This window comes from Nothobranchius furzeri, chromosome 11 (genome assembly GCF_043380555.1).
Source record: "Nothobranchius furzeri strain GRZ-AD chromosome 11, NfurGRZ-RIMD1, whole genome shotgun sequence".
NCBI lineage: Eukaryota > Metazoa > Chordata > Actinopteri > Cyprinodontiformes > Nothobranchiidae > Nothobranchius > Nothobranchius furzeri.
This window is the reverse complement of record NC_091751.1, coordinates 48,422,369-48,494,457: the sequence shown is the minus strand read 5'-3', so window position 1 is coordinate 48,494,457 and position 72,089 is coordinate 48,422,369. Positions and strand designations below refer to the sequence as shown.

General features: G+C 43.1%; 1 protein-coding gene across 1 annotated transcript; it reads right to left on the bottom strand.

The window, feature by feature from the left end:
• Positions 1-17,248: 17,248 nt before the first annotated feature.
• On the bottom strand, positions 17,249-53,110 carry kiss1ra (KISS1 receptor a). Its single transcript, XM_015956627.3, has 5 exons — positions 52,836-53,110; positions 46,497-46,621; positions 19,565-19,700; positions 19,255-19,493; positions 17,249-19,123 (listed from the first exon to the last, which is right to left on the bottom strand). The coding sequence occupies exons 1-5, from the start codon at positions 53,086-53,088 to the stop codon at positions 18,743-18,745; spliced, it is 1,134 nt and encodes a 377-aa protein (XP_015812113.1). The 5' UTR covers positions 53,089-53,110; the 3' UTR covers positions 17,249-18,742.
• Between the last annotated feature and the right edge of the window lie 18,979 nt (positions 53,111-72,089).

Genomic DNA, 72,089 nt, shown 5'->3' with positions numbered 1-72,089 from the left:
TCAGCATCCTCAGTGCCACCGCCAACAGGCAGTGTCTTTGATCACATACTTGCTGCTATGCGGCAGTAACATAGTACTGGGGTGTTCCACTGGGGGCGCACTAGAGAACTCAGACTGGATAGAGTGCCGGGTTTGTGGGAACAACCAAAACAAACATGGCCTCAAAAAAAGAGCTGCGTAACTGGTTAATTTTGAGATCAAGACAGAAAAAAGACAGCAGCGGTGTCATAGATGGTGTGAAAGACCTCCAAACCAGAGGCGGAGTCACTGTCATGAGTGTGTCTCGCTTGTTTTGTCAACTCCACTCACTGGTTAATTGTATATTGCAGTGTTCGGATGCGTCGCGTTAAGTTCGGGGGACGCGTACAAACAACACTCCAAATCAACGCAGGTAACGCATGGCAGACTTTTTACACACGCAGCAAGTACAGTACAGGCCAAAAGACACCCACTCATTCAATGTGTTGTCTTTATTTTCATGAAAATTTACATTGGTAGAATCTCACTGAAGGCATCACAACTATGAATGAACGGATGTGGAGTTATGTAGTTAACTAAAAACAGTGAAATAACTGAAAATGTGTTTTATATTCTATTTTTCTTCAAAATAGCCACCCTTTGCTCTGATTACAGCTCTACACACTCTTGGTATTCTCTTGATGAGCTTCAAGAGGTAGTCACCTGAAATGGTTTTCCAACAGTCTTGAAGGAGTTTCCAGAGTTGTTCAGCACTTTTTGCCCCCCTTTGTAAATGGTCATGGTCATGAAAATAAAAAAACACATTGAACAAGAAGGTGTGTCCAAACTTTTGGCCTGTACTGTATGTAACAGCCCTAACTTTAACCAGATTAAGTGATTAATAATTATTTAAAAAATTCTATTTAATATTTCCTTTAATTTTATGCACCATTTATGCTTTATAGAAGTAATTGCACTAATTCTGACTGTATTTGTCATGAGCGTGCCGGGCAGCGAGGTGGTGATCAGAGGAGGATCCAAGCACAGGGAGGAAGAAGGCGAACAGGTCAGTCCATTTAACATCAGTTTATTAAAGAGACACGCTGGACACTGAAACAATGATTCGACATGGAACACAGAACAGAAGGGGTTTAAATACACGAGGAGCTGGAGCTATGGTGATTGGGAAACAAGAGGCAGGTGGGAGCAATTAACAGAGACACAGACTAAAACCCCAAGAGAAGACAGGACAGGGTGTGACAGTATACAATTTATTTTCTGTAAAATTGTTGATTTCTCACACGATATAAAGCTAAACTGGTTTTAAATGATGTACGATACGATGTTTCACAATAGCTTCTAGGTATGTGAGAAAATGTCGATATGGCAATATATCGTGATAGTTTTCCAGCGATATTACACCGATATTCAAAAGCTGTGAGTCAAATTTTTGGAAGAATTTACCTGTAAACATTTGTGTATTTTCTTTTCTTTTGGTGCAATTGAAATGCCGGCCGCTTTCCACCATTGGATTGTTAATCCCTCTATTATGATACCTCATATTAAACATGTTACGTATCAGTTTGGACTGTTTATTGAATATTCCTACAATAAATTCTGTCTAACAAAATGCTAATAAAGTCCGACTGAATGTTTCGCGATATATCGTGATATATTGTATCGTCGAGTTTGCATGTTCTCCCTGTGCATGCGTGGGTTCTCTCCGGGTACTCCGGCTTCCTCCCACAGTCCAAAAACATGACTGTTAGTTTGATTGGTCTGTCTAAATTGTCCTTAAGTGTGAATGTGTGTGTGTGTGTGTGTGTGCATGATTGCTTGTCCTGTGTGTCTCTGTGTTGCCCTGCGATGGACTGGCTCTCTGTCCAGGGTGTACCCCGCCTGATTGCCCGTTGACCGCTGGAGATAGGCACCAGCCCCCCCGTGGACAAAGCGGGTTCAGACAACGAATGGATTGATGGATATTGTATCGTCTTCCCTGTATTGTGAAACGTATTGTATCGCCAGAATTTCACTAATACACATCCGTATTAGCTTGACTGTCGTGTTACTAAAGATGCAATAAATTTTAACTTTTTAACTTCCAAACCAAGAAAAACAAAGGATGGAAAAAAAAGTTTCAATGAGGGTTGTGATATAATGGAAATTCATATTTAAAATAAACGAACAATAACAATGTTAATACATTATAATAAAACTTACTATATCATGATCTTTGACTTTTTATTCAACCATTCCAATACTTTTTAGAATTTTCCTTTTTTGTCAGCTTAGGACTAAATTGTGTTCTAGTGAGTTAATTTTAAATTCACACACACACACACACACACACACACACACACACACATATATATATATATATATATATATATATATATATATATATATATATATATATATATATATATATATATATATACATATACAACCTCAAACAGGAACCACTGGCATGATGTCCATCCTGCACTTTGGGTTTTGAACAATTAAGATAAATTAGGTTATTTTGGAGAGAGTACATTTCCCGTATCAAAATAACTTTGTCAGCTGTTTAATTTTTTTATTTCATACATTTATTTATTTGCTTTGTCGGTGCTGAAAACACATTTTAGTTTTTCCAGGCACCATTGTGTTTATCTGATGTGACTCTGTGTGTGTGTGTGTGTGTGTGTGTGGGGGGGGGGGGGGGGGGGGGGGGGAGAGAGTCTGTGAATTTCAGTTCAACATTTAATTACTTGGACCGAGGCTGCTGTTCACTTCCTGGAACAGAGGAGCATCAATGGGCTGTATTGTTTCCATCCCTCCAGATACCAGTCTGAATGCTTCTGAGGGTGTTTGTGGGAAGCAGGTCCAAAAACCAGAGATCCCAAAAAACAATTTCCAAAGGATCCATCGCTGAGGTCCTGCCAGAAGCTCCAGGACACACGTTCTCTAACTGGTCTGAGATGTTTAGAGGGACCCACTTAACAGGAGGTCATAATGTTACGGCAGCTCTGTATGATTAATCTGGGTTTTGTTTATAAAAGATGATTGCTCCATTTATTTTGGACTTTTTTCTCGTACTTTTTAAAAATGTTCTCTTCACCCACATAAGCTGATCCCCTGGGTGAGGTGGTGCTGGTGTGGTTTCCTGCTTATGTGGTGACGCGAGGCAGTTCTCCCTGCTGGTTAAAAAGACCTCTTTGTGTTTGACCGTCTGCGCCTTTCCCCACCGCTGACAATTATTTTCCCCTGTAACCCTCCGCTGACAACAACTGGTGAGAAAGAGAGAGAGAGAGAGAACGAAAGAATAAAAGGGACAGCAGAAAGAAGGATGGATAAAAGATTTTGAGTCTCATCTTGGACTTTTCCTTACAAGTCCATCATGATTCATGACTTCCTGTAAGGAAATTTTTCTTCCCCCACCAAATTCATACTAGTCTATCTTTAACCAATCCAGATCTTTTGATGTGACGAAGCTTTCAGCTGAGGCTGTTTTTCTTTTCCATCCCACATCAGGACGCCTGCCTCGTGGGTCTCACTGATCATCTGATGAGGTTCGGAGGGCCAAAGCAGTAGCCTCGGTGTCAACTGCTCGCTGCAGTTTGGACCAATTTTTCTGTCTTTGTAGATTGGAAACACATGCAGTGTTTCTTTTTCCACAGGGCTTTCACTAATGCCAAGAAAAACAGCTACAGATCATTAGCTTTCTCACACACACACATCCCATTTTCCCAGTTTGACTCTTTCATTTGTTGCTCTACAACCCAAATGTTTCCCCTGGTGACTCTGACTCTCTGCCTCCCTCTTCAGGAGTGTTTACTGCCCCTCAGGAGATGATGGTTTCATTGTGCGTTGCTTGTTTCCATGAATTCTGTGACACATTTCATGTAAAAATAGTTTGGTCTTCTCATTTTTTGTGTGGTTGAATGAGATTAACCAGGTTTTCTTTCAAAGGTCAGTGGTTTCTAAACGTGGGATCGGGACCCCACTGTGGGTCACCAAGAACTACTCAGGGGTCTTTGATTGATTTCTAAAAACAGAAAAACTCTTGCTGAAGCTATGTTTCTGATAAGTAAACTATAAACTCAACTAAATTGTTATAAACGTAAATGTGAACATTTTTATTTATGCCCTGACTTATTTAGCGCATTGCTAAATTAGAGATATCTGGGGTCACTAAACGTAACAATTATTTCTTTTGTGCGTGTGAGGCTGAAAATTTTGCAATCTGCTTATATAATTTATGTCTTCAATGCCCGAGTGAGAAAGTGTTTAACCTACTGTATATCTGATGATGAAGCTCATTCATTTAAGTGATTTCTGTCTAGTTTTGACTTTGGTAAAGCTGCTTAAAAGTGTCTTACCTTGCTCTTAAGAGTTTATACCAAAAACTATTAAAATAATATGAATAAATTAAAATAATTTAAATAAAGTAGAAAACTGACTTGAATGTAGCTGAGATTTTTATCCTCTTCTCCTCAGCAGATGCAAAGTTTAATAAAAAAAGTGAATCTGATAAGTATGAAATATTAAAAAGCATAAATAAATGATTGGGTTTGAAGGGTTAGAGCTAAATAATTCACTTGATTTTGTGTTTTTAATTATATTAAAGCCAGTTTTCTGACAGCATCTTACAGACAGAGCTCAGATTGGTGCCTGAATGTTCCAAAGTCCAAAACTAATTCAGTCCTACTGAAAATTCATACTACAGTATTAATCACTTCATTCCAACTTAAACCTTATCCCTAAGGCCAAATGAAACAATTATTTTAGAATATCTTTAAGTAAAATTTTCACTGTAGGTTTAAGATTTGGAGAAATATATCCTTATTACCTAGAATAAAAGTTTTTTTATTGCACCGTCCCTTAATGTATTTGCTTCATTTGTTCTTCTTCACACTTTTAGACAAATCATGTTTTGCCAGACGTTTTTCTCTCTCACTCTTAACAGAATCTGAGAAAAGCACCATGTTTTGTTAATAAATCACTAAATGGACATAAACATGAAAATAGTGCAAAATTATGTAATTTTGTGCATGAATGATTGATAAAAATATCCAACTCTCTCAAATATGGATTGCATATTCTTTATTTAAACACCATGATTCAAATACTGTGTTATTTTAAAAGCATTGGCAGTAATATTATTACTGAGGGAGTAAGAGCAGTCAGTCTTTTAAGCTTTTATGTGCATCCACGTCTTTCATCGGTAGTCTATCATTTTTCAATGTGCTTTTCTGCTTTTTGACTCCATTGATGCTGGCTTTTAGTCATCTGTCTGTATGAATTGTGCGTTGTGCTAGAATACCTCTCAACCTTATCTGCGTTTGTTTTCTTTTTATTAAAAGTGTCAGACGCTGACCTGTTTTCTGTCTTACATCTGAATCATGTAATCAGAAAACTTCTGGTGAACAAGAAGCAACAAAGGCTGCTGAAATGTCCACCAAAGTATCAAAACAAACAACTTCATCATTTTTTTCATTTGCACCAACAAGACATTTGTTTTGTTAGTTTTTGCGCATCTTTCTAATAAACCTAAATAATGACAAGATTTCAAAAATTCCTGTTAAAAATGCCTTTTGTTGATTGTATTTCCAAATGTTGTAGGTCATGGGTCTTGAAACAGAACAATGACCCAGAGCACACACCTAAAAACACCCTAGACTGGCTAAAAGGAAGACATTGGACTATTATAAAGTGTTCTCCTATGAGCCCTGACCTCAGTCTTGTTGAGCATCTTTGAAAGGAGCTGAAACACGCCGTCTGGGAAAGGCGCCCTTCAATCCTGAGACAACTGGTGTGGTTTGCTCATGAGGAGTGGGCCAAAACACCTGCTTAGATGTGCAGAAATCTCATTGACAGTTACAGCAATCGTTTGATTGCAGCAATTGCCTCAAAAGGTTGTGCAACAAAATATGAAATTAGAGGTTTCGTCATTTTTGTCCAGGCCTGTTCCATTTGTTTATTTTATTTTATTATCTCATTGAAGCTTGGTTGAAAAGCAATGTCTGACATTCATTGGTTAAATTTAACATAATTTTAATTTATTATTAATTTTGTCAGATTCAAGTTATTTCTGTGACCATTGTGTCACGCGTGCCGGTGAAGTGAGCCGAGGAAAGGCGAGGATCCAGACCGGGGAGGAAACAGGCAGGCAGGTAGGAACGATTAACAAGGATTTATTAAGCACGCTGGACAATGAAACAATGACACCACAAGGAACACAGAACAGAAGGGGTTTAAATACATGAGGAACGGGAGCTATGGTGATTGGGAAACAAGAGGCAGGTGGGAGCAATTAACGGAGACACAGACTACAACCTAGGAGATGACAGGACAGGGTGTGACAGTACCCCCCCTCAAAGGGTGGATCCCAGACGCCCACAGGAACCAGGAGCAGGGCGGGGGGAGGGGGACCCGGAGGGAAGGCCCAGAGGACGATGGAGAGGCGGCAGGGATCAGCAGAGTCCGGGGGCCGGCGCCTGCGGCCGATGAGGCGACAGGCCCGTGAAGGCCGGCGCCTGCGGCAGATGAGGAGGCAACGGGCCCGTGGAGGCTGGCGCCTGCGGCAGATGAGGAGGCGACGGGCCCTTGGAGGCCGGCGCCTGCGGCAGATGAGGAGGCGACGGGCCTCTGGTGGCCGGCGCCTGCGGCAGAAGAGGAGGCGACGGGCCCTCGGAGGCCGGCGCCTGCGGCAGACGAGGAGGCGACGGGCCCTCGGAGGCCGGCGCCTGCGGCAGAAGAGGAGGCAACGGGCCCTCGGAGGCCGGCGCCTGAGGCAAAAGAGGAGACGAGGACGGACTCTTGAGGGCCTGCGTCTATGATAGAGGAGCTCTGCAGGCTGGGCCGGCGACAAAGTCTTTGCAGGCTGGGCTGGAGCGGCCCTCAAAACCACCATCGGAACCGGAGACCGTGGAGACGCCGGGCTGGATGGAGCGTCGACCTCTTGAGTGCAGAGAGCATCCCCAGACAAGGCGACGTCAGACAAGGCGACATCGTCAGACGAGCCGACTTGGGAGGCGACATCATCGGACGAGCCGACTTCAGAGGAGGAGGCAACGTCATCAGACGAGCCGACTTCAGAGGAGGAGGCAACGTCGTCAGACGAGCCGACTTTGGAGGAGGAGGTGACGTCGTCAGACGAGCCGACTTCGGAGGAGGAGGCGACGTCGTCAGACGAGCCGACTTCAGAGGATGCGACGTCGTCAGACGAGCCGACTTCAGAGGAGGCGACTTGGGAGGCGACGTCGTCGGACGAGCCAACGTCAGAGGAGGCGACGTCATCAGACGAGCCGACTTCAGAGGAGGCGACGTCATCAGACGAGCCGACTTCAGAGGAGGCGACGTCATCAGACGAGCCGTCGACTTCAGAGGAGGCAACGTCATCAGACGAGCCGTCAAATTCAGAGGAGGCGACATCATCAGACGAGCCGACTTCAGAGGAGGCGACGTCATCAGACGAGCCGTCGACTTCAGAGGAGGCGACGTCATCAGACGAGCCCTCGACTTCAGACGAGCCGACTTCAGACACGTCGACTTCAGAGGAGGAGGCCACGTCATCAGACGGGCCGACTTCAGAGGAGGCCACGTCATCAGACGGGCCGACTTTGGAGGAGGAGGCCACGTCATCAGACGAGCCGACTTCAGAGGCGACGTCATCAGACGAGCCGACTTCAGAGGCGACGTCATCAGACGAGCCGACTTCAAAGGCGACGTCATCAGACGAGCCAACTTCAGAGGCGACGTCATCAGACGAGCAGACTTCAGAAGGGGCGGCGACGTCATCAGACAAGCAGACTTCAGAGGCGACGTCATCAGACGAGCAGACTTCAGAGGCGACGTCGTCAGACGAGCAGACTTCAGAGGCGACGTCGTCAGAGGAGACGACTTCGGGGACGTCATCAGAGGAGACGACTTCGGGGACGTCATCAGAGGAGACGACTTCGGGGACGTCATCAGAGGAGACGACTTCGGGGACGTCATCAGAGGAGACGACTTCGGGGACGTCATCAGAGGAGATGACTTCGGGGACGTCATCAGAGGAGACGACTTCGGAGATGTCATCAGAGGAGACGACTTCAGAACAGGAACGGGCGTCGACTTCAGAACAAGAACGGGCGTCGACTTCAGAACAGGAACGGGCGTCGACTTCAGAACAGGAACGGGCGTCGACTTCAGAACAGGAACGGGCATCGTCTTCAGAACGGGAACGGGCGTCGACTTCAGAACAGGAACGGGCGTCGACTTCAGAACAGGAAGGGGCGTTGACTTCAGAACAGGAAGGGGCGTCGACTTCAGAACAGGAAGGGGCGTCAACTTCAGAACAGGAAAGGGCGTCGACTTCAGAACAGGAAAGGGCGTCGACCACCCTCGACTTCTGATCCGGTGGCGTCGACTTCTGGTCCTTCGATTTTCGGACCGTCGACCACTGGACCGCTGGCCTCTGGACCGGAACCGGAACCGTCTGCTTCTGGCCCGGAGGAGTCGGCTTCTGGTCCCTCGACTTCTGGACCGCCGAGTTTTGGACCGGATCCGGTTCCGTCTGCTTCCGGGTCGGCACCCTCTGTCTCTGGGCCTGCTCCGTCGGCTTATGGGCCGTTACCGTCTGCTTCTGGCCCGGAGGAGTCGGCTTCTGGTCCCTCGACTTCTGGACCGCCGAGTTTTGGACCGGATCCGGTACCGTCTGCTTCCAGGTCGGCAGCAGGGCCGCTGCTAAGAGAGCTTGGAGCGATGAGGAGAGGTGGGAGGTCAGCTCGTCCAGCTGTAGCTCCCTGAGGCTGAGCGTCCAACGGAGCTGGGCCAGCTCAGCCCGCTGACCGGCGAGCTCCGCTGGGGGAACCCCGCGCTCGCTCCTCTGGCCCTGGGACGAGGAGGATAGGGCGTCCAGGTGAGACTCCTTGCGGCTGAGGAGCTCGCAGAACCGGCCGAGCTCCGCCCGTTGCTCCATCAGCCGGGCCGCGATTGCTGCCCCTTCCTCTGCAACCAACGGAGGCTCCGGTTCGGCAGGAGACGGGACTGGTGGTCTGGCCGGGGGCGTGTCCGAACTGCCGCGCCGGGCACGGCCAGCGGCGGGCTCGAAGCTCCGTCTAGAAGCGCTGGGCTGTGGTGGCTTCCGGCGTCTCCCCACGCCGTGGACCGACTCCGGGGGAACAGATCGCCAGCCTCGTGCCCTCATAGCTGGAGCGATCTGGCAGCAGCTCCCGGTCCAAACATGCCTCCGGTTCCGGGAGGACAGGGAGGAACGCTGCGGCCGAAGGTCGGCGACGCCGGCGGCGGTGAGGCGGAGCTGGGGCTGGAGAGGGAGAAGCCGGCTGGTGGGTCGGGGTAAGCCACTGGAGCAGGTTCTCCCAAGGCAGAATCTCCCGGCTGGATCCATCAACGGGTTCGGGTGGTGTCATTCTGTCACGCGTGCCGGTGAAGTGAGCCGAGGAAAGGCGAGGATCCAGACCGGGGAGGAAACAGGCAGGCAGGTAGGAACGATTAACAAGGATTTATTAAGCACGCTGGACAATGAAACAATGACACCACAAGGAACACAGAACAGAAGGGGTTTAAATACATGAGGAACGGAGCTATGGTGGTTGGGAAACAAGAGGCAGGTGGGAGCAATTAACGGAGACACAGACTACAACCTAGGAGAAGACAGGACAGGGTGTGACACATTGTGGGGTTTTTCTTTCATTGACTGAAGGGTAAAATTTTGTTCATGTCTGTATAGGAAGGGATTAGCTCAACATAACCAATGGGAGGAAAAGAAAAATGGTGTCTAGACGTGTTTCTTATTTTTAAAAAGACCGTAGAGCAGGGGTGTCAAACTCTAATTCACACTGGGCCGAAAAGGAAATCTGGGACGAATTTGCTTGCCTAACTTAATATTTTTTTTAAAAGTGACAGCAAATTAGCACATTTTCTTTATCAACATATATGCAAATTTAAACCTTTTAATTTGGAAACAAACTTATTTTGGCATTAACACTGAATATGGAATAACCAAATTACACACGAGCTGGGATTTACTTTGGAGCCAAAGAAGATCCAGAAAAACTTATTGTTGTTAAAATAACCTTTTTAATTCATATTTCTTGCTAGGGTTATTTGTAATTTCTTAACAAAATATTTAGCATTTAATAGTGTTCTTTCAACATCTAAACTTAATTATACATCATACTTTCTAGTCCAGATGGTAAAAGTCTGACAAAGTGAAGTTTAAGATGTTATGTATGTTTAATCCCTCAGTGACTGATTACAGACACAAAATGGGACCCAAAGTTAAATTTGGCATTTGATTAGCAGCAGGAAGTGATGGAAAAATAACGCTTGTGTCAGTGTTTCATTCGTTTAACTATTAAGAGGTGAAGCTTTGAAACAGGATGATAAATAACAACATGCCTCACCGGTTCTCTTCAGACCATTTTTCATCATGTAGTCATTGTTGCTACATTTTTCAATTTGAAAATTAATTTCCTTTGGGAGTTCACATTCAGCCAGGTTTGATTAATTTTGTGGAGCAGTTGCAGATATTTTTATGTTAAGCTTTTAAAAAGAACCTCTCAAGGTTGTGACAGTTTCTTAGATAAAATAATACACTAAAGATCTACATAATCAGACATAAATTACAGATGAGTCGCAAAAGAAAATACACAACTAATTTTATTTTTAGTGGTATTTTATTATTATTATTATTATTATTGTTGTTGTTGTTGTTGTTGTTGTTTATTGGGAGCTGGTATGGATCCTACCTCCTGAGCACCTCCTGAGCTACAGCTGCCTACATAATTATTGAACATCCTGTTAATTTGAACTGGCTAATCCTAATGAATGCACTTTTGGGGAATGACACAAATGACAATTTTTTTTGTGCTGAAAAAATTTCTTTAAAAATCCCAGATGAGCCCCCATTTATGTTACAACATCTAAAACAGTAAAGATGTTTACCAGCACAGGGTGCAACAAATAGGAACAGTGGTAACACTTTTCATTTTCTTTTATTTTCTAGGTACTTTTATTTTTGTAAAAATGCCACAATAATTTTTTCAGTCAAATAATCACAAAACAATTGACTGTCTCAATCATTTTGAAAGGATGGTTACAATGAAACAAATTTCCTTCTCAGCCGGCTGGGGGAGCGGTTGTCAGTGTTTCTTGTTTTTTAAAAGACCATAGAGCAGGGGTGTCAAACTCAAATTCACACTGGCCCAAAATGGAAATCTGGGACAAAGTTGCGGGCCAAACTTAATATTTTTTGAAAAAGTGACAGCAAATTTGCACATTTTCTTTATCAACATATATGCAAATTAGAATCTTTTAATTTGGAAACAAACTTATTTTTGCATTAACACTGAATGTGGAATAACCAAATTACACACAAGCAAGCCAATTTTAAATAAAAGTATCAGTGGTATTCATTACTTGTGGTATATTCAACATTTTAAAAATCTGTTCAGGATTCATGTTTTCTTGTTGTTTATTCATTTTTCTTATTTTTATTCTCCTTTTTTTCTCCTGTAATAAGTGTCATAGCTGCTGTGACATCTAGCTTTCCCCACTGAGAAAAAATAAAGGGATTTTCTATTCTATTTCATCTATCTGCACCCTTTCCAGTTCCCGTTTAATGTAGGTTAAATCTTTTCTCATGGCCCAACAACAAAATAAAAATATAATTTTATCTTAAATGAAAATGCAACATCTCACCTGTTAACTTTCATGTTTTGGAGCAGAAAAAGAGCATAAAACCTAAATATTTAAAGCTCAGTTTGCTCCACTGGTTTACTGTGATGCTCACCTGTTCCAGCCAGATACCTGCATCATGGGGTTGACCTGAGCTGAGGAGGAGACTCCTGTTGTTTTGTTCATCTTCATGATATAATGACAACATTAGATGACAACAGATGCTCACATAGATTTGTACTGGTAAACATGGAGAGTGTCTGAGCAGCTTGACCTTGTTGTTGTGTGTCGGGGAGGAAAAATAAAAACTACAACAGCCACAGATTTGAGCGTGTCGCTGCTCGCTGGAGTTATATCAGCTCTGTCTGGAAGTTAGTTGGAAAACTTTCTCTTTCAGTCGTGAATACATTACTCAGTGGTTAAAATATCGTTTCTGGGCTTCAACGTCGGCAAATAGCTGAGTAAACTCGGCGCTGAGTGAGAGGAGTGTTTAGTTTGTCCGAGACAGCGGAGCTGCAGACGCTGGCAGCAGACTCTGGAAAAAACACAAAGGAGGGGGCGCTTCAGCTCCGTGCTAACGCTGCAAAGCATCATGGGAGTTGTAGTCTTTGCGGTAAAATCGGCCAGCAGGTCAGTTTTAATATATTTTTTATATTTATCTTGCGGGCCACATAAAAATGCTCCATGGGCCTTCTGTCTGACACATGTGTCATAGAGGGTTAAAGTCTTTGTTTACAACTTGTCCTGCCTTTATACTTCCTGGTTCCAGAGCTTGCAAGGATGCCAAGTCTGTGCCGGCATTTGTTATTTGACACCAGTTGACAAATAGTTGCAATGTTGTGGACAGAATGGAAGCAAATAATAGGAGTGGCCCAGATTTAAATGAAATAAGCAAACAAAAGTCAATTTTTGTTTTACTCTAATATCAGGTAAAAAAGACCAGAAAATAAAGGTGCGGAACACTCGTTTTCTGTGTGTTTTCCATATTAATTATACAAGTTGTTGAATCAGTCTTTACTAGGAATGAATGCTTTGTAAGTTGTACTCTGGGGGAAAAAAGCTCAGATGCACCTGAATAGGGAACTAGAAGGCCCAATCCCAATTCTCACTCTTCCACCCCTTTGCCCTTCAATTGCAAGATCTCGTCCAGGGGTGCGATTGTGTAGAGTGTCCCAATTTTCAAGTGCAGAAATTGACAATGCCCCTTTTGCACCCTTGATCTGCATGTCACCCAAGTCCGCATCTATGTGGACTTCGGTGAAGGGTGTTACCCACAAACTATTACTGTGCAGGAATTTTGAGAAGAATGGCTGAAGTGCCTTTTATTCACCGTCTTTGCCATCAGAAACTAATGACTTTCACATTCAGCCAGCATGTTAATCCCAGAGTGACCATTATAATCAGAAATATTAATGAAAAAAAAACTTTTTTTCAGTGCTCCACACCATTAATCCAATTAGTTGATAATTAATTTCTGCTTTCTAATTTCTGTGCAGTTCTTTTAAACTTACTTTTTATAATCATTCCTACTGCACTGATTTACTTTTTGGTTACTTCCATCTCTGCATTAGGACAAACACAATTAGTAGTATTAAATTGAAAAGACAGTGCATTACTTTGCATGTCTTAAATCATTTTAGGAAATGTTTAACACCAGCTTTCAGTTAAAGTGACCACATAGTGAATTTTCTAATTGTTTTAACATCTACTTTCAGGGTCCTTCTCATCTTGTCTAAATTGAATCTCTTTTATTAAAATTGAAAGAAAAAACACACTTGAAGATCCACCGCTAAAATATTCATGATTAGCCCGCTGCTGAATATCATTGACCACGTCATCAGGAAAACAAGCCTTCATTGAGTGTGTCAGAAGGACCTTTGACTGTTTTCTATCACTTTGGTTTTGCTTTTGAAAGCTGATGTCATTAGAGCCCAGACGACTGAAATCTATTAAGAATAACATTAACAGCTTTTCTGTGGGTCATAATTGAAGTTCTAAATTTGGAACATTGATGTGTGGGATGAATAGATAAAGGACTCCGTCCAGACGGTGGTAAATAACGCTGGCGGAGGCTCATAAGCTGTTTTTCTACATCTGCCTTCTGAACACGTTTTTGTCAAACTGGGCTCTCAGACAAAACAGGCCACACGGCTTGGCTTAACTTTTATCAGACTGCCTGGCGAGATTATACTCGGGGGATTTTTTATTTAAATAAAATGATACAACTGATTCCAGCAAACAACACCTGCATGTCTTTGCACGTTCATGAAATGCTCTAATTGTCTTCTGTATGAATAAATTTAAGAGAAAAGCATAAGGATTGTTTCCATAATTATAATCCCTGTTCTAGATGCTCTTCCTCAAAGAGCTACAAACAAACTTCTATTTAGCAGAATGTTTTCAACAGTCTTTCATCCTGCCCCAGGCTCCAGCAGGTAAAATGATCTTTATGCTGTACCCCTACAATACTGTGGATTGATTTTAAGCATTTTAATGTTTTTTGGTTGCAAGGCAAGAAGATCAGAAAAGGCTATTTCCTGAGGTCTTATTTTCAAAAAATGTGTTAGATATTTTCCATTTTATGTTTAGAATTTTCAGTGTAGTTAAATTGTTAGAGGATATAGCCGTTAGGGACTTTAATAAAATAAAAAAAATCATGAATGTTATTATAATCAATAAATGTGTGGACGCTAGGGGTTGTATGAACTAGTCGACTAGTCGACTTCATGGCTCTGTAGTGACTTTTTATGCCTGTCATCGACTAGTCGCTGTCACGTGATAATGACTGACAAGATGCAGTCCCCAGAAAAGACAACAGGTGATGAGCCCCCGCACGTCGAGAGGCAGAGGCGACGCGCTGTGCCAGAGCGTCGGTACTGACACCGGCGGTAAAACGGACATTTAACCAAACTGTGACCTTTTCCCTCTGGCAATTTTACCTTCCCCTCACCCCCATCCTAATCTTAACCAGTTTGCACATGCAAAGCTCTGATCGTTGACGTGCTCCAGACATCTGCGTCCTGAGCACCGCCAAATCAGGTGTCACCACCTCAAAAAAAAATTAAACACGCGATCGTTCATGTCGGCTCATTTCCTTTCATGTTTTCTGTCTGTTATTTGTGCCTGATGCGTTTCGCTGCTGCGCACCACCTGTTTTGTCCTCCGGTGACGCACCTCCAAAATTCCACTATCTCCGCTCTGCTCCGGCACAAACTCCTCAGCAAAACGGTCCAGTTGTAGTCGGCCGGCGAGCAGCGGCACTCCGCTGTTTTTGTGGTCGCTAGATCTTTTAGAACTGCAGTTCAAAGGTAACTCAAGGTGAATATAAATGAACCCAGGTAGCAGTTTCTCTTTAGGATTGAGAGGAGATGCAGGAAGATAATAAACAGACAGGACAGAAAAATAGTCAAATAAAAACAAGTTTGTTTTTGTACCTGGTTGCAACAAACAAACACCATTGAAGAAGTGAGGAACAGAAAATGAAATAATTATTTTAATGTTTAGAGCAGCAGGAAAGGCTGCAGGCGCATCAGTGAGTTTTTCAGCTGCTTCACAGGGGGAGGAGGGAGAGGGCTGAAGTAGGATGCAGAAACTACCGTTGTTAAAAGAGATGTGTTAACTTAGAAAATGTGGGCGCAACTTTAATTGTCAAAAACTCCAGCGAACCTACCGACGACCCCCCCCCCCCCCCCCCCATGCCGCTTCAGGTGTATGACGTCATCAAAGACTAGTCGAAGTTGACTCGATTTTCATTACTTGACTGTCGACTTTAAAAAAATTTAAGTCATGCAACCCCTAGTGGACACCAATGTAAAATTAATATTTTATTTGTAAAATAAATGTGGCGTACATTCAGAGATTCAGTCAGGTGGAAATTAACTTATCATAAGTGTAAAAACAGCATGGAACAGCTGGTTTTGGCACGATGAAAACACCATAAAACACCAACATGTTTGCTTTAAAGTCCAACTTCAGTTGATAATTTTTTAAACGATAACAAATTTTCTTTTATTTCACATGCACTGAAAAAACAAATGAATTTATAATTTTTTTTCTCGGTCAATGCAGAATTGTGATTCTAAAGTTGTTCAACCTTCATCTTGGTTCATATGTGTGCTTACTCTGGTCATGCTTGTCATTAAAATATGTAAATTGTAATGTCACCAAAGGGACTGATTTTGAGATCCCACAGTTCATTTGCACGGCCAGAGCAAATAACCCTGGCTACACATGTTCTGCTGTATTTTACCCTGACAGGAGATGGAATGTCTGCACACAGGCTCTTTAATCAGATGACTTCATCAGCTGAGCTGAAGATTCATCAGATAATGAAAGATGACAGTAGCATTCTTTTCCCCAAGGTTCTGCACAGAACTCTGTTAGATAAACTTTTATTCCCGTAAGAAAAGAAGATTTCATAACTAAAGTAATCATTTTATAATTCAAAATAATCATTGAAGAAAAGAAGATCTTGCAGACAGAGTAAGGCTAAGATAAAGACATGACACATAAATAACCTTGTCCCACATTTCAGAGTCAGAATCGGAGACTGTGTTCTGAGATGCATGGCAACTTCTGAGATAACACCAGGCCTTAAAAAGAGCTTCACTCCTAGTCTCAGTAAGTCAGATAAACAGAGAGAGAGAAGCTCAGAACGGCCGTCTTAGCAAGCCTCTTTCACCAGAAGGATTTTGACATAGTCAAAACCTTAAGCTTTTGCACCTGCAAAGTGATATTTTTCCTGCAGAACAAAGCTGATTTTGCAACACTCCTTCAGAGTTGTTTTGAGACGCTTGGGTCCATCCAGTCCACCTGTGTTATCTGGAGCCGATCCTGGACCGACCTGGTTGTACTAGGAGTTAGTCTACGGACTTCTGTACTCGGGGTCTCCAACCCCCCTGAAATTTTGGATCTGCAAGGGCGCCTCTGCATGGGTACGTAGAACACAGTGAGATAGCGTCTGTATGCAGTTTGATAAATAACAGCTTGTAGCTTACTTGCAAACCAAATTTCCTCCATCCAGGATTCAGCTTTCTCATGATACCGACTCTGAAATACTAAATTCACACCTAGTTCCAGACACCCATCTCTCAGTTTGCATCCACTCACAGTAGATAATAGTTTAAACCATTTGTCAAGTCTTAAATTGTTTTTAAAATAAATTATTATTTGTTTGCAAACCTGACTGGTTCTTGAATCCTAAACAAAGTGATGACAGTCCCTGAATAAACAAAGAGTCTTAGAATCTTCTGCCTAATCATCTTAAAGACCAAGCAGGTGATATTCTATAATTAATAGATTATCACAGCTATGGGTCACAAGTAATGACAATAAAAATAAATAGCTCTTAAGCAATTTATTTAATCCAATTTACCCTCTTGTCGTCATTTCAAAATGTGTGTGTGTGTGTGTGTGTGTGTGTGTGTGTGTGTGTGTGTGTGTGTGTGTGTGTGTGTGTGTGTGTGTGTGTGTGTGTGTGTGTGTGTGCATTCCTTATAAACACAAGAGCTCCGAGAAGTGGCTCAAAACCAGCTGCAGTAACTATGCCAGTCCTGTAGGTTGTGCTGTAAAGCTGCTATGAAAACAACCCAAAAACAGGAAGCAAGAAGCGGAGCATGCACATAAAGCATATACACTGGAGACTTTAATGTTTTTAGGTTAGGAAACTTAAACACACACACACATAAAGAAGAGCACAAGGGTGGAGCGTGCAAACCAAAAAAATCAACATAAAACTAATGATCTCTGTGGGCTAACGAGTGGAAAATTCTACTTTTTCTCACGTTAAACTACAAAACCTCAAAAGCGAAGTTACTTTCTACAGAGAGTGATGGCAGTTTAAATACATGGACGTAAAAATAGACGCAGAAAAATTTTCAGGCACTGAATCTAGCAATAAGCTAGGCTCCATTCATTGTGCATGACGGCACCATTATTACATTTGGTCTACCAGCTGGTTCTCCTTGGTCTTCGCCAAAGTCTTCCTCTGATTCCAGTTCTCCTCCATGGTGAGTGAAGCATGTGTTGTATGTTAGTATTCATCAGCTCACTGAAGTAACTTTATTGTTTAAATGCAAGGATGTATCTCACTGTTCTTGTTAGTTCTGACTTGATTGGGGTTCATGTCTCCATGAAGACTCAAAAGGTGACAGTTAAGACTTTTGTTTCTCTAGAACCAGTTTCAATTTTTCAAGAGTCCAATAACTAAAGGAGTGTTTGTGTGGGTGAAAGGCTGCAGTGGTTCCCACATGGACTGGGCCTCACATTCATGCCACAGGCCATTCAAATGTTGCCCAGGAGTAGTTATAAAGGTGAAGAAGCAGCATTGCACAAAGATTAAATGCAATTAAAAGCATAAAATGTAAGCATGTTTTCTTTCTATGGTGTTTAAAACTTGTTAGCAAGCCCTGCTTTGGTCTTTAGATGGAAACAGATGCTGGAATACTGCAAAGCGACTGCTGTGTCATGCATTGCATGAACCAAAGAGTAGTCAGGTGCTTCAGGCTTCTTGTAGAGACTTTAAAATGTATCAACTGAAAGACTTAGTCAGTACACAGAAGTATGAAATCACAGTGATGAAAGTTGATGTCAATTCAAAACCTTTCAGTTTGAAAATAATTCTGACGATCACCCTAAATATAAAATGTAAAAAGTTAGGGATGCATTTGAGATGATTTTGACAGTGGTATAAAGTGAGAACATAACCACTGTGATCTCTCCACTATTGTTTGAGCTGCACCTCCTCATAGCTGCCAGCTTACCAATAAACCCTCCTAGCTCCTCTTTCATCTGAAAGCCTTTGTACTTTCACGTTCCGAGCTTTTACTCACAAACAGCACATATTTCATAAAAACCAGAAACCTTTTTGTTTTAAGCAAATGCAGTGAATCTAATCTGGTGCCAACTTCATATTGGGACACAACACAATACATAAATATTTATATCTGTATTCATTTATACAAGAAATTAAATTTCCCTGGAGCAGTCTTTCCATTCCAGGTAAAAATGCTGCTAAGTGGATGTCAGAACGACCTCCTGGCCAAAATCCATCACCGCTATAATTTTCTCAGAGTTCAGGGCACAGTAGCCCTGCAGCTCTTTCTGCTTTTAACGGTTCCAATCAGTTCAGACTGTTATTGTTGTTGCCTTCCTCTGCAGCAACAAACTTGATCTCGGCGTTTGCAGTCCTTGAAGCCATGCTGCTGTCTCTGACCTTGTGCCTAAACAGGAAGGGGAAGGTTTTCCTAAAGGACTTCTGGAAACTGGCTCCCATGAAGCCATAAATGATGGGGTTGACGGAGGAGTTGGCGTAGGACATGCAGTTGGCCCACGTCTTGATCTTGTATGTAGTGTAGTTGGGTTCGTAGCTTGGGTAGAAGGATTGGAAGAGGATGAAAATCTGGATGGGGCCCCAGCAGATGGCAAAGAGGAGAACTATGACTACCACCATCTTGGAGACTTTGCTCCTGATGCTGATTGTTCTCTCAGACAGGAGGTTGACCTGAGTAGTCAGAAGTTAATTTTTGATAATTAGACCTTTGAGTTACTTTTATTGAACTCAATCTGAAAACATAAATCATCGCCTATTATTTACTATATATTTATTGCATTTTGCAATAAACTTGTGCACACCTGATAATTGTTGTCCACAGGCTCCACAGTGGGCTGGCCAACCCTCTTCACCATCAGGGAGTAGCAGAAAGAGATGGTGAGCACAGGTAGCAGATAGGCAGCGATGAACTGGTAAAGGATGAAAGCTCTCTCATGGGTCTTAGAGGGAAACCTCTCCTGGCAGTACTGCCTCGGCCCGTACCAGTAACCCTCCTCTATACGCTGGTACATCAGTATTGGCGTGGACAGGATGAAGGAACCTAGACAGAACATCTGCTTGAAATGAATCACTGTATTCCAGTTAAAGCAGTGCAAGGATCACTCAGCCTACCAATCCAAATGCAGATGCTGACAATCATCGCTACTTTTGGGGTGCGGTGGCGCAGAGATTTGAGAGGGTAGACTGTGACATAGCAGCGGTCCCCACTCATCGCAGTCAGGGTGATGCACGTGGCTTGTACTGTCACCTAAACATGAGAGAAATGATCATTTCTAGTTATCAAAACTGGGTAATCACACAGTAAAGGGTTCAATATCTTAGACAGCATCATGTTAATGTGCACAAAGAAATATCGTCTAAATATGCGTGTGCATCACTGTTGGACAGTATCTCCCACCCCATGGACAAAGCTGTTGTGGAGCTGGAGAGCTCCTTCAGAGGCAGACTGCTGCATCCTGGTGCACAGAGGAACATTACTGAAGGTCCTTCCTTCTAGCAGAATTCACGATCGCCACTGCTCTCAACAAACCCAGTAAATTCTTTCTTTTGCATCCCTTCCTTCCTGCTGATTTTTGTTATTTGCAGTTGTCTTCCTGCAAACACTCATTATTGCATTGGTACAGTCTCCTATTCGTGTTTCCCATTCCCGTAAAATACTTTGCCATCTTTAGTTCACACAGTACTTAATATTTGTATTTTCAAAATCTGCAAATATTCAGCATTTCTGAAGTTTTAATCTTTGAGATCTTTGAGTCACCCTACGGAGGAAACTCATTTCGGCCGCTTGTATCCGCGATCTCGTTCTTTCGGTCATTACCCAAAGCTCATGACCATAGGTGAGGATTGGGACGTAGATCGACCGGTAAATCGAGAGCCTGGCTTTCTGGCTCAGCTCCCTCTTCCCCACGACAGATCGGCTCAGCGTCCGCATCACTGCAGACGCCGAACCAATCCGCCTGTCGATCTCCCGATCCCTCCTACCCTCACTCGTGAACAAGACCCCGAGATACTTAAACTTCTCCACTTGAGGTAGGACCTCTCCCCCGACCCGGAGGTGGCAAGCCACCCTTTTCCGGTCGAGAACCATGGTCTCAGATTTGGAGGTGCTGATCCTCATCCCAGCCGCTTCACATTCGGCCGCGAACCTACCCAGCAAGAGCTGAAGGTCAGAGCTGGATGAAGCTAGGAGGACCACATCATCCGCAAAAAGCAGAGACGAGATTCTCCTGCCACCAAACTCGACACACTCCACACCACGGCTGCGTCTAGAAATTCTGTCCATAAAAGTGATGAACAGAACCGGTGACAAAGGGCAGCCCTGGCGGAGTCCAACCCTCACTGGGAACAGGTCCGACTTACTACCGGCTATGCGGACCAAACTCACGCTCCTCTGGTAAAGGGACTGAATGGCCCTTAACAGAAAGCCACCCACCCCATACTCCTGGAGCGTCCCCCACAGGGTGCCCCTGGGGACACGGTCATAAGCCTTCTCCAAATCCACAAAGCACATGTGGATTGGTCGGGCAAACTCCCATGCCCCCTCCATCACCCTTGCAAGGGTATAGAGCTGGTCCACAGTTCCACGGCCAGGACGAAAACCACATTGCTCCTCCTCTATCTGAGATTCAACTATCGATCGGACCCTCCTCTCCAGTACCTTGGAGTAGACCTTTCCAGGGAGGCTGAGGAGTGTGATCCCCCTATAGTTGGAACACACCCTCAGGTCACCCTTCTTAAAGATGGGGACCACCACCCCGGCCTGCCACTCCCTAGGAACTGCCCCCGATGACCACGCAATGTTGTAGAGACGTGTCAACCATGACAGCCCTACAACATCCATAGCCTTGAGATACCCAGGACGAACCTCATCCGCCCCCGGGGCTCCGCCGCTGTGTAGTTGTTTGACTACCTCAGCAACTTCTGCCCCCGAGATCGGACAGTCCATCCCCAGGCCTCCCAGCTCTGGTTCCTCCTCGGAATGCGCATTGGTGGGATTGAGGAGCTCCTCAAAGTATTCCTTCCACCGTCCGACTATAGCCTCAGTTGACGTCAGCAGCTCCCCATCCCCACTGTAAACAGTGTGAGCGAGTTGCTGCCTTCCTCTCCTGAGGCGCCGGACAGTTTGCCAGAACCTCTTTGGAGCCGATCGATAGTCTTTCTCCATGGCCTCACCAAACTCCTCCCACGCCCGAGATTTTGCCTCGGCAACTGCCACTGCTGCACCCCGCTTGGCTATCCGGTACCTGTCTGCTGCCTCCGGAGACCCACTGACCAGCCACGCCCTGTAGGCCTCCTTCTTCAGCTTGACGGCTCCCCGAACCTCTGGTGTCCACCAGCGGGTACGGGTATGGGCTCAGCCTTAGAGATAGGGTGAGGAGCTCGGACATTCGGGAGGGACTCGGAGTAGAACCGCTGCTCCTCCGGATCGAAAGGAGCCAGTTGAGGTGGTTTGGGCATCTGGTCAGGATGCCTCCTGGACGCCTCCCCGGGGAGTTGTTTCGGGAATGTCCTGCCGGCAGAAGGCCCCCGGGTCGACCCAGGACACGTTGGAGAGGTTACATCTCCAATCTGGTCCGGGAACGCCTTGGGGTCCTGCCGGAGGAGCTGGTGGACAAGGCCGGGGAGAGGACGGCCTGGAGCTCCCTAGTTGGGATGCTGCCCCCGCGACCCGGACCCGGATAAGCGGAGGAAGACGAGACGAGACGAGAGATCTTTGAGTCTTTGAAATTAGGAATGACCTGCACTTGTAGAGTGCCTTTCAGTGGCAGAGGATTTCAATGTGCTTTACACTCTATTCATCCATTCATCCATTAAAACACACATTTCCACACTCTAAGCATTTCTGTGTTATTTTCTTGATGGCTTTTTTGCCCCTATAATGAATGTAATTGCTGCTGAGACTCCAAAATTACCCCACAGAGGGCCAATAAAGGGATTTTCTATTATATTCTATTTCTAAGATTGTGAATGCTGTGCTATTTAAAATAAACATAATGAAGTTAAATTGGACTTATCCATAATAACATTATTTATGATGACATTGTGAAACTCTGGAAATAGACCAACAAGCAGAAATTAAACTAGAGCTGTCAAATAATCAGGATACCACAGTGATGGTCTTGTCTGACATGCATTGTTCCATTCATGAAATAATTCCATCCATCCATCCATTTCTATTCGCTTATCCGGAGTCGGGTCGCGGGGGCAGTAGCCTAAGGCGAGAGGCCCAGAAGTCCCTCTCCCAAGCCACTTGGGCAAGCTCCTCCGGGGGAATCCCAAGGTGTTCCCTGGCCAGGTGAGAGACACAGTCCCTCCACCGTTTCCTGGGTCTACCTTTAGGTCTCCGGGTTGGACGTGCCCAGAAAACCTCACCAGGAAGGTGTCCAGGAGGCATCCTGACCAGATGCCTGAGCCACCTCAACTGGCTCCTCTTGATGTGGAGGAGCAGTGGGTCTACTCCGAGCCCTTCCCGAATGACCAAGCTTCTCACCCTATCTCTAAGGGAGATCCCAGCCACTCTTCAGAGAAAACTCATTTTGGCCGCTTGTATCCGTGATCTCATTCTTTCGCTCACGACTCAAAGCTCATGACCATTTGTGAGGGTAGGAACGTAGATTGACCAGTAAATCGAGAGCTTCGCCTTCTGACTCAGCTCTCTCTTCACCACGACAGACCGGTACAATGCCCACATCACTGCAGATGCAGCACCAATCCGCCTATCGATCTCACGCTCCAGTTTTCCCTCACTCATGAATAAGACCCCGAAATACTTAAACTCCTCCACTTGGGGCAGGACCTCATCCCTGACCCGGAGAAGGCATTCTACCCTTTTCTGAATCAAGACCATGGTCTCAGATTTAGAGGAGCTGATTCTCAACCCAGCTGCTTCACACTCGGCTGGGAACCGCTCCAGCGAAAGCTGAAGATCACGTTCTGATGAAGCCAACAGGACCACATCATCTGCAAAAAGCAGAGACCTGATCCTCAGGCCACCAAAACAGATGCCCTCCACACTTTGGCTGTGCCTAGAAATCCTGTCCATAAAGGTTATGAACAGAATTTGTGACAAAGGGCAGCCTTGGCGGAGTCCAACTATCACTGGGAACGAGCCCGACTTACTGCCGGCAATGCGGACCAAGCTCTGACATCAGTCATACAGGGACCTAACAGCCCGTATCAGAGGGCCTGGTACCCCATACTCCCGGAGAACCCCCCCTTTGGGCCCCCCGAGGGACGCAGTCAAACGTCTTCTCCAAATCCATAAAACATATGTAGACTGGTTGGGAAAATTCCCACGCACCCTCCAGGATCCCCCTAAGGGTATAGAGCTGGTCCAGTGTTCCACGGCCAGGACAAAATCCACATCGCTCCTCCTGAATCTGAGGTTCAACAATCCGATAGACCCTCCTCTCCAGAAGCCCTGAATAGACCTTACCAGGAAGGCTCAGGAGTGAGATCCCCCTGTAGTTGGAACACACCCTGCAGTCCCCCTTTTTAAATAAGGGGACCACCACCCCGGTCTGCCAGTCCAGTGGGACTGCCCCCGATGTCCACGCAATATTGCAGAGCTGTGTCAGCCAACACAGCCCCACAACATCCAGAGCCTTAAGGAACTCCGGGCGGATCTCATCACCCCCTGGAGCCTTGCCATGAAATATTTATTGGGTAAAAAAAAACATTTGACAGTAATGACTGGGTGCAGTGATCAGAGCACAGCATGCTCCAGTTAAATGGTTTTTAAACTACAGTTCACACAGTTCTGCTGGATTAAAAGGAAAATGTTGGAAAATGCATCTCTTTGCACAGGAAGCCTCCAAACTACAATAAAACACATCTGCACAATGCATCTTCTTCTCTTAAGGTGTTTCAATGTTAAAAATCAGGTGTAGTAACAAGGGTTGCATTCCGCTTCTGCAGCTTTGCATTCCGAACGCATTTTAGCAGAACTTTCTCAAAATCGAATGCAGCCCTCCTTAATTGATCTGTATAATTCCCGTATGTTCAAGACTGAGCAATAAAAAGCAGAGCTTTACTTTTTGTTTTTTAAGAAAGCAAGATTTTCACAGAGAGCCAAACGTTGCTCTGAATGTTCTAATATTCGTTCTAGAAACAAAAAAGTTATTTTTGTCACAGCAAAATTGTCTCATTAGAGGAACATATTTTCTGATAAAAGCATCAATTTGAGCACAAAGTTGGCATGGATTTTCTGCCTGAGTCACATAAGAGCTGCATCACCATGGCACCCAGGACTCACAGCTGAGGGAAATCTGTTTACACACATGTTGATAGATGCAGCTTTATCTTTTCATCAGTTAGCAAGAGAGGGGCCATTTATGCAAGGAGTGTTTCCAGGAACTTATATTCTTCAACTTTCCTCAAAGCTGTTGTAGTGGTTCAATAGTTACATCTTACGTAAGAAACCATCAAAGGTGAGATTCCATAGAAAATATGAAATCAATTTGATGTATCTTTGAACATTACTTTAAACAGAAGATCGGAACTTTTTATTGCAGGGATTAGGTAACACTTCATATTAACCCAGAGTCAAAAGAGAGAGAGAGAGAGAGAGAGAGAGAGAGAGAGAGAGAGAGAGAGAGAGAGAGAGAGAGAGAGAATTTTAAGTTTAAGAAGGTTTGTTTCTTAACAGTTTAAAACAAGGCTAACTAACTCTAAACTCTGTGATGAATGGATCTAGAGGTGAATGAGGCAAAATGGAGGGTGTAAATGTGGAATGTTGTTATCAGAACTCTCATTTCCGGAGAAGCATTAGTTCTGTGTGGGAGCGAATGTTTTTGCTCTAAACTACAGACTGAGTTTCAAAAACCACATTCAGGCGGTATCTTGCCGTTCCACATACCCTTGCGGAGACCTCCGTTTTAGATCCAGAATGCCAGGTCCTCGGACCCCCCTTTGGTACCGGAGCCGGTGAAACAGCGTACGATACGACAGACTAGTCTTGAGATTGCCTCCAGGTAAGCAACAGTTGTTTGACAGCGTCAGCGGGACCCTGAAGGGTCAGTGAGTTCAGCTTTTACTCTGAAGGAGCATTGCGTCAGGTGTAGCTTGCAACAGGTTTTATTATCCAGCTTGTCAAGTTTCTTTGTGGTTAAAAAGTTACGAGTGGCCGGCTCGCAACTCTAGAACGTTGAACTGAGTTAAGGGTAACGTGGGAATTAGTTTTATAATTCAGATGTTTTGATTTATGGTCGAATCAGAATTGGGCAACAAAAACAAACACCGCACAGACCATGCCACGCGTCAGAAAGGACAGCTCTGATTGGAGCGACAAAGGAATATGTCATGTGATTTTAACATTATGTGTGATCAGTCTAGTGTGTAGTTTAAAGTTATATTACTTATTAAAATACTATCATAGGATTATAATATCAAGTAATTAATTTTCTCATTTCACAGATTGAACATTGAGTTTCATATGATTATTTGGACTAACAAAGTTATTTGATTATTATTTAAAGAAAAAAGGGTTCTTGGTCTTCTTTCTTCTCTTGAGCTGTAGGGGGAGGCAAATAGCTAGTTAAGACAGTTTAGATGCAGAGGCATCAAAGGCCTTGAGCAATATCTCACGGAGATAAGTTCTTCATGAGGAGAGAGGAGAAAACAGTCCCTTCATGACGATACACTGTAAATATGACCGAGCTAAAGACAGAACGTATGAGTGAACAACTTCCCACTGCATGAATCTTTGCTAACAAGGCTTTGAAATTAAATAGCAAAGCAGCAGGATGAAGACAAAAGAAAACCATGAGGGAGGAATTTTCAGAAGAAGATTAGATGCACAAGAAAGAACATCAGCATTTCAGATTGATGTATTTTTTTATTTATTTGCCTACAAACAAAGCTCCACAATGCCCCAGTGGGATGTTAAAGTCCAGACTTTGGAAAAACAAATTAACTTTAAAAGTATAATTTTGTATGTAAAGGGTTTGGGTTAAGTATAATATTTACTATACGTCCCCTCTGATGATTTTTGATGGAATAGTTAATTAATTAATTCATGTTTCTCCCAATAATATAGTGAGAAAACTTGAGGTCAGATGTTTCGTAAAAGCTCTTTTCCAACTAGATTATCCATTTTTCCATCCTGTGCCTGCCCATCTGTCTCTCTTTGTGTTTCATCTCCAACCAGGACACCATCATCCATTAGTCTCTAGAGATCTGGAGTGCATCAGGATTTCAAAGAGGTTGAAAGGGTTTGTGATGAGGTCAGTCATACTCGGGCTGCAGAATAAATCACCACCTTACTTAAGATTTTAAGGACCTATGAGGCGTTGCACGCTTCCTTATTATGTTCAGTGCTTCCTATCATTTTGTACAATTGTTCAAAACAAATTAAACCTTTAAAGTAACAAATGTTCTTTATTTTAACAGCATTGATTTAAATGTGGATTTATCAGATTTTGATTCACTGTGACATTGATTCGAGTTTATCAAAATTCCTTGATACAATAAGTGAGGATATTTACAGATAAATTATCACAAAATGTCTAATGTATCAATCATGTAGCAGGAAGTTTACATTGGAACAGATTTCCTTCTCAGCTGGATGGGGTGTTGCCAGTTTTTCTCCTTTCAAAGAAGGCTGAAGAAAGAGAGTCATTGGTTTACAATCTGTCCCACCTCCATACTTCCTGGTTCCAGAAAATATGGCCCAATCCCAATACTCGTACTTCTATCCATCATTTGGGCAGTCCTGGTCAGGGGTGCGAGTGCATTGGGTGCACCGACTCTCAAGTGCGAAAGTTAACCACGCCCCTTTTGCACACTTGAGCCGAACATGATCGCCCAAATCTGGATCAATGCAAACTTCGGTGAATGGTATTACCCACGATCCATTGCTGCGTGGCATTTTGAGAAGGCTGTGCGATGGCTTAAGTGAATTTCTGAAATTATGTTTTGATAAGATTTAATGTGGTCAGCAATTAATGTAAAATTTGTCAAATAATTGTTTAAAAGTCTTTAAAGATTTTTTAAAGTAGCTCAAACAGCGACCGACATGCTCACATGCGTCACTGCCATTGACACAATGCTCCCTTTTCCAGTTTGGCAACTATTTGCATATTCTCTACTACGCACTCACACTTCCTCCAAATGCACTTCTTCTGTCTTGGCCCCGCCCTGGCTGCCTAGAAGGTACTCCATCCGGAGCCGACAAGGCATGTTCCAGTGCTCATGTTCTACCAAGGCATGTGTTCTCCATTTGTTAGCCGTTTAGCTAGCTGAGCAAGGATGCACGGGAGGTGTCTTGTACCCTAGCCTTGGTAAAAAATTACCCAGATTACACTGCGGTATTTTCAAATGGACGGCGGATCAGAAGCCGGCAGCTACTTTTGGGGCAAATTTCAATTTTAAAAGTAAGTCAGCTAATTTAAAATGTTTTTTTTTTAGATCCAAAGAAGTTATTTATGGTTGGTTAGTTGCTTAGTAGTTGCAGCTTTGGTGGGTAGCAGGCAGTAACTCACTTATGTATTTAATTTAACAAATAGATACATAATTGAAAAAGTAAAAGGCTTGTTATATATTTATATTGAAACTAATATGTATAAAATATAACTTTACCTCCTGTGTCACGTGACGTTACGTGACCGCCATGGAAGCCCCGATCATGTGAATCAAGTCTGTTCCATTTAACCATTTTCTTTGACCAAGAAAGGGCAGTGTCCTTGTAAGCAATGCACGCAAGACATCGCCTCGCAAAGGCCAGGCGCCTTGACATTAAGAAACATCCAATGTTTACAATCTGTCCTGCCTCCACACTTCATGGTTCCAGAGTCCACAAGGTCGACAATTTTTCAACGCAAGCCCTGCCCCGACATTTGTAATTATCATCTCAAGAACATCGCCATAGTCCGCCCCATTCTCTCTCGGGCCAATACGAATACGGAGACGCTGATGCATGCTTTTTTCACCTGTAGAATTGACTACTGCAATGCCCTGCTTTCTGGTCTTCCCAAAAAGAGTACTTCAGGTCTACAACTTTTATAAAACTCAGTAGCTCGTGTTCTGACGAAGAACAAGAAGCGGGAGCACTCCAGTTTTAGGATCACTGCATTGGCTCCCCGTATGTTTCAGAATTGATTTTAAGATACTTTTAATGGTTTTTAAGTGTCTTAATGGTATTGACCCGTCTTATCTCTCACAACTGCTTTTACCAAATGGACTCTCGCGGTCCCTGCGCTCTAAGGGTGTAACGAGACACAAAACTCACAAGACGAGATGAGACACGATACTGAGTTCACGATAACGATACGAGACGAGATTTCTATATTAGTAAAAAAAACTTTTTTATATTTATTCTGCAAAACAGCAGTTTATTAGAACTTTTTATTCACAGTTTAACTTGTGCATTTCTTTTTCGGATTCCTCAGTCCTATGTAGACCTAAGAACAAAGCTTTGCATGGACTTTAACTGTGCCGCAGCTGTTGAACTCCGGTGGAATAATGCTGCCACATGTCTCACTCACCCAAGTACACGGGAGACTCGTGCTACACTGAGGCCAGCTTGGGTAGCTAAGTTTATAGTGTGAGCAAAACACTTTACATGCGGCGTCAATCCCGCTTCGCTCACAGCTACTTCCATATTACGTGCATTATCTGTCACAATCGCAATGCTGTGGTGTGGTCTTTCAAGGTCCCAGTCAGAAACAGCTTTTTGTAAAACTTCTGCAATATGTGTCCCTGTGTGGGACTCAAAAATCGGCCGAGTCTGCAGCACATTTACCATATTCCAGTGGTGTGCGCTGTGATGGTAATGTAGCTTAACGTACCCCTGGAGGTCCAGCCGTCAGTCGTTATGGCGAAGCTCTCTGCCTCCTTCAGTGTCTGAACAACTTTGGCCTTACACTCCTCGTAGAGATTTGGAACAACAGTGCGAGCAAAATGCACCCGCGATGGAAGTTTGTACTTTGGTTCGTGCATGTAAAGAAGTGTTTTAAATCCCTTATTTTCCACAACAGAAAACGGCTGCATATCAGTTGAAATAAAAATGCCGATATCTCTTGTTATTGCGGCAGCTCTGTCACATAAAGGTGGAAGCTGAGGTGCAAAGGCATTTTTCAGCGTAGTTTGTCCTTTCGGCACCGCCTTCACAGGTGGAGCTGATTTGAGCAAAGCGCTGTGATGGTTCTGAAGGTGTTTTTGTATTGTGCTAGTGTTAGCCGCAGTGTATGGTGTTATTCTCTTGCAGTGCTTACATATTGTCCGTGTCTTGTCCGTCACTCTTTCGCCATCTTTCGTTTCAACCGGAAAACCAAAATGTATCCAAACAAATTTCTTAAACGTCGTTGGGGCGTCTTCTGTTTCAGCGTTCAGAGGCGTAGCCATGATTACAGTCCATTTCCAACGCTTCTTCTTCTCCTGCTCCTTTGCATAGGTCTCGCGAGACAGCCTTTTCTTCAAATGAGAAATGTCGAGCTGATTTATTATCACGAGATCTCGTGCGACGAGATGTCATTACACCCCGACTGTGCTCCTCTGGCAGCCATTTACTTGTCATTCCTAAAGTCAGGACTCACACTCACAGCGAGGCGTCTCTTAGTTATTACGGCCCTCGCCTCTGAAATGGGCTGCCGGAGGATCTCAGGGTCGCAGGGAAAATTCATGTTTTTAAGATCAGGCTCAAGACCCACCTTTTTAGTTTAGCTTTTAACTGATTACTATTTATTGCATTGCTTGTTTTACTTATTTATTTATTAGGCCCGAGCAGCAAAAGCACTGCGAAGGCCTATTGTATCTGTTCTGTTTATTTTTCTTCCGCCAAGTAAATTGGCTTTTTGTAGGCCTTAACATACCTGAAAACTCAGGAATTTTTGCACACATGTCGGGCGTGGTGTAAAATTTTGTATTTTAAAGGTCCCAAAAAAAATCACAATAAAACTAGCTCCACATCGCCCCGTAGAATGTGAAAAATACCCCCCTCCATAAAGCTTAGTTTATCGTACAGTTATGAAGTTTTGTACACTTGTAGTACTCAACAGTTTGCACAGAAAAGCCTCCTGTTTCCATGGTCAACATCAAACAGAAAGTTGGCCATTTTGGTTGGAAGTGGTGATTTAGATCCCATTTTGGCCGTTTCTAGGTTCCACGTCTGATTGATTTACTCGACCATTTTCTTGCACAACTGTCTCGAAGGTTGCGGGAAATTGCTCAGAAGGGATGGGTGATCAAATAGAAAAAATGAAACTGACTTTTCTTATATGCTGAGGGGGTGTGGCCAGGCCTCGAATTTCGACTACTCGCCAAAAAAATATAAATGGCTATAACTTCATACTCGAATAGAGTAGAGTTACAAGAATTTATGTGGTCATTTGACATCCAGCCACAAACTAAACTGAATGGTTGGATGATGACATCACACAAGCCCCGCCCCCTCAGGACCAAAAAGGTCTAGTTTTACTGTGATAGGTCCCAAATCGCCCCATTTCTCTTAATCACCACAAATTTGTAGCTGGTAACTCAAGACAAGTGGGTGTTTCTCTGCATCACTTTATGGGAGTTTTCAAAAGAGGGTGGGGCTGTGGTGGCACGGCGAAGTCAGTCGTACTGCCGTGGCCATATGTTTGCCTCCCATTTCGTCATTTCTTTCTTTCTTTTTTTTTTTTTCTTAACCGTGTCCTGTCTGGCTGTGAAGCAAGCAGAATTGATGTCTGAAAGCTGGTAACAAGCCTTACAGATTTACTCTCAGGTGGAGCATCAAAGCGTTTGCTTTTAATGTCACGCCTGATACTTAAAACTTTATTGTTATTGTTGTTGAATGCATTGTAATTCCGACCAGACACGGAGACAGAGGTGAAAGAGAAAGGAAAAGAAAAGGTGGGGAGAGAGGAGGGGGAGGGTGGTGTTCCACAAAAATAAACAATGAACAAGAGTCTGCTTCTAGACCTGCAGAAAAAGACAAAAAAAGGGACACAACAACAATACAACAAGATCTAGCTATCACTGCGTCAACTTGATGAAGAAAATATATAATCAACATTGCTTAACTGAAGAATCAAGATAATAAATCACAGTGCATTAAGTGCCCACCATAGTCTTAAGACCTGTGTTTAACGTTCCTAAGCCCATACTTTTGAGAGCACCATGTGAGCACCTGTGTGTGTACACGCACTTGTTTATGTAAGGTTCTTCTATAGGAGCGTCCAACAGAGAGTGCGAGGGACCACAGATCCGCCCCCCAAAGATGCGCAGGAGACGGGGGGAGCTCCAAGTCCCAGAGATCCAGGTGCTGCCCCAGAACACAGGAACCCCAAGGAGACTGCAACCAGGAAGGCCCCCCCCCCCCCCCCCCCCCCCCCCCCCCCGAGAGGCACAGAGGATCGCCCCGGGGGGCCACAACTAGCAGCCGGCAGAGTCCCGGGAGATATCAGCGGCAAGCCCACAGGCCCGCCCGCAGCCTCCCACCCCCTACCCGACCGAGCCCGGGACCCAGCGACCCGGGACCCAGGGGTGACCACCCCCGCCGGGGACCCAGCAGAGCCCAGGGACCCAGACCCCACCAGGCAGCCACCGGGATCTATCAGGCAGATGCCTGAATCTTAAACCCCCATATTAATGCTACCCAGAAGCACTTTTTAGACATTTCACAGCATTGTCAATATTAAAACTCGCTTACTTATGTTGATACAAGGGATAAATACCTGCATGTTTTTGTTTGTCTCCTTTCTCCTTCATCCTCTTGTCTCCTGCTTCCTTTCTGATCTTGTCTCCTGTCTCCTTCGTCCTCTTGTCTCCTGTTTCCTTCCTCCTCTTGTCTCCTGTCTCCTTCCTTCTCTTGTTTCCTGTCTCCTTCCTTCTCTTGTCTCCTGTTTTCTTCCTCATCTTGTCTCCTGTCTCCTTCCTCATCTTGTCTCCTGTTTACTTCCTCCTATTGTCTCCTGTCTCCTTCCTCATCTTGTCTCCTGTTTCTTTTCTCATCATGTTTCCTGTCTCCTTCTTCATCTTGTCTCCTGTTTCCTTCCTCCTCTTGTCTTCTGTCTCCTTCCTCCTTTTGTCTCCTGTTTCCTTCCTCCTCTTGTCTTCTCTCTCCTTCCTCCTCTTGTCTCCTGTTTCCTTCCTCATCTTGTCTCCTGTCTCCTTCCTCCTCTTGTCTTCTGCCTCCTTCCTCCTCTTGTCTCCTGTCTCCTTCCTCATCTTGTCTCCTGTCTCCTTCCTCCTCTTGACTCCTGTCTCCATCTTCCTCTTGACTACTGGCTCCTTTCTCTTCTTTTTTTCTCTTGTTGGTCTCCTCTCTTGCCTTCAGAAAATTGCTTTCTGGCATTTCTATTAGCAAATTCATTTACAATGTCATCAAAGTCCAGATTCCTGACAAGCTGAGATTCAACAGCCATCAGTGACAGTGCACTGAGGCGCTGTTCAGTTTGTGTTGTTCTCAGTTCATTTTTTACTCTTGCCATTTGTGAAAATTGTTCCCCTTCACTATTTGTAACTGGTAGCAGGCGCGTTGCAAGCTTTTCAAAAGTGTGGGGGATGTTGTCTGTGCCTAAAATAATTTTGTTATTTATCTTGTTAGTTTAATTTCCATAATAGCAGAGCAAGTGCGAACTTTAGACGTGTCACACATGTCTCCGTTTTAAACATGTTTAAACTGTTCAGAATACAAATCCAGGCTCTGTCTCGTTAGATTGGTGCAACTAAAATTTTACTCAATGAAATTTTTACCTTAAACCATGTTGGAAAGTTAAGAAAAGGATCCGATTAAATTGTCCCCCCCCCCCCCCCCTCATTTACAGTCAGTACAGCGCAGTGCGCATGGCTCTGGGGTTAATCAAGTTTAATTGTTTATCTTTGCAACAATCTTCACAAGAAGGCAAAACAGTTAAATGGCAGGTTACAGATATTTCCATTTGACTGTTTATTTTGACGGATAAACTCAAGGATGTTCATTGATTTCAAAGAATTACCCCGACGCACACTGATGCGCACACAGATGAGCTGACATTTTAATCGTTACGCACATTTCGGAGGTAACTAAATAAATCAAGAAAAGATTCCCATCAGAACATCAGAGCTTTATACTGGACACTGCTCAGCGCAGCTCGCAGCGCACACGGTGGACAGTGGGCTGAAGATCTGTAGAGGGGTTCGCAGCGCAGAACCACGGCGATGCGGTAAGATTTCCTTCCGCTGGTGCAGTCTGGAAACCGTCTCTCTGAGGGATGTGTCACTTGGAAAAATGTTCTCTGATTATGAAACGTTGGCTGAATAGCACTTGTTACCGTCTCCAATATGGAGACGCATGACGCATCCAGTCTGTCTGTGGCAGAATAGCCTCTTCAGCTCAGAAAGCACCTGTAGAGACATTTGATCACGCACAAAGTTTATGTGGAGCAGAAGCGGTCGGGGCACGGCAGGTGAAATGTTCCTATAGCCTACAAAAAGATAAATAGTTTAATTGTAACATTAATATGTTACTGGACACGCTGGTCTGGTTGGTTAGACCAGTGTTTGAAGTGGAAAACACACACACACACACACACACACACACACACCAATTAAAATGATGGTGATAGCGTGGACTAGAAGCCAAGTGATGTTTTATGTATTTAAATGATGATCAGGCTGCTGTAAAATGTAATCTCCATCCACATCCAGACAGAATTATCCTCTATTCTGTCTCTATTTTCTCTGCTCTTGTCTGGGCTGAGGTAGCTGATGGTGCAGTACCCTTATGAAAGAGTCATACGTTTAGAGGTACATATAAGAAGTGCAGGTAGAGTTAGAAAAATCTGCAGGGCCACAAACACATTAGGGAGGATGGACTGTAGACAATTTTTTTAGCCCGTAAACGATCATGGTTCTATTTATATTACATTATTCATGTGGACACTGCAGGGATTATTTAGAGCCGAGAGGCGCAGAGCTCTGATCGTTGACGCGCTCCAGACAGATGCGTCCTGAGAACGGCCACAGTAACATTCTCAAAGTGTCGCCATCTCAAAAACAATTTTAACACGCAATCGTTTATGTCGGCTCATATCTTTTTTATGTTTTCTGTCTTTTATTTCTGCCTGATGCGTTTTACTGCTGCGGAGCGGAGTGCATAACCTGTTTCGTTCTCCGGTGATTTCACCTCACCGGTGCGGCCGGCGCACTGCTATTTTTGCGGTCGGTAGATCTTTTTTATCTGCAGTTCAAAGGTAACTCATAAGGTGAATATACATGAAGCCAGCTAGCGGTTTTTCTTTAGGATTGAGAGGAGATGCAGGAAGATAATAAACAGACAGGACAGAAAAAAATTGTCAAATAAAAACAAGTTCGTTTTTGTACCTGGTGGTTGCGACAAAAAGACACCATTGAAGGTAATCAGAAGTGAGGAACAGACAATTCAATGATTCTTTCAATGTTTAGAGCAGCAAGAACTCTGAGAGGCTGCAGGCACATCAGTGAGTTTGCGACCGCTGCACAGAGGGAGGGGGGAGAGGGCTGAAGCAGGGGAGCAGTAAAGATGCAAAAACTACCGTTGTTAAAAGAAATGTGTGTTAACTAAGAAAATGTGGGCGCAATTTTAATTACTTGTCGACATTTTTCTCCAACTTTGACTGCTGCACAAAAAAAATAAATAAATAAAAAGACTGCTGCTTGCGTGGGCCCCCATTTGGCTGTGGGTCCCTGGGCCTGTGCCCAGTTTGCCCATATTAAAATCCGGCCTTGGCTGGGGTGCTCTTAGGGTAGTGCCCAGGTAGTGGTAGGGGTTGCTACCCTCCCTCCCAGGGCGCCCTAGATTGGTGTCTTTGCTGCTGCCATTGATCTGCTGCTGTCGAGGCAGATGGCTCCCTTAATGGCGTGTCCTGTCCAATCTGAGCTCAGCCTAGTGTTTACTGTGGTCTATTAATGCGTTATGTGGACGAGTGTATGTGTGTGTGTGTGTGTGTGTGTGTGTGTGTGTGTGTGTGTGTGTGTGTGTGTGTGTGTGTGTGTGTGCGTGCGTGCGTGTGTGTGTGTGCGTGTGTGTGTGTTTGTGTGTGCCTGGGAAAGGTTTGTGAATTGGGGGTGAAACTGTCACAATTGTTATAAGCGTGGGAAAGGGAGGGAATGTTGGTTATATGGGTCATTTTAATCTGTTAAGCACTTTGTGTTGCTTCCTGAGCATGAAAAGTGCTATACAAATAAAGTTTGATTTGGTTTATTTGATGTGATTAAACGTCAGCAGAAAAGCAGCAGAATTGTGGACAGAAGAATAGGTACCCAGTAGAAAGAACGGCCCAGAACTTATCTCTTGTAACACTAAGAAGCCACAGCATCCTTTATATTTTTGCCTAAAATTTCGGTAAAGAAAGCTAGAAGCTAACGTTTTGCTAACGATGCTAACAGTGAGTTAGAATAAAATGGTCACCTCTAAAAAAATCTCAAGATACTTTTTATTACAGTGATATCGTCTTTGCTTGTCATCTAGAATCTCCGGATGCTGATCCACAACCGGCAACCGCCATGAAGCTCACAAAGTGACGTTTTGATTTGTGGGCTGCAGTATCTAAATATGACTACAGGATGTCATTCTTACTTCATGCACATTTAAGGTCTACACTATGTCTGTTGCCATTTAAGAAATATTTAAGATGTGTAGTTGGAACCATTAAAAGTAAAAAAAAAATGGCTGGAGAAAAAATGAAAAGGGTTTTCAAAAGAAACTGGATCCAGGTTTGATTTGCCGCCTTTGTTTTTCTCCTGCTGTTTTCTTGTCTGCCTCTCTGTCAGCCTCTCCTTCTCTGTTTGTTTGCAGCTTGCTGTTGGGGCCTGTAAGTGGACACATGTGGCTTGTTTATCCAAAGGTCCAACATTTACATCTGTCCACTCTTCAATGATTTTGTTTACCTCACCAGTAGGAGTTGAGACAAACATCTGGGATAAAGAGCTAATCTCTTTCGATTTCAAATATAGCATTAGCCTGTCCTCCACGGGGTTTGGTTTGATAGTTTTCACTCCTCTTGCTGTTTCTACTCCATCTCTCCCCCGTTGGGTCTCCTTTCACAGGGCGTTGAGGCGTGGCTCGCTCAGGACTGGACTTTCTTTGCTCCACACACTTGTGACTCATTACTCTGGTCTTCCAGCTGTTTTTGATCCCGTACATCAATCAACTTTTAACCAGTTTGTCACCTCCATATGTGAAGTGCCACCATGCGTCACTGAAAAAAGATCTGTTGACTTTCATTTTGAACAATTAAATCTAGCCCAGTGGGACAAATAGTTCCAGTTTTCTGCCACTGATTAAGGATCCAGTCTTAAAGCACGTTTTATGTTGTGTTGTTGTTGTGATTTAATCTTATGGCACTAATAATGTAGAGTAATATACATGGAATAATTTAATTGTTTTGACCATATATTTTCTAGACCAAAATGTACGTTCGTGGCCAAATTATTATCACTGGTGAACCATACCTAATTAATTAGTCATTTTCTGGTTGGCTGTGATTAAACAATGTGACTATTAAGGGATTTATAACACCAGTATTTATAACCCAGATGCTCTGGGCATCTACAGTGAAGAGGCAGAGAAGCTCAGCCTCCAAGTGAGGTGGACCAAACAAAGTTCATGGGTGTCGGGAATGGACCAGATCCACCTCCAATATGCCTTGATAATGATATCATAGAGCCTGTCAACAACTTTGTGTATCTGGCCTACTTAGTGACAGACAACAAAGACCTGAAACCAGAGATCAACCGCAGAAGTTCCCTGACTGCATCAGCTCTGCAGTCTCTCTGGAAACCACTCTGGCGGCACCAGACCATCTCACGCAAGACAAAGCTCCATATTTACAACTCTGCCATACTCTCCATCCTGCTCTATGACTCGGAGACCTGGCCTACAAGGCTACAAGAATCTATGGCTTTGATTGCAGGGCTCTGAGAACCATTGAGAACATCCGGTGGCCCCAGAAGGTCTCCAACTAAGTGCTAAAAGAACACAAGCGCCAGCCCATAGCATCTTGCCTGGCAGCGCCACGCCTAACCCGCTGGCTCGGCCATGTCCTCTGTCTTTCTTTTGACCATCCAACCAGAGCCATTCTGCAGTTTGACCCGAGGGCCGCAGGCTAGAGACGACCACAAGGTAAACCAAGCAACTGATGGCTCGATGTCGTTGCAGGCGCCCAACAATTCGGAGTTGCCATAGCGAATGCAGAGCAGCTGGCACAAAACCGCCAGTACTGGAAACAACTGGTTCACCTGGTAGGCTCAACGCACTGGTGAGGGGCAACACCCGACCCTTCGCGGGAGCCTTGATGATGTTGATGATGATGATGATGATGATGATGATGATGATGACACCAGTAGCTCACTTTATCAACTTTTTCTCTTGCTTTTTTTTTTCTACAGCTGAATCATCGGTATGGGCTTAAAGTTGAAATGATCATTTCTTTATATTTGGAGATGGCAGCTGTCTAAAAACAGAGACTCATTACAGAACTGTAGGCAGCAGCAGCTCAGGAGGTACAGTGGGTTGTCCTGTAATCAGAGGGTTGTAGGTTCAATTCCAGCTCCCACCTGTGAATGCTGCTGTTGTGCCCTTGGGCAAGATACTTAACCCACCCTGCCTGCTGGTGGTGGTTGGAGGGACTGGTGGCGCCTGCGTTCAGCAGACTTGCTTCCGTTAGTGTGCACCAGGGCAGCTCAATTGGGTTCAGATCAGGACTCAAACTTGGTCATTCAATCACCTTCACCCTGTTCTTCTTCAGAAATGCAACAGTGGCTTTAGATGTGTGTTTTGGATCATTGTCTGGTTGAAAAAGTGCATGATGACCATGGGCACAGACTGATGGTAGAAACTTCTCTGTCATCTGTGACTTCATGCTGCCGGCTTGTGGAGCTCTGGGATGGAAACCGATGTTTTCCACCCGGTTCTCCCCAGCTGCAGCTCGGCGCATCTCTGATTGCAGCGGTGCCTGTCTGCTATGCGGCTGCCGGCTTGTGGAGTTCTCGGGAGACCTCTGTGTTCCACCCGATTTAACCCAGCGGTCAGCCTGGCGTATCTCTGACTCAGAAGCTCCGGTGTTGTGCACAGTAAACTCCGGTTGTAGCTAGGTAGCTACCTCCATTAACTTAGCTCCCACCTCCGCGTTAGCCATCGCCAGAGGTGGAAAGAGTACTAAAATGTTGTACTTAAGTACAAGTATAATTACTTTCATGAAATTTTACTCAATTACAAATAAAATTACCTGCCTCAAAATGTACTCAAGTAAAAGTAAAAAGTAGCTTATTTCAAATGTAGTCAGAGTAAAAGTTACTTAGTTACTTTTTTGACTGTGCAAGGACGGGCTCTTCTGAATAGTTAAAAGAAAGACAATGGGGTATAAATGTCAAAGTGGCCGTTTTTTTATTAAATGAACAAATATGCATATTGAAGTACAAATGCAGTTACACAGCAAACTAGCATTATACATTAGGTTATAGTCACAAGTCCATGACTTTTCCCTGAATTACTACCCCCCCCCCCCCCCCCCCCCTGGCAGATCCTGATAGGCCTACCCAGTCTCTGAGCCTCTCCAGGAGCAGGTGATGGTCAACAGTGTCAAAGGCTGCAGTCATGTCCAACAGGGCCAGAACAGATCAGTCCCCTGCATCACTGTGGGTCAGAAGGTCATTAGAGACCCTAAGAAGAGCTGTTTCAGTAGAATGAGCTCTACGAAAACCTGACTGGAAGCTATCATAGATGTTATGTTCATCAAGAGCAGCTGTGAGTTGTTTAGCCACAACCTTTTCCAAGATCTTGGAGATGAACGGAAGTTTAGAGATGGGTCTGAAGCTGCTATGGAGAGAGGGGTCGAGACTCTGTTTTTTAAGAAGCGGGTGGATTACAGCATTCTTAAAGTAAACAGGGACCTGACCAGAAACCAGAGAAGCATTAATTATAGAGAGCACGCTGGGACCGATGGACTGAAAAGCACTTTTAAACAAAGATGAGGGTAAGATGTGATGACTGTTGCTTGACTTGCTCCGCCCCAGCCTCTGCCATCTGGTCAAGATCTTAGGTGTGTTCTTGCTGTGTCTTTGTAAATCTTGTAAGTCTTTGTGACGCTGATGTCAGCCTGAAGAAGCCGGCAGCCGTCGGCGAAACTGTAGCTACAAACAGGTAAACAAAACTGTTTCTGTGTTTAAAAAAGAACGAAAGCATGGATCTGGTCAAGATGTCTTCTCATATTGATCAAACCTGTTGAATGACAAATACATAACACATATTTAATATATTTGGCAATTAATTTTTGATAGAAGACTCAACAAGAATTGTTTTTAGTAATACATGCCTCACAAATACTATAATTTGTGTCGACAGACTCGTATAATTGAACTTTAAGTATGTTGACAGGATTGAAATGAATAAGAAACAGATTAAGGTATGATATTAAATTATTAAAAAGTACCTGCTTCAATGATATCGTGCCTCTCAGTCCGGGTGGTCTTGAACTTTGGAAGAAGTATTGCAGCAGCGTCTTCCATCATCTCACCAAAGTGCTTTTGGACACCATCCTGAATGGCTCTGAAGAGTGGCAGACACATCTTGGAGACAGTCTCCAGTCTGCAGAGTTTTTCTTTTAGCTGGAAGATCACTTGAGGGGCGGGACTAGGAAGCTCAAAAATGACCAATCAGAAAAAAGGAAATCCCGACTGTACCACACAACGCGGTAGATTTCTTGTTGTAGTAAAAAAAATAGCATCTGACAATAGCGCAAACATCTTTTATTTTTTAGAAGAAATGCTTTTAGCGCTTCTACTTGTGGTTTTAAAGACATCTGTGTCATTTAGAACAGAGGAAAGAGCCGCAGCGAACTCCGCCGCTGTCTTCATTGTTTATGAGAAATTTGAGCATCGCCGTGTATGACGTGAATTAAACAGGAGGAGTCTGGCAGGCCAGGTTGTCTTTCTCGTACCATTAGCGCCTATTTTCTTCTCCTACTCACCATTCATTGCACTGTAAGGTCACTTAACACATGCTTCACACTAAGAAGTTCAACTCACCTGTTGACCGCTCAGACATCCCTTCATTAATCCTTCTCACAAGCTTTGATCTTCTTAGGTGATCCTCCAGTCATCCGAATAGTCAGTTAGTGTTTCTTATCCTTTCCTTCGTACCCCGTAACACTCTCGTAACTTAAGCACTCAGTTCTTCTGGTGCGCGCCTTCAGCGTCGGCAGCACTTCCATGTTTGGGTCTTACAGTATAGACATATATACATGGACACTTCATTAAGCGCTGGATCACTCTCGAGCGCGTTAAGACGCTTCTACATATGTATATGTTTATACTCTCGTCTCTTCTCTGTGGTTGTGTCTGAATCCAGTGCGAACCGTGCCGACACAGTATTTTGCAATGTTGTTTTTTTTACTCGGTAACGGATAAGATAAAAAATGTAGCGAAGTACAATACTTACAAAAAACATTACTTAAGTAAAAGTAAAATTACAGATTTTAAAAACTACTTAAAAAGTATAAATGTGCAAAAAATCTACTCAATTACAGTAACGCAAGTAAATATAATTCGTTACTTCCCACCTCTGGCCATCGCTTCAGTTCGACGGGTTTCGTCATTTGATCCCAGCCTTACAGCCCCACCCTCAGCTCCACCTCTTTTCCTTTTTTTGGAATTGTCTAGGTTTGACGGAACCTGAGACACAGTCAAAATGGCGGTGGTGGCCACCTCCCATTTTGGCTCAAAAACTTATAATTGGAGCCTATGGAAACACATAGTCCAGTATGGTGAGGTGTTTGCACTCCAACTTTCTTTATTTTAATTGTGGTGTACTCATGTTTGCAACATAGGCTTGTATATTTTTTGTGTGAGCAAAATCAATGGCTGCCATTTGTGGAGGTATTTAGCTGTACAACGCCCCATGGAAGAAGTTGATCCTGAAAGCTCAAAACCCTTAGGGTCCTCTGATACTAAAATCATCCTGACCTCAAGTAACCAGATCAACATTTACAAATGAAATTAAATCTGTGTTTTATATTCTAAACGCTCTGTCCTCCTCTGCAGATAGTTCTATTTGCAGAAGCGTTACTCACCATGAAATATTTATTTTACCATCTAAGCAAACATGACTCATCATGGCAATGGTGGAGCAGAATGATAGCTATTTTTCTTCATTTAACAATACAAAATATTTCAACCAATGAGCTTCTTTTGTCAAGTTTAATATCCTGAATGGGAAAAAAGGGCTTAATTATGTCCAGAGTAATTGATTATGTTTTATATTAGTGCCTTTAAAATGCTGTTTCTGTAGCTCACTGAGGCCTAATCAGGTCAGGTTGTTGATTTGATTGATTTAATTTTCATTTTATTTAATGACTGAGAAGAAATTGTGACCTTGAAGATGAGCATGAAAATCTCCTAATTTTCATCATCTTTCTGCCTTGAACAACCTCCATGATAATAAGCCTTTGAACAATAATAATGTAGTGAATAATAATATCGAATGGTGAAATCACACGTTTTTTTTATTATTATGTTGGTTAATTGCTCAGTGACCTCCGATGTTTCATCTGCAAATACTTTTAATTGGTGACTTTATTAGGAAGAGCCCATTTAGTCTAAAATGATGGAGGTCAGTTGGATAATAATGCCAGTGTTGATGCATGTTAAACATTTTCACAATTTTTTTAAACATGCTAAGCAAAATGGACTTTGAGGCCCCGCCCCCATCGTGAGTGCTCAAACGAACCACAGCATAGACACACAAGGTCTCGGTATGACCGGTGTCAGAGCTTGGTCCACATTGCCGGCGGTAAGCCGGGCTCACTCCCAGTGAGAGTTAGACTCCCTCATGGCTGCCCTTTGTCACCGATTCTGGTCCTAACTTTTATGGACAGGATTTCTAGGAGCAGCCAAAGTGTTGAGGGGATTGTTTTCTTGGTCTGAGGATCAGGTCTCTGCTTTTTGCAGATGGTGGTCCAGTTGGCTTCAACAGAACGTGATCTCCAGCTTTCGCTGGAGCGGTTTGCAATGTGAAGCAGCTGGGATGAGAATCAGCTCGTCTAAATCCAAGACCATGGTCTTGGGTCAGAAAAGGGTAGAATGCCTTCTCCAGGTCAGGATTGAGGTCCTGCCTCAAGTGGAGTTTAAGTATCTCAGGGTCTTTTTCACAAGTGAGGGAAAGATGGAGTGCCAGATCAGTAGGCGAATTGGTGTTGCGTCTGCAGTGATGCAGGCATTGTACCAGTCTGTTGTGGTGAAGAGAGCTGAGCTGGAAGATTTACCGGTCGATCCACGTTCCTACCCTCACCTATGGTCAAAAGCTTTGAGTCGTGACTGAAAGAGTGAGATTGCAGATACAAGCGATCAAGTAATTTTTCCTCAGCAGAATGTCTGGGCTCTCTTAGATATATGGTAAGAAACTGTCATCCAAGAGGGACTGGGAATAGATCCGCTGCTTCTCCACATTGAGAGAAGCCAGCTGAGGTGGCTCGAGCATCTGGTTAGGATGCCTCCCTGATGAGCTTGTCCGGGCAAGTTCAACTGGAAGGAAACTTAAAGGAAGGCCCAGAACACGCAGAAGGAACTGTGATTCTCAGCTGGCCAGAGAACACCTTGGGATTTCCCCAAAGGAACTGGCCCAAGTGGCTAGGAAGAGGGAAGTCTGGGTCTGTGTACTTAGGCTGGTCCTGCGACCCGACCCCAGACAAGCAAATAAAAGTAGATGAAAGAAAAGTTGGAGTTGTGCTGACCTCCACTGAATGGTGTGCATAGAAGCCTGAATGTACTGTGCTGGTATTGTTTTCAAATCTGCCCTCTGCTGCTACCATTCTTTGTCCAACACACACACACACACACACACACACACACACACACACACACACACACACACACACACAAGAAAGGCAGAGTCAAATGAGGTCAGCTGCATTTACATATTTTGTACGGTACCGCACGCCTGGTAAGATTTACATTTGAAAATTTGAACAAAATTCACCACCAGCCCATAAAAACATAAATACTTAAAGGGGCAGCCCACTGAGTTTACAGTTTGTCCTTGCATTTTTTTTAAAAACAGTGTCTGTCTGGGGTGCCAGCTCGGGGGCTCGGGGGAATTGCCTTCTTCCCCAGCCTTGCAGCAACAGCCAACACAGCTTGAGAAAAGACTAAAAAGGGAGTCAAGTGTTGAATCGGATGCATTTAAGAAAGGAAACAACTAAAGCACGCAGGATGGTGGCCCACGAGGACCAGAATTGGGGGGGGGCAAAGTTAGAGGAAAAAATATAATTTGGTGAAAAGTTGATCTGAAATTGTTTTAAATTAGTGTTGAAATTCTGTTAATATAGTCTTAATCTCTTTACTCTTTAATGGCATCATCAAACATTTTGGTCTTGCGCTGAGCAGTACAAAGCTATTCTCTCTCAGCCCCCCTGCAGGATTATCCCACCCATTTGGAAATCCACAGATTTCATCTCAGTAGCTGCAACTTTAGGGTATTTCTCAGCTCTGACTGTGGTAATGGCATATAGCAAAGATGCCATTGTTTTCATTTTATATTTCAGGCTCTAATGGCCCTTACTCAGCTGTCCGTAAGAAGGAAAGTGCTGGCAGAAAGGAGGGAATGACATACCATACAGGGCCTCAGCTCAGGTCTCAAACCTGCCTCTGCAACAGACTTTCAACTTCTCTAGGTGCTGCCATCAGACTCCCACTGCTTTAAAGGCATGAAGCACTTGAAGTGAACTCTGCCTCATCCTGTAGCTCTAACTGTGGCCATTTCATTTGCAGTTAAATCGGCTCAAACGTCTGCTTGGAAGATGACATAGTCATCTTGGAGCGATGCATCAGCATTTGCAGCATGCTATTTTGTAGCTGCAGTTAACTGGTACGGGCTTTTATATTTACAGCAACCATTTCTATAGGAGATATTTATATATGACTCCCATTATGAAGGGGACATTTATTACAGATGGATTTTAATCTCCGTGCGGCTCCAGGTGGATTTGTGATCATTACTTAGAACTAAAGTATAAAAATGATGAACAGGTAAGTTTTACTCATCTGCTGGGAGGCTTCCCAGAAAGTGAAACTGTTGTTCAGAATAAGTTAGAAAAGATTTGTCATTATTTATACAGACGCACTTATAAAAATTGTTGTTTTTTTTGAAGAAAATAAGTTATATGCACATAGTATAATAGATGTAATAAAAGTTGTGCCATTTACTAAGTAGACCAAATGAAAATAATTTAGAACAAATATCTAAAGATCTGTGTTTTGGCAGCAAACATCCTGTTTTTTTATTATTCCTTTAAAAGGAACATTATTTTTTAAGTGTCTTTCTAAAAAAAAGTGAGAACATTGAATAACATATCTGTTATAAATGCACTAATAAACAAACTGCAGTGTGGTGAAGTTTTCACAAGACAGGTGAGCTGCTGTTCAGTCTGAGCATTTCTGTCATCTTAAAACAACTAAATAGTCATAATTTGTAGCATTTTGCACAGGAGTTAAGTGCTCACCCCGTAATTGGAAGGTTGCAGGTTCGAGCCCCGCTCAGTCTGTTGCTGTTGTTGTGTCCTTGGGCAAGACACTTAACCCCCCTTGCCTGGTGGTGGTGGTCGGAGGGACCGGTGGCGCCAGTGTTTGACAGCCTCGCCTCTGTCAATGTGCCCCAGGGCAGCTGTGGCTACATCGTAGCTCAACCAGGGTGTGAATGTATGTGTGAATGGGTGAATGGCTGATTGTGTTGTAAAGCTCCTTGGGGGGTTCCAGAACTCTAGAAGGCGCTATATCAAATACAGGCCATTTACCATTTAGCATAGTTGGAAAAATTCCAGCCAGTGACTTTCTAGTTGTAATTTTATTTTTGTTAATTCTTCTGGAGCGACTGACATGTTACATTTATGGCAACACAATAGTGAAAAACAGCATTTCTATTAACTGTTATAATTTAAATTGTTTGAAACCAACCCTTTTTCTACTAGTTGTTACTTTACCTGTTTGATCAGAACTAATCTACATTTACTCAAACTGATGTTGCATAAAGAGCAAGCTGCAACAGGTAAGGTACACTGCCACCTGGATTTAACAAGCCTGTGGGGGCAGTGCCATGATCTGGGGTTGCTGCAGTTGGTCAGGTCTAGGTTCAACAACAGGATGTGCTCCAAGAAAGAGGTCAGCTGACTACCTGAATATCCTGAATGACCAGGTTATTCCATCTCCCCTGATGGCACAGGCATATTCCAAGATGACAATGTTAGGATTCACTTAAATAGTGAAAGAGGGGTTCGGGGAGCATGAGACATCATTTTCACACATGGATTGGCCACCACAGAGTCCAGACCTAGACCTCATTGAGAATCTTTTGGATGTCCTGGAGAAGGCTTTGTGCAGCAGTCAGACTCTTCCATCATCAATGCAAGATCTTGGTGAAACATTAATGCAACACTAGTTGGAAAGAAATCTTGTGACATTGCAGAAGCTCATCGAAACTGAAATGAATAAAAAATGAAGAATTCTAAAAGTTCATAAATAAAAACAATCCGTCTTCTAAAAGCTTATGATTGATTTTTTTAAAAAGATCCATTTATTCCACAATTATGTCTATAGGACCAGGGTTTAAATGAAAAAAGCAAACAACTCGTAACCAAACTTCTCTTAGGAGAAAAAATATCTTTTCTCAGTCTGACTTCAAAGCTGTTTTCAAAGCAGCAGCTGCTATTTGGGGCATTTTCTTTAAAAAGAAAACACAAAAAAACTAGGAAGGATTAATATGCTTCATGTTTGTTTAATTAAACACAGATGACTGCAGAGAAAGCAGAAAGTTAAATGAACTGACACTAATTGTGCAGAGACACTAAAAACAATGAAAATGAGTCAAATTTAATACATTTAATAGAGACAAGATATTATAGGAATAAGAACATCTCTAAATGACAATATGTTTAAAAAACTGGATGGTTTCAGAAATGTTTCTTGTTCTGTGACTTTTATTATGATTTGAAAGATAAATATTTCATGTTTTTAGACTTTTTCTTAAAAAGTCGAGCAAGATAAAAGAAATGTTGAACTAATCAATATGATTGAAATGATTGTATGGAGGTTAAGACATTGTGTATCAATATTTTACCTGCTGCAGAAATGCAACAAATTTGCACATGAAGTTGCCAAAGATCCATTCAGGGAGGGGGTAGAGGGTGGCAGTGAACGGGACGCAGCACACCAAGAAGATGATGTCAGTGGCAGCCAGGTTTGCTAGACAGGAAGAAAAGCATCATGTTTGGTTTTCAGTCGGCAGGGCGGTATGCAGTCAATCACATGCAACACACACCAGCTCCAGTTTTGCACAAAATTAACGATCATAGGCTTACGTTAAAAATAAGAAACAAGAGGTTGTGGAGATGGTCGATCTACTACTAGTAATTAAAATGGTGAATTAGAATCGTTGATGCTTTAAAAATTACTTTTCTTTGCAATACAGAACTCTCTTTTCTCAACAATTGAATGTCTATTTAATTTTGATGGCTACAGCATAATGGCTTCAAATGTGTTTGCAACTATTTCCGAATCTTCCATTAATTCTGCATTAAGTAAAACTTTGTAAACGCGTATTTTCCAGGAAAAGAAATTCATCTGTAGTCCTAATTGTGCCAGTATTACTTATTGTATAACATCTCTTAACCCTCCCGCATTGTTAATGGGGCCAGATGGACCTCTGGTGTATTTAAATTTTTTATTTTAATATTTTTAAGGGGTGCATCACTTCACCCCTGCCAAGTCATAAACTTTAAACCCTGTTTAACCACCCCCTGTCCTTGCGGGGTCACCTGATAGGAAAGTGGAAGGGTTAAATGGGTAACACATTTTGTTTGAGCACGAGTTGATTAAGGAAAAGCCGGTGATGAATTTTGTATGGATGCTGTAGTCAGATAGGAACCATTAGGTAATTTTATGAATATGTACAATTTTCATTTTAGTACTTTAACTTCTTTTTTGGACATAAGTGGATGGATGGATGGATGGGTGGGTGGATGGGTGGATGGATGGGTGGATGGATGGATGGATGGATGGATGGATGGATGGATGGATGGATGGGTAGGTGAACAGGTGGTTGGGCGGATGGATGGATGGATGGTTGGATGGGTAGGTGAACAGGTGGGTGGGCGGATGGATGGATGGGTAGGTGAACAGGTGGGTGGGCGGATGGATGGATGGATGGATGGGTAGGTGAACAGGTGGTTGGGCAGATGGATGGATGGATGGGTAGGTGAACAGGTGGATGGATGGGTGGGTGGATGGGTGGATGGATGGATGGATGGATGGGTAGGTGAACAGGTGGGTGGGCAGATGGATGGATGGATGGGTAGGTGAACAGGTGGGTGGGCGGATGGATGGATGGATGGATGGATGGATGGATGGATGGATGGATGGATGGATGGATGGGTGGATGGATGGATGGATGGATGGATGGATGGATGGATGGATGGATGGATGTGTAGGTGAACAGGTGGTTGGGCGGATGGATGGATGGATGGATGGATGGGTAGGTGAACAGGTGGGTGGGCGGATGGATGGATGGGTAGGTGAACAGGTGGGTGGGCGGATGGATGGATGGATGGATGGGTAGGTGAACAGGTGGTTGGGCAGATGGATGGATGGATGGGTAGGTGAACAGGTGGATGGATGGGTGGGTGGATGGGTGGATGGGTGGATGGATGGATGGATGGATGGGTAGGTGAACAGGTGGGTGGGCAGATGGATGGATGGATGGGTAGGTGAACAGGTGGGTGGGCGGATGGATGGATGGATGGGTAGGTGAACAGGTGGGTGGGCGGATGGATGGATGGATGGGTGGGTGGGTGAATAGTTGGGTTGGTGGTTGGATGGATGGGTCGGTGAATGGTTGGGTGGGGTAAGCATCTAAAATGTTCCACATGGGCCAGCTCTTTATAAACATTATCATAAATGTGTAGTTTATTCCAACTTCTTCAAATTGCAAAAGAAAATGTGTTTTTTTTATTTTTTATTTAATTTTTTTTTATTACTGTGCTTCTCATTCGTCACCCACAGGTGCAACCGAGCAAGGTTCAGGCTTTAGTTGGATCTGAAGCATTTACACCTGCTTCAAACAGAACTATAGAAGAACTGGACATTAGAACAAACATTTTATCAGAAATTTGGAAGTTTCTAAAAGGACCTTCAAAAATCAACAGAGCATAAATAACAAGAAGCACCAAATAATCTGATATTAGCTTTTCTGTCAGATTACGTTTCATTTAGTTTCATGGAAGAAGCTCAACGCTGTATTCCTCAGAGATGACTGTAGAATAAAGACATGTTCATTAGAATAAATCAAGCTGTAAAATAAAAAAACAGCTCTTCTGATTTATTGCTGGTTTACACTTCACTCGTGCATCTTGACAAAATAGTTGACCGTTGCATCGTTTCAATCAAAACCTCTGAAGTCAAAATACTTATTTGTCTTTGGCTATCAGATCAATCTAAACTTGGCAGCGTTGCTCTTACTTCTACTCATGTATCCATCATCCTGATGAACAACAACAACACCATTCCCTGTTTGTTTTAACAGCTGATCTAATCACATTGCAGTCACTGCATTATTACGCTGAAGAGGCCAGACAGATGGTGCAGGTGTTAATCAAATGATGCTGAATACCGCACCGTCTCAATGCCGCCGCTGCCTTGACATATTCCCTTCAGGCTGGAATTCTTGTTGCACTGTGCAAACATGAACACACTCCTGTAGCAAATCACAAAGCTGCACGCCCGCAGGCATTATCTATCTACATGTTGGTGATCTGCATTTAGTGTTCTGCTTTGTGGATTTAACCCGAGTGAATCTATCACCCGCGCTTCAGAGAGAGGTTGATGTCTGAGTTCTGCAAGACATGAATCAATCAGTCTGGTTTCCAATTCATGTGTTCTGAATTTCAAAGGAGGATTGTCGCACTTTTCTTTTGCTGGCTTCTGTTACTATACCGAACCAGAGGTAGAAAAAAAGAAAACAGGATGTGACTGAGAGGCACGCACAGCTCCATGGCATGAGCAAATGTTTCATTTTTAAGGGGGACATTTGTGTAATTACTGTATGTCACTTAAGCCCTGAGCAGTGGCTGCAGTCAACAAGAGCAGAAAGTGACTTGAGTACGATAAGATTCAAAACAAGAGGCTCAAAATGCATCAGGAAATAGTCACTTTATGTAAGTAAGTAAGTAAGTAAGTAAAAGTTACCAAAGAAACTTTGGTAACTTTTGTGTTGTGGAAATGTGTTATAGTGACTTTCTATGCACTGTTTATTTTTGGAAATCCTTTGCTTTTGCTTAAGTTTAAAATGTATTTTCTACTGATTTAATGAGTTGTTTTGCTTTGAAAAAAATGCTGCAAAGTCAGAAGTTGTAATCATTTTAAAGGCCATCCAGTCCATTACACATCCTCTGTCCACAATGACTACCAAAACAGTCACAAGTGTAAAAGTATGCTAATAAAAGCTGAAATGTTGAAGATTCATAAATCTAGACTCACCGGCCAGTTTATTAGGTATGCTATAAAGCGTGGCTCACGGCCATGCATTCAATCAAATGACTGAAAGTGAACTTTCTTTAGCATACAGGTCATGCAAACATGATGCAGCTGATCTGCACTGTCAGGTCAGTCTACTGGTTCCCCACGAGGTTCAGTCATCTCTCCACTTAAGTCAAATACTTAGACGGCACACTCTGGATACTGCAAACAAAGCTAGACTTGTTTTTGCTGTGGTGTACAGGGAGCTGTTTGGACTTCTGGTCTCCAAAACCAAAGAGATGGTGATTCACTTCAGTCACAGTCCATCATCTACCCCCGCACTCACTGTTAACAGTAAAGCTATTGAAAAGGTAACCTCATGCAAACACCTCGGCTTCATAATTGACCATAAACTCACATTAAACTCAACACCGAACATGTTTTTGCTAAATGTCAACAGCGCCTCTATTTCCTCCGTAAGCTCTGCAAACTTCAGATTCACCAATCATTATGGGAATGAACATTTGTGTTAACTCATTATTCGTTACTGTAGAGCATTCAACACTATTAAAACATATTGTAGGTACACAGAATATGATAGTAAATACCTTGTAAAGTTAGAGAAGTTATTCTGTGAGCCGAAAACAAAAGATAACTTTATTAAAAGGGGATAGAAAGAGAGTCTTGGGAGATTCATTCTGTCTGATTCAAAGCTTGAAAGGTAGACCTAATGAAGAGTGAAATAAATTTCATTACTGTGGGGTACTAAGTAAAATGGTGAGTCTACTTGAAATACATGGTGAAACTTTATTTTCCACCAGCTGAAAGAGATTGACTTGTGCCCCCCTCAATGCTCATTAGTATAAAAGAATAATTCTGGCGTTCAAGCAGAGTTTAGTGTACAAAAGGCACAGGATCATCATTTCTATCATACTGCATCTCATCAAGAACTATCATTAATGAACAGCTCAAAATATTAGTAAAGATGTTTGTTACGGATGTAGGATTCATACAAAAGGTACGTACAAGTTTAAGTTAAAAACAGATCCACGGCCATCCACAGTTGTTCAAAACTCCCTCGGCTCTAAAGAAAAGGTCAGTTTTGCTCATAAAAATCAGTCTTCCAGAGAACTTCTCGAGGGGAAGTTGAGAAAATGACATTGTGTGACAGGTTGCGTCAGTAACTAAAGCCTGCTCGCTTGTTTCCAGAATACTTGAGTTTTTTTCTTATGTTTTGATCCTAATTGAATTTTTTCTCAGTCACAAATGTGGTTGAATCAGTGCTCTTACTTACTTACTTACTATAACAAACGCGTGCACACGTTTGTTATATTGATCTTTTAGAGCAAAAAAAAAAAGATACCTTATGAAAAGGTCATTTTTAAGGACACTCGTGCATCTTTCAGGAAAATATAAATGTTTTCTGCACATGTAACAAAGGCAAACATGCCAAAGAAGAAGATGCATGCACTGAAGCCTGACTTGTTCCCAAAAGTGAATGTGTGAATCGTTTTGAAACAAACTAGCATCCTGTGCTGCTAAAATCTAATTTGCATAATGAGTTTACAAGCTGAACAAGACAAAGTAACACCTAAAAATGCTCCATGGTTTGGCAGCTTTACTAATAATAGTGACTTTATTTAAATAAAAACAGTATAAAACCCACATTAATGCAGGTAAGAATAACAAAAACAGCAATGCACAGATCAAACATAAAAGTAAGAACAGATCAAATGTAATAAAAAACAAGAAAATAGGTCCAGAGTTCGTGATGCACGAGTTAAGGTGAACAAGTGTGTCATTAGCTTAGCTTTAAAAACCTCCACAAAGCATGCTCCCCTAATATCTTGAGGTAAACTGTTCTGCAACAGAAGCGTACAAAAAGAAAATGCACGTTCCCCAATAGTCCTTTGGCACCTTTAGGAGGCCGGAGCTCTGAAACCTTGTTGGGACGTACGGGTGTAAGGAGATCAGTCTGGAAGAGGCTAGACTGTTCAAAGCCTTGTAAGCGAGCAGCAAGTCTTTAAAGTCTGCACGAACTTAACAAGGTAACCAGTGGAGTGAAGCTAGCATTGGGGGATATGTGCTCGTATCTTCCAGTCTGTTAAAATGTGAGAAGCTGCATTTGGCCCCATCTGCAGCCCTCTAAAGCTTTTATTTGGTAACCCCAATAGAGAACTACAATAATCAAAATGTGATGACACAAAAGTAGGGACAAGAATTCAAATTTTTGCTATGCAAGGTGAAAAGAAGCTGTTTTTACTACCATTTTCAGATGAACCTCAAAAGAGAGCTCAGAGTGGAACCAGAAAGTCAAGTTACCTTCCCTCACCTTACCCCAACAGCCTACGATGTGATTGTCAAGCGTCAGAGAAAAATCATGAGAAAGATGGAGAATTTCATGTGACCCAATAACCATCAACTCTCTCAAATCTGTATTTAGGAGCAAGAAATTGCTTGATAACCAGCCCCTGACTGCAGAAAAATGGGTTTCTAATTTAGTCAGGTTTACACAGTTTCTAATGGTCAAAGGAATATAGAGCTGCAGATCGTCCGCATAATAATGAAAGGTAACACCAAAAGAACGTAAAAGAAGACCAAGGGGCAACCCATAGTAAGAACAGAGGACCAAGCACAGACCCTTGAGGGACTCCATGCTGTACAGCACACACAGTTCTCTCAGACAGACCATAACCCATTTTTAAAAGTTTTAAAATATTTACGAAATAATTGTTTTTATTTCACATTTCCAGACATGAAGTGCATTAATTGATATTATGAGAAACAATGTGAAGTTATTATTGATTTTCATAATGCAAGAATGATGCATTGTTACACAATTCACCCTACGCATTTATCTCCTCCTGTTCAAATCAAAGTAGGTGCAAAATCTATTTTTAACCTCCTAAAATCAAAAACGCAAACTTATAAACTGGTTTTTGCTCACCAATGTAGAAGTTTGTGGCTGTCCTCATCTGTCTGTGTTTGGAAATGACATAAATAACCAGAGAGTTTCCCACCAGTCCAACCAGCATGATGAGAGAGAAAAACAGAGGGACCAGCCAGGCATCGGTGAGAAACGGATGCTGATTTCCATCCTCCTCCATATCGTGTGAACGTCTTCCCTGAGAGAAGTTCGCTTCAGATCCGTTGAGCCCATCCAGCTCGGTGGAGTTCCACGGCTCCTCGGAGGTGTACATGCTGTCGGAATGGTGGCTATCGCACTAATGAGAGCAGGTGGAGTGAGGGATGGAGGCAGATACGACAGCTAGGAGAGAGTGTGTTCACTGTGCTTGCACCAGGTCCCTTCTGCCCTCAGGCAAGGCAAAGGAACGAACGACAGATGAATTGAGAAAAAGATGTGAAAAAGGAGTGAAAACCTTAAACGAAAGAGGTGCTGCAGAAATAAAAGAAAGGTGTCAGTGAATGCTGCCAGAAAGCCGGCCAAAGGGAGAAAGAGTGAACTTTAAAGGAACATTAAAGCACTGAAAGAATGCGGATAAGAGGGGGTTAAAGTAAAAAATAAAGAAAGAACAAAAGGTAGATCAGACAGACTAGAATGATGTCTCTCATCTGCAACAAAGTTCTGGTGCCTAAAGCAGAAAACTGAAAAAAAAATCTGAGAGGATGCGAAGGCAAGCAAGGAGAAGAGGAGCGTCTTTTCTTCAAAACTGCTCACTATGAGGCAATCATTCTCTCGTTTCTGTCTTTAGAAGCAGGATGCCGTGTCTGGCTGAGGTGCACACACATGTCTTACATCAGGCGCAAATTCCTCTGTTGTGCTTGTTCAAACCTCCTTTTGTTCCTCCGCTGTTCTTCCCGTGTGAGATCCGAGTCTTTTCCCATTCAGGGCTTTAGCTTTGTGGAAAAAACAAAAGAGCAACTTGATCATTCAGGGAGAAGCGGAAAGCGCAGGTCAGCGTAGGAGTCAAAGCTAATTGCTCTTCAACCCTAACAAAACTATGCCTGACTCAAAATCCTGCGATTTAAATGCAAAAAATAACCTAAGGCGGCATCCACGACTCATTCTCTGAGCAGAGCTGCGCTGATTTAAATGTGCGCTTCAGCAGAAATCACAGAAGTGGAGGGGAGGAGATGCTGGCGGCTTTATAGAATGAGCAAGAGCAAGGACACACAGGCGCATTAGAGAGGACATACACATACACACACACGCGGAGCACCCATGTGGGCTTGCTGCATGACTTTGGGATAAATGTCTTCATTTTTAGGTCTCCTAGCAACATTATCCTTTTATTTATCTTTTCTGAACAAACTGCTTCCTCACAAACTGAATGAACTCTATCTTATCTTTCTGTGCGAATGAGAGATCCTACACCACTGTCAGGTAAAACCAAAGGCCTTTTGAACTTTTTTCTTCTATTAATAAAACTCATTTATTATAGATCAGACTTACAACTGATTGTGATTTTGCTCCAGCTCTACGGAGAACAAGCGGCTCCTCTCTTCTCTTTATCTCCAGAACTGGCTCTCCCCATCTCATAGCTGCATCAAAGAGAGTTTTGCATCGTGGTTCATAGTCATGCTTGTTTCTGGTGGGAGAGATTCTCCACCCGGGCTGCACTTCATGCCTTCTACTCATAATCTTCTAAAGACACATTCTCAGTGTTCATCTCCAGAAGATTCAGATGAAATATTTGCTTTTTGCAGATGACATGATCCTGCTTGTTTCACTTAGCGGAGACCTCCAGCTGTCACTGTTTGGAGCTGAATTAGCATGTCAAAGTCTTTGGTTGGAAAAGAGTGGAGCTTCACCTCTGCATGGGGAATTGTTTAAGTGTCTTGGGGTTATGTTTACAAGTCAAAGCAGAATGAAGAAGGCAGATGGGTGCAGTGTTTGTTGAGGAGTCAGAAACAAAGCTGTCGTTTGCATAAAAAAGAATTTAGAGGGCTTGGCGAAATATTTGCCCAACAAAAAAGAGAAAATAGTTTTTTTTTCTATGTGCTTGCAAGAAATAATGTACATGATGTGTACACACTACCAGAATGGCATGCCCCGACACATGAAAGGATTTCATTGTTGTGAGAAGCATCCATGCCATCTTGCAAAAGTCAGAGTGGGAAAAAAATGGTTTCCTCCTAAGGGAACAAACTTAAGAAACAAATAAATTATTAACCGGACCTCATCTGGAAACCTGCACAGATAGTGTCAGACAGCAGGAGCTTCTTCAGGCCAAATCTACAATCCACAGGCTAGAAAAGTTAGCCAGTGATGAATTACAATGGTATCTGCAACCATTTTTAAAGAAACACATTAAAACTAGGAGTCTTTCCCTTAGGCTGTTATAAATCAGCACTTAGGGCACATGTAAAATGGCTCTCCAGGTATACATTGGTGCATTTTAATGTAATTAAGACCATTTTAACCTCACAAAGCCAGGTTTTACTCATTAGCCACTTAAATCGTCCACCTCTGTGCATTAAAAGATCAATTATCAGAGTTTAATTTTAACTGCTGCAAACAGCACCTGGATCTAATGCACACAAATACTGTACTTACTGGTTTAATTATCGGCATACCTGGGATGTGAGAAGGCATTAATGTGTAAAAGCTTTTTTTGCTCTAATGTATCACACGCATTAGAGGGGATCTGCAGGATCATTAAGGAACTGGAAAGTGCATCGAAGCACAAAAGAAGATGGAGCTGTAAACGTCACCGCTCGACATGACTTCTCCTGATGAGTTCTTGCTCCCTTCAACCGCAGATGCAATCAGCTGTTATAAAGACTTCTAGGAAACCATGAGTAAACTCTGCACAAAGTCTGATTAATTTGAACGTTTGTATGTGGAGCGCCTGCTGTTAATGTCTCATATGTGTAAGGGGCTCATAACATGTATCCGGTAGGCCTCAAGAACTCCAGCAGAAACTGTTTAGAGATTACTTTGAGAGCTGAAGCACAAAAACTTTCCTCATTTTGTTGCTTTTGTCTTTTTAACACATTAATCTAAAAGCTGAACTATCTCCCCAGCCTTCCCTAGTGTCTAGAGGAGCGGCTCATCATTAAATATAACAAATTGGCTGTGTTCACGATCTAAATTGTGCAGGAAACGTGCTGGAAACAGACTGCAGCACCAAGTCCCAACCAGCGACATATATATCTACTATATCCCAACGTAGCGGCCCACATGTCTGTGAGTTGGAAGTGGAACATTCTGGCCACAGGGGGCGATGGAGGCTGGGTGGTCTTTCATCAACCCTGTAAAAGGTCATTGTAGCAAATACTGCTCAAGAAAATGGTTTAAAAATATGAAAAACTAGCCAAGTTTCCCTTTATAGGTTTCCAAGAGACACTGGGTTCCATTCTGGAAGAATAAGAATGCAAAAGGGAACAAAAGTGAAAAGAAGAACAAGCTGTGGTTGAGTGTAATATTTCGGATTGCTGCGTTCAGTTGATTGTTCAGATTCAACCTTTGAATGAAAGAGCCCAGCTTTTTGGCGAGCCTTCCTGCACAAAACCACAAAAATGCAGGCCAAAGGGGAGAATATTGTTAACTTGCTCTTTTCATACACGTGAAAATAAGCTGCAACTTTTTAATAGCTGTTTTTTCCAATGCATTCTAGTATATTTGCTCTTTTTGTTGCTCGAGTTTGCAAGTCGTTCATCTCTTCCCACGTATCGACAGGTGGGATATGCTCCTGATGGCATCTACAGGAGACAAAATACAAGAGAGACATTCATTGTGACTTGTGATGGAAAAATAGATCAATCAGCGATTCTTTAATCCTGACTGAGTTTTCAGCATAAATCACAACTTTGTTTTACTTTCTATTATTTAATCGTGCATGCATCTTAGTTCCCATAAACTGCATGCACCATTTCATGCATTTTCTTTTATTTTTGCAAAAATGTGCAAGAATTATTTTCAGACTGTTATTGTGCTTAATTAATTAAATTACTAGATGTTTACATATTAGACAATTCGGTTTACGTAGAAATTACATTTGATTGGGCTTCATTGTCAAGTTTAATGTTGATTTTTTTTAGCAATTAAATAAATGAATTCCACAAAGTGTACTTTCACACAGAAAAATCATGACAATAAAGTAAAATTATAGTGAAATAGCAGCTGCAGTGGTAATGAGCATAGACAGTCACAGGTTAAGCTGCTCTTGTCAGATAAAGTGGGTGTTTGGTGCCGTGTTCAACAACTGTTTACCAATTATTCCTTGCTCTTCATGACAAAGGAAAACAAACCATATTTTCCACTGTCTCTTGATTTCGGTAATATTGCTGATATAAATCACGAGTGTGTGATTCATCCTTTCAAAAGCAACATGGTGGAACGTCTGAAAGCAACAGGAAGTTCTGATCTGATGCAGATGGGATTAATGGGAGTTTTTTTCCCCCAAAAGCCTATTTTAATGTATCTTCATTTTTGTGCTTTTTATTGGACTATTTAGACAAAAACCACGACCCAATGTCAGGATTTAACTTTATAGTTGAGCTCTCTTAGCAACAACAGAAGCTCTAATTATTTAATCTGTTTGAAGCTCTACAGAAAGAAGACAGTATCCTGTGTTTGCCCGAGGTGTAAGGCCTTGTGGGGAAACGTCAATGAAAGGACCTAAGCTACATGCTTGCCTTGGAGGTATTGATCCGACTGAAATTGATGTCAAAATAATACAACAAAGAGGCTCTTCCTCTAAATAAGCTCACAGCAATCCATAGAATGAGATCATAATGACCTTCAACAATAATCAGACCGGAGCTGAAACGGTGGAACGGGTCGGGCTGGAAACAAATTTAAGCAGAAAATATGTAAAAAGCTAAAGAAAGAAGAGAAAAGTTCACCATGGATCCCGATAAGCTTTCTAAATATCATCCTATCGACTGATTACAGAATGACCATCCTACAAAGGCTTGTAGAAAAAATATTCTGCAAGTCATCCACTCTGCTGTTGCTCTAACAGCTGGAAGTAGGGTGGGGATTGACAAGTTTTTATCAATATCAGTGGTATTGTTGGTCCGGTCTATCGATCCAATGCCTTATCAATTCCAGAGTAGGTCAATAGGAGGCAAAATACTAATTGCACACAGCCTCCTCCTTTATGACTGTCGGTTTATTTATAATAAATAATCAGTTGTACCTGCATCGGTTGGAGAGATCGTTCCAAATGTTCTCTATGCTCCCTGTGAAGGCAGTCATCTTCTTGTTTGGTGTAATGTGTGGTGTATTCAATGGACTGAGTTATCTTGCCTTAGCTGATGTTCTTTGGTGGCGGGGGTTGATGAAGTCAGGAATGGGAGACGGGGTTCTTTGTTTAATAAAGTTTGAGCTCGTAGTAACGGCACACAGTTGTCCCGCGTCTTCTTGTTAAAGCAAAAGAACACGGCATGGTGTTAGAAGAGCTGTGTGGCTGTGACTGGGATTGCTGAACACTTGTCGCGGACCGTAAGAGTGGACTGGTGAGAGGACATGTCGGACGAGGAGAATGGTCGGCAGTCGCGGGCTGGAGTTAGCATGGCGGCTAGCACTCCCAATGCTACGTTTAGCATTCAGCCACCGGAGCCCTTTGATTTTTCCAAACCTCATGAATGGACGGGGGGATACGTCATTTCGAAAGGGTCCGTCAGGCCAGCAATCTATCTTCAAGCTCAGAGGGAAATCAGATATACTGCATGGGAGATGAGGCAGACGACGTTTTGAGAGGCCTCAAGTTAACCGATGCAGAGCAACGGGAGTACCGTAAATCCTCTAATACAGGCCCGGGCCTGTATTTGACTCAAGCTCATCAGGCTCCAGGCCTTTATTGGAAGGAGGGCCAGTATTAGAGGCAGGCCTCTATTTCTATTTGAGCAAAATGAACTAATGGTTCGCTGGAGTTTTTGACAATTAAAATTGCGCCCACATTTTCAAAGTTAAACACATTTCTTTTAACAACGGTAGTTTCTGCTTCAGCCATCTCCCCCCTCCCCCTGCTTCAGCCCTCTCCCCCCTCCCCCTGCGCAGCGGCCGCAAACTCACTGATGCGCCTGCAGCCTCTCGGAGTTCCTGCTGCTCTAAACATTAAAATAATTATTTCATTTTCTGTTCCTCACTTCTGATGACCTTCAGTGGTGTCTGTTTGTTGCAACCACCAGGTACAAAAACTAACTTGTTTTTATTTGACTATTTTTCTGTCCTGTCTGTTTATTATCTTCCTGCATCTCCTCTCAATCCTAAAGAGAAACTGCTACCTGGGTTCATATATATTCACCTTATGAGTTACCTTTGAACTGCAGTTCTAAAAGATCTACCGACCGCAAAAACAGCGGAGCGCTCGCTGTTTGGCGGCCGTATCAGTGATCAGTGCGTCGGAGGACAAGGTGATGCGCGCAGCGCCCCGCTCCACAGCATGCAGCGAAACGCATCAGGCGCAAATAAAAGACAGAAAACATTAAAGGAAATGAACTGACATGAACGATCGCGTGTTAAATTAGTTTTTGAGGTGGCGACACCTGATTGTTACTGTGGCCGTGCTCAGGAGGCAGATCTACCGACCGCGAAAACAGCGGAGCGCTCCCTGCTTGGAGGCCGCATCGGTGATCTGTGCGTCGGAGGACAAGGTGAAGCGCCCCGCTCCACAGCAGCGATACATATCAGGCGCAAATAAAAGACATAAAACATTAAAGGAAATGAACCGACATGAACGATTGCGTGTCAGTACCTACGGTCTGGCACAGCGCGTTGTCCCACCCCCCCCCACCCCCCAGCTTGTCACCTGCTGACAGCAGGCTGCTGTCTTTTCCGAGGGCTGCATCTTGCCGGTTATTATCACGTGACAGCGACTAGTCGACGACAGGCATAAAAAGTCACTTCAGTAATCCCTCGTTTATCGCGGTAGATGCGTTCCAGACCTGGCCGCGATAGGTGAAAATCCGTGAAGTAGGGACTCCCAGCATGCCCCTCGCGGGGATTCCCTCCACGTCGCACCTACGTCACAAACCGCGGCTATAAACGGAAGTCGCCTTTCCAGCTCACCACTCAGTCATCGTTTCTTCAGATTCATGATCAGAGTTTCCAACCTACCGATCAATCCAATGAACTATCAGCTCATAGTAAGTTATCTTACTTACTTCTGGAAAGCCCGGCATTTCCGTGTCACTTCGTTGACGCTGGAACGCTCGGGGGTTTCCTAAATCAGCCGGCGTTTCACAGACGCTATCACTTCCGCATCTGTGAAACCACGCTCCCTACAAGCTCAACTCTCGAATCCAGCGGACCTGTCTGACATACAGTACTAAAATGAAGTATGATCACATTCTGTTTTTGTGGGTAAAACTCAAGAAAAAAAATTTTTTACTTTGTTTTTTTAGTTTTATTACAAAAATGTGCATTTTATGATTAAATGGATGAAAAAAAACAAGTATTTCTTGATATTTCGCTTAGAAAAATACCGCGAATCAGTGAAAAATACCGCAAATCTGCGAATTCCCCCTGAAAAATGCTCCAAAGAAAAAATCCGCGAAGCAGCGAATCCGCGATGAACGAACCACGAAGTAGCGAGGGATTACTGTATAGTGAAGTTGACTAGTTCATTCACCCCCTACTGCTGCTCCCCAGAGTGTTTTGCAGCATAATCAGCACGTTCTCTTTGAACTTGATAGTGTAATGACCTGGCTGGGGTTGTAAGCCAGGTGCATTCTGGGTATTGTGTTATATGTGTTTCCTATCGTTCTGCTAGTTCCTATGTGTTGATTTGCGTGTTGTGTGAGTGTTATGTAAGCCACAGGGAAGGTGATGTGTGTTCTGTGGAGCGGGTTGAATTAGCATGGTTAACTGACACCGTGACTCTGTGTGGTAGGAGCGTGATAGAGGATCGTGTCTGTAGCGTTACTAAGCGTTGAAGAAAAAGCCTAATAAAGGTCTGTGTGAATCTCTATTGCCTCCTGCTGGTTGATTTGGGGACTATAACCCTGCCGTTGAGACGCTTGTTACCACATTCCACCCGGCCACAATAAGAGACTGGCCATTATTCACCTCCGCTGACTCTGACACCGGCCAAAATTGGAGACCCGGCCTTTAATTGAATGCCGGCCTGTAGTAGAGGATTTACGGATGTTAAAGTGAAAGACAGCTTCCAAAATTTTTTTATTGTCAAGAAGAACATTGATTATGAACGTGCACGATTTAATATGCATAAACAAGAACCAAATGAGACAGTTGACGCCTTTGTTACTGCACTGCATGCATTAGCTGAGCATTGCAATTATGGGACGCTGCACGATGAGCTCATAAGAGACAAGATTGTTGTGGGCTTGGCTGACACCAGGCTGTCCGAGCAGATGCAGATGGAAAAGGAGCTGGACTTGAAGAAAGCTGTAAACATGGCCAGACAGTCTGAGGAGATAAAGAAGCAGCAGACTGCATTAATGAGTGACAGCAGTGCACTGCAGTATAATGTGAATACTGTACAGACACTGCTTGACAACCAACACCGACTGGAGACCTCGAAAGGTTGGGGCTAGACCATAACACTGACTTTTCAGCGACAGACGCAAAAGAGTAAAGGCGCTCCAATCTCGCAATGTTACTGGTGCGGGGGGCCATTTCATCAGAAAAACCAGTGCCCCGGCGACTGATGCAAAATGTCACTTGTGCGGGAAAAAAAGCCACTATCAGCGAGTCTGTAGACAGATTAAGGTGGTGCAGTGCATCGATGTGGACGAGGAGCAAGAGGAGCAAGGCTTCTTCCTTGGATCGGTCTCCTCCGGAAACCGTTCCTGGATTGTGGATGTTCAAATAGAGGGCACATCTATGACTTTCAAGCTTGACACGGGGGTGGATGTCACTGTTATTGCTAAGTCAGACTTGGATAAGTTGTTCAGTTGTTTGGGGGCAGCAGTAGCTCAACAGGTTGAGCGGGTTGTCCAGTAATCGGAAGGTTGCAGGTTCGATCCCGGCTCCGGACAGAGAATTCTGCTGTTGTGTGCTTGGGCAAGACACTTAACCCACGTTGCCTGCTGGTGGTGGTCGGAGGGACCGGTGGCATCCGTGCTTGGCAGCCTCGCCTTTGTCAGTGCGCCCCAGGGCAGCTGTGGCTACATTGTAGCTCATCACTATCAGTGTGTGAATGTGTGTGTGAATGGATGAATGATACAATGTGGTGTAAAGCGCTTTGGAGTCCTTAAAGGCGCTATACAAGTGCGGGTCATTTATCATATTATCATTTATCAGTGGAAAGAATGCTCCTGTGCTCCAGCAGCTGGAGAAACCCTTACTGGGTCCTGGGAGGATGCCACCGGAGGTTACAGGATTCTTGTAGCTTCAACTTTGTTATGGACAAAGACAGACATGTGAGAAAATGTATATTGTTAAAGGACTCCGCACGCCATTTTTAGGTCTTCCTGCTATTATGGGGCTTGGTCTCCTGAAGCGTGTTGATACTGTCTCCATGGAGTCTTTGACGACCTCATACCCCAAACTGTGCTCAGGGCTGGGAGTAGTGCAGCGGAAATACCACATAAAGCTTCAGCCAAATGTGGTGCCGTACTTTCTGAAGACCCCCAGGAGGACACCGCTACCATTGATGGGGAAAGTTAAGGAGGAGCTAACGAGGATGGAGTCGTCAGGTGTTGTTACCGGAGTAGAGGAACCTACTGACTGGTGCACAGGCATGGTTGTCATTCCAAAGAAGGACAGCAACAGACTGAGACTGTGTGTAGATCACACTAAGTTAAATGAATATGAATGCAGGGAGAGGTTCGTGCTGCCTTCGGTTGAGCAGAGTCTTGGGATGCTTGCCGGGGCAAAGGTGTTTAGCAAGCTGGATGCCAGTCTGGGGTTTTGGCAAATTCCTTGTCAGTGGAGTCGGCTGCGCTTACCACATTCATAACCCCTTTTGGGCGATTTAGCTTCAATCGCCTTCCCTTTTGCATTAACTCTGCACCTAAACACATTCAGCGCATGATGTCAGAGGTCATTGAAGGACTAGAGGGTGTGGTTTGCCCAATGGACAATGTGCTGGTTTGGGGTCGTTGCCAGGAGGAGCATGACGCCCGACTTCATGCTACCTTAAAGAGACTGGAAGAGGCAGGCATTACACTGAATGTGGGCAAATGCGACCTTTCGAGGAACAAAGTGATCTTCTTGGGCCATGTCATCACAGATTCCGGCATAAGCCCAGACCCGAGGAAGACAGAGTCCATCACGGAGATGAAAGCACCTGCTATAGTGGGAGAACTCAGGAGTTTCCTGGGCATGGTGAACCAGGTGGGAAAGTTCATCCCTCATTTGGCTGAGAGTGATAACACTCTGAGAGACCTATTATCAAAGAAGAACAGCTGGTACTGGGGTGGGGAGTAGGAAAAGGCATTTAATGAACTAAAAGATGCAATCACCTCACCTCCAGTGTTGGCTGTATATGACCCGAGCAGGAATACAAAGGTTTCTGTGGATGCATCATCCTATGGGTTAGGGAGCGTGCTGCTGCAACAATGAGAGGACGGATGGAGACCTGCGGCACACGCATCAAGGTCGCCCTCTCCTACAGAGAGACCTCCAGCGATCATCACTCAACAGCATTTTAACCATCTCTGACATTCTGAAGAGCAAAGGAATGTATGTTTTCATCTCCGGCCTGATCCCCACAGTTTCTCATAGATATGGACGTTTTAGCCGTCTGCTCTCTCTCCACTCCTGGCTTCAGTCTGCTTGCAGATCCCACAGTTTTAATCCTTGGTGATTTTAACTTACACATTAATGATCCTAATTGTAGCACAGCAGTGGAGTTCATGTCTATTATGGAGTCTTTTAAATTAGAGCAGCACGTTTCAGGCCCCACACACAAAATGGGCCACACTCTAGATCTTGTTTCCTCTTTGGGACTAAAAATCAATCATTTACATGTTGAAGAGGTTATTGTGAATGACCACAGCTGCATTTTCTTTAATGTCCTATCTAATGTTGAATCTGTCCCTCACAACCTAAAATCAGAGAGACGTATCATTAATCAATCAGCAGTGGATGGATTTTCTAGATTATTTGACAATAGCTCAGTTCAGGGTGATGATCCAAGCTTATTCATCCAGTCACTGGATAAACAATGCTGCAGTATCTTAGATAAAGTAGCTCCTGTTAAGCAGGTTACTTGTTATAGCAAGAGAAAAAGTCCCTGGATTGATCAAAAATATTTAAGTCTCAGAAGGACATGCCACACAGCCGAGAGACGTTGGAAGTCAGAGATTAGAAAGTCACAGGCTGTACTTTAAAGAACTGATAATGTCTCTGAATGAGAAGGATTAACACTTCCAGGGCCACTTACTTTGCTCAGCTGATTGCTGTAAACAAAAATAACTCTAAAGCCCTGTTTGACACCATAAACCAGATAGTTTCTCCTCACGCCCCTCTTACGCCAGTTTACACAAGTCTGACTGTAACAACTTTCTAGCATTCTTTGAGAATAAAATCAGAAATATCAGGGCAAGTTTTTCACCCCCATCTACTTCTCATCCCCCCCATCCAACCCCCTCCCTCTCATGGTCTGTCTTTACTCCTGTAGATTTCCAGGACATTTGCCTCATTCAGAAACACATGAAACCAACCTCATGCCCTGCTGATTTCATTCCTACTACCTTGTTAATCAGGATGTTTGACCAAACTGGCCCATGCATTGTAGATTTTATTAATTTATCCCTACAATCTGGCTCTGTACCATCTGTTTTCAAACATGCAGATATTGAACCTATCCTTGAAAAACCAAGTTTGGACTCATCTCAACCTAAAAATTACAGACCCATTTCTAAATGACCCTTTATCTCTAAAATATTGGAAAAGGTTGTGGCAGATCAACTGATTATTTTTCTGGAACTACACAACAGTTTTGAAAACTTCCAGTCTGGTTTTCGTAAAAAGCGTTCAACAGAAACAGCTTTGCTTAAAGTTTCCAGTGACATCATGATGGCTGTAGACAACGGGGAGTTCACAGTGTTAGTATTATTAGATCTTTCTGCAGCTTTTGACACTGTTGATCACAGCACTGTAATTAACAGACTTGGTGACTCGGTGGGGATCTCTGGAACTGTTCTAGGCTGGTTTAGATCATACCTTTCTAACAGAATTTACAGTGTCTGTATAAACCAAATCATGTCAGATTCTACTGATCTGTTCTGTGGGGTACCCCAAGGCTCTGTTTTGGGTCCACTGTTGTTTCTGCTGTACATACACCCTCTTGGACAGATACTTGATTCTTTTCATAATGTCTCTTATCACCTATATGCAGATGAGATTCGGCTGTACTGCTCCTTTAAGGATCCTGAGTTCTACAAACTGTCTGAATTACTAGAGTGTCTATCAACTATCATCAGCAGGCTAGAAGATAACTTCCTTCAAACTCTGAAAAGACTGAATGTCTGACCATTGCCCCTGAGAGCATGGTTCTCCTGATTAGTTTAAAACTTGGTCATTTATCCTCTGCCGTCAAGACACACTTAAGGAATTTGGGTGCTATTTTTGACCAATCAATGTCTCTTGAAGGTCACTCAAAAACGTTGGTCCGAAACTGTTTTTATCATTTAAGAAATATCTCCAAACTGCGAAGGTTGGTGTCAAAACATGAACTTGAAATGATCATCCATGCCTTTGTCTCCTCTCATCTAGATTACTGTAACACACTTTTCACATGTTTTAACAAAAAAGCCCTTGACCGCCTTCAGTTGGTCCAGAACTCTGCAGCGAGGCTCCTAACTGGAGCAAACAGAAGAGCACACATCACTCCTATTGTAATGTCTCTGCACTGGTTACCCATTAATGTTAGAGTTCATTTTAGAATCCTGTTTAGAACTTTCAATGCTCTACATGGTCAAGCTCCTCCCTATATTACTGAACTGTTAAAGCCTTACGCTCCAACTCGAGCCCTCAGGTCCACACACCAGAACCTTCTAGAAGTTCTAAAGACCAGACACAAAAGTCGAGGTGATCGCTCCTTCCAGACTGTTGCACCCCGACTCTGCAATCATCTTCCTTTATTCTTATGCAGCATTGACAGTCTGGACACTTGTAAAAAAAACAGCTAAGGACCCTTTTATTTGAAGCTGATTTTAACTAAATCTTTAATTTTCTTATTTTTACTGTAACAGAAATTTTTAATCTTTCATCTGTTTATGAAAATTTATAATTTTATGACTTTATTTGTTCTGATGTTAATCTAATTCTGTTTTGAGTGCATTTTGATTTTATGATGTTAATCTGTTTATGATTTTATGACTTTGTTTTATTTTGTTTTGATCTATGTGAAGCACTTTGTGATTCCATGTTGTGATAAGTGCTGTATAAATAAAATTTACTTACATACAGAGCAACGATATGCCCAGGTTGAGAAAGAGGCTCTAGCGTATACAGGGGCATGTGAACGCTTCCGAGATTACCTATTAGGTAAATCGTTTTGCTTGGAAAATGATCACAAACCACTGGTTTCATTGCTTGGAGGTCAAGCACTGGATCTTCTACTGCCTAGAATCCAACGCTTCATGAGACTGATGCAGTTTTCATACACAGTGCAGTATGCTCCAGGGAAATCTCTGTGGATGGCAGATGCTCTGTCATGTTCTCCACTTAAAACCAAATGAACAAAGGAGGAAACAGAGTTAATGAAAGACACGGATATCTACGTGGACCGCATTGTGGAAAATATGCAGGTGTTCCTCCAGACACTGCAAGACCAGCTGAAAGCGGACAGTGTGTGTGTGCGGGTTATGGACATGTGCAGTCAGGGGTGGCCACTGTATGCAAACCAGGAACTCTTACTGAAGAGCTACTGGCCAGATTGTTCTACGCTAACAGTGAAAGCTGGTTTGCTGTTGAAAGATTTGCGTCCCGTCCGCCATGTGTAATGATGTGTTGTTAAAACTGCATGAGGGACATTAAGGCACTGTGAAGTGTAAAGCCCGAGCCTGTCAGACTGTCTGGTGGCCTGGACTCAGCCAGCAGATAAACAACATGGTTTTGGGATGCAGGACGTGCATCTCAGAGAAAAGAAACCATCCTGAGCCTCTCATCCCAACTGAATGTCCCGACAGACCATTGCAAAGAGTGGGCACAGATTTGTTTGAACTGAAAGGAAACACTTACCTTCTTGCTGTGGACTACTTTTCCAGGTTTTTTGAGATCGCATTGTTGAAATGCAGCACATCCAACGATGTCATCACCCACCTCAAGTCTTTCTTTGCTCGCCACAGCATCCCAGAGGTCCTTATGTCTGATAATGGGCCTCAGTTTTCTGGGCAGTCTTTTGTGGACTTTGCAACTGCTTATGGCTTTGAGCATGTCACAAGCAACCCCAGGTTCCCGCAGAGTAATGGGGATGCTGAATGTGCGGTTCGGACTGTGAAGAACCAGCTGAAAAAAAAGTGATGGTCCGTACGTAGCTCTTCTGGCGTACAGGACTACGCCACTGCAGAATTGATGTAGCCCTGCGCAACTTCTCATGGGACGTCGGTTGCGGACTTCTCTTCTGATTCATCCTTCGCAGTTGGATCCTGTGCTGCCTGACCAGAGAAGGCTTGTGGAGAGAGAGGAGGAGAAGAGGAGGTACAATGTGGTAAACTACAACAGACACCATCGGGCAAAGCTACGAAGTGATGTGTTGTCCGGTGACCAGGAGTGGGTGACAGACATGAAGACACCAGGTACTGTAAATCAAAAACATTACTCACCAAGGTCTTATGAGGTAGACGTGCCACAAGGGACTGTGCGGCAAACCCGTGTGCACTTGATTTCCTTGCCCTTACCTGTGTGTGAATCAACATCTGTATGTCAGTAAAGTGTGTCAAGTAAGACTGTTGAGGCCTTGCCACCTTACAATGGCATTTCACCAGAAACCCAGGTACATAGTGATGTTGTGAGGACCAGATCAGGAAGGATTGTTAACAAGCCAAACCGATTGGATCTGTAGCGATAAGCCTGCAAATAGCAATGTTCATTTGGGTTATAGTAAAGTTAAAAATGGTTACGTGAGCTTTGTGTTGATGTTCCAAGTTCGTAGTAAAGTGGAAGTAGTGGAACAGTTCCGGGTTTTGTAATAAGGGAAAAAGGGCCTTAAAGAAAAGGAGATGGTGTATTCAATATGCTGAGTTATCTTGCCTTAGCTGATGTTCTTTGGTGGCAGGGGTTGATGATGTCTGGACTGGGAGAGGGGGTTCTTTGTTTAATAAAGTTTGAGCTCGTAGTAACGGCACACAGTTGTCCTGCGTCTTCTTGTTAAAGCAAAAGAACACAACATAGTGTTGTTGTAACTTTTGCAGAGTGGGAAAAATCTCACCGCAGGTCAGCTATTAGTCGCTGGAGTCTGCTAGTGTGGAGATGTATTTAAGGCAAATGCTGCTAACATGATAGGTAGTGTTAGTTGATTAGTTACCTGCGGTACTAACAGGAGAAGATGTGTGAACATCACCACTGCTCCTGTGTTGAAATGTACTAGTCCAGAGCGGGTCAAAACACGTCATTAACACTACGTTATCGTGTATTTTGTGCCCAAATTATTTATCCTTCTCTCGATAAAATATCCAATATGCAATTATTGCACGTTACCCTGTTGTCATCCTTTCTTGTAAAGAATAACCAAACTTTCGGGCGTTTGTGCCACGTAGGCACCATGTTTCCTGCTTCTATGAGCTACGCAACGTGCCAACTGGATTTGATAGGGGAATTGTTTGTAAAAGTGCTGAACTGATTTATTTTTGGTTTTCTTGCTTTGCTGTGTGTTGCCTACTGACTCAGCTATCGTGTTCTTTATTTGTGGTATGGTAGAAGGACCTGCTCGAAAACGAGATATCCATCTCAAGCGTGTTGTTTTTAATCCTCCTGAAACATAAGTTGATAAATAAAATAATTTAGCTTCAGCACATGACAGTCTAGATTCTATGCTATGTGTTTGTCATATTTGCTTAAAATATGAAGAAATAGAAAATATCTGGCATGGTCTGTGTCTGCATCTCCCCTCATGTGTGTCCTTGTGTCCTCCATTCGTTCTCTAGGTGCTCCTTTTGTGTCCTAGCGCCCTCATGTATCATGTCTGCGTCTTCCTCATGTGTCTTCTGGTTTTCCCCATTTGCCCCTAGATCTCCAGCCCTCTAGGTTTCTCAAGTCATTTCCTTTAGTTACAGCCTTTCATGGATTAGTATGTTTTTTCCCATCAGTATTTATTATTTTTCTCCCCCCTCCCTTTGAATTGTAGTTATGTTTCCTGCTCTTTTGCATTAGGTTTTATACTTAGGTCAAGTTAGTTTCTCCCCTGATTAGTCATTGCCTTCACCTGGTCCTCCTCCCACACCCCGCACACCTGCAGCTCATCTCCCTTTCATCCTCCCTGTGTATTTAAGCCCTGCCTTGTCTCAGTGTCTTGTCGGTCCATTGTTTGTGTTCTGTCTGCGTTTGTTCGTGCTCTTTATGAGCTTTTTGTCTCGACCCCAGACTTTGTGCTCTAGGTGAGCTTCTGTTTCAAAGTCTTTGGTCTTCGTGCTCTTTGGGAGCTTTGGGTGTCCTGTGCTCCAGGACTTTGGACTTTAGACTCGTTGCCTTGGATTTATTTTTGTTCATCCTCTTATAAAAGGATTTTTTCCTTATATCTACTCCTGCCTCGTGTCCTCCTGGGTATCTGTATATTTGGGTCCTAAACATCCCCGAAACGTGACAATATCAATAAGTATTAATGTGAAATTTCTGTCTAAAAATACTTGTTTTTCACATAATTGAAATATGTGCTGCTCATCTTGTGTGTAAAATGAGGAAATTATATTTTTTGCAAGTTTCGTTTAAGAAAACTAAAAAGTGAATAAACATGTAAATAAAAATAGTTTAGCTGATCAGATTAAATCTCTATGAGATTAAGTAAAAATTAGATTCCTGTCTGTACTCTAAAATGTTCTCATGCAAGATATTGGTGAACTCATCAGGTTTTCTGAGGATCAACGCAAACTAGCATTCTTATATTAGATTTAATATAAACATAAAAGCAAACAACAACAAAAAATAATAATACAAAACAGTAAGATATAGTTGCTAATTATTAAGTGATTCCTTTATTTTAAACATTTTGAGAAGCAAAAGTTTTACTAGATCTGTTTTAAAAGGTTTGGGTAAAACTTTGGATCTGAATGGATCAAACGCTACTTGACATTCTGAGGACAGAGTGCCTGAACTTTAGGAACCATCAATATGAACCAGGCAGAAGAAATGGGAAGAGAATGAGTCACTGGTGAGGAAGAGCGAACGGGATGGAGATTGAATAAAGAAGCAGAGAGACAAGGGGTCGCGGAGGAGGGAAGAAGAGGAAGGAGGCAGAGCGGCGGTGCACGGGTGGAAAGGTGCTGACTTTTAGTGGATTGGTTTGTCAGAGGAGAAACGCCAGGAGCTTGCAAATCAAGCTGTACCTGCAAAACAAAACACTCCAATTGGTTTGGAGTTAAAAGTTTGGAGTCTGTAAAGACAAATCATTTTATTCTCAATAGGTGGTCATTATTATTGTTATTATTGTTGTTGTTGTTGTTGTTATTCTCATTGGGTGGTCTAAAATACATCAGAACAAATACATGTCTTCAGTCATTTTTACCAACATAATTTTTTGTCAGTTTTATGCTTCCTTCTTTATCTTCACACTTGTTCTCATAAAAAATGTCATGTTTTTAAAAGATAGTAAAGTTTTGGACTTGTGTTCTGCAGATGCATGTTTTGTTTTTTTCTTCATGATGGTGTCACTTGTTGCAGTTATGAGTCTCCCCTTCTGTCCGGCTTCATTATCTACCTCAGCTTTGTCAACAATCCACTCAGACAACCCTTGAACTCCCTAAATGACATGAGAACCTGGTTGAAATCAAAATTTCTCAGAAAATAGCCTCATAAAATGTCCCATTCTCACTAATTCTGTTGACACTCGTGTCCCTGCTGGGTCCTATACACTCACTGCTGTCAGACCTTTTTTTATTAGTTTTTCATATATTTTTAATTTTGACAAAGATCTCTGTAGATTCAAAGTCATCTCCCAATTAAAGCTCTAGGTATAAGTGATTCTATGCTTTTATAACATAGCGATTAGACTTGTGAGACCCAAATCTCAAAGACAATAACAGAAATTCAGTCCTGGCTTCTCTTGACTATCTTCATTTCTGTTTAAATGTAAAATTTACTCATAATTTTAATACATTTGCAGTGGTCTTTGGTAGGAATAAATGACTTGTAAGTTGTACTCTGGGGTAAAAAGCTTGGATGCTACTGTTTGAGGATGTAGAAGTGAGCTGGAGAAGAAAGCGGCAGCCGGTGGCAGGATTTGGACTTTTATTTCCTGATATCCAGACATCTCTCCTCTCACTGGCTAAAAGTATCATAACTCAACTTTTTGTCTGCTTTGCAACGTTGATACTTTGTCTTCTCAAATAACACAAGCCTGAAGGGGTGTTGCAGTGTTGTGGAGTTGCTAATGCGGTTAGCTTCTGCTAGCTGAGAAATGCACTGCTCTCTCCTGGATGTTAGCCCAAAGCCTCCCCCATTGCGAGCCATGCTTGGTGAGTCCATTATTGCTAAATGCTGACCGTGTGGTGTAAAACTGTCAGGATTTTCTGAACCCAATGTTTTTCTGTCTATTTTCTATCAGAAGCTAATGCAGAGAGTAGGGATAGAAGACCATTTCACGTTCAGCCTGCATGTTAAACTCAGAGTGACTGATTATTTTCCAAAATAACAAGTAAAATGATATTTCAGTGAACTGAATTGATTTTAGAGTTCTCTTACATTTAAGGGCCTCATCACATCTGTGTAATCTAAACATACACATACCAACCAACCAGAGGTTTCAAGATCCAAATTAAAATTTCAAAGTGATCAGGTCTTTGCATCGGCTGCTTTAAGCCATTGTAGCAGTTCACCTTTCAATATTTTGCCTGCTGTCTTTCTTAAAAGCCATCCTTTCTACTCAGCCTGAATTGTGAAGCACTACGGTCAATTTGTGCTGTTTTCTGAATAAATGAATATTGCCACTCAGGCTGACACACCTGTTGATCATCCAGTAATCAACCCTCCCTGCATCAATACTCTTCTGTCATGGAGCTTTATCAAATTCTACTTTTTCCTTGCTGATCATTCCCTGATGCATTTTGACACAGTTGGTTTCACTGTCGTCCTGCAGTGAGAAGGTTGCAAGTTCCTGGAAGTGTCCTTTCTGCACAAATTTTGCATGTTGTCCTCATGCACGGCAGGGGTTTTCTCCAGGTA

Bases quoted from the DNA above. Each gene is read 5' to 3' on its own strand.
- kiss1ra (XM_015956627.3), bottom strand. From the start codon at position 53,088: ATGTACACCTCCGAGGAGCCGTGGAACTCCACCGAGCTGGATGGGCTC. The intron at 46,622-52,835 runs GTGAGCAAAAAC...CTTCCTGTCTAG, and splicing joins AGCCACAAACTTCTACATTG to CAAACCTGGCTGCCACTGAC. The intron at 19,701-46,496 runs GTAAAATATTGA...TCTCATGTTTAG, and splicing joins TTGTTGCATTTCTGCAGCAG to GTGACAGTACAAGCCACGTG.